Raw genomic sequence first — 70,877 nt, forward strand, 5'->3', positions numbered from 1 at the left:
TAGCAGATGATACTACTTTATTTCTTCAATCAAAAAAAAGATGCTACTCTTGCAATTAATTTAATAGAAATATTTGGTACTTTCTCAGGTTTAAAATTGGATAAAACAAAAACTGAAGGGATATGGCTAGGCCAATTGAAACACTGTCGTGATAAATGTAGAGATATAAATTGGTGTACTACACCTATTAAAAGTCCTGCAATTTATTTTGGTCACAACAAACAAGAATGTCAAAAATTAAACTTTGAAAAACAGCTTTTAAAATGTAAAAAAATAATAGATGATTGGAGTAAAAGAAATCTTACTATTATAGTAAAGATAGTCATCATCAAATCACTTGTTTTGCCAAACCTAACATATATTGCATCAAACACTATAATACCTAAACAAACGTTGCAAAATTTTAAAACTTTGATATATAATTTTATATGGAAAGGCAAAACAGACAAAATAAAAAGGTTCACACTTTCAAAAGATGTTGTTGAAGGTGGACCTTAAATGACAGACATTGATGTTTACATAAAATCACTGCATATCAACTGGGTTCTAAAATTAGGTGAAGATAAAAATGATAATTGGACAATCATTCCAAAATTTTATTTTAACAAATTAGGGAAAAATCTTTTTGTATTCAAAATGAATTTAAAGAGTATTAAAGACATTGATAAAAATAAGTGACAAAATATGCCAGATTTTTACAAGCAACCAATTAAAGATTGGATAAGTGAAAAATGGAGGAAACACAAAATATCCGAAAAGATTGTTTTTAAATTAGAAAACAAGTTTTGTGGGGAAATGATAATATTAGGCTTAACAGAAAATGTCTAAACTTTGACGATTGGATAAAAAGCGATATAATTACAATAAATGATATCATTGATGAACAGGGTAAAATCTCTGAAACTATCATCTTATCTCAGCTTAAATATCAACAAAATTGGATAAACCAATTATATATGTTAAAAAACCAATACCAATGAATTGGAAATTAATTCTTTGTACTGAAGAATCCATCAAAACAAAAGTTAAAGTTTTTAACGACTTGAAAATTAGGTACACAACAATAACTCCATTAACGAGCACTAGACAACTTTATAAAACGTCCAAACTAAAAGAAAATCAAGAAAAACCGAACGGTTTTCTTTTGTGGGAAATGTTTTTGACAAAGATTTAAGTTTACAAGTTCAAAAATAACTTTGTTTTTATTTTTCAATATCTCACTGATACAGATTAAAATATTTAGATGGAAACTTATTCACTATATTCTGTCATGTAATGAATTATTAAAAAAGTGGAAAACAACTTATGTAAGCATTGTAAAGAAAAAGATAACTATGAACACTTTTTTGTCAACTGCTTATTTAATACAGACTTCCTAAAAATAGCAATGAAATTAATGAACTCCCTAGGTATAGACAAAAACATTATAAGTCTTGAAAATCTAGTAATAGGGTACAAAATTGAAGACTCAGCATACTTTGATATTAATTACATACTAACAATACTATCCTTGTCATTATATAAAGCATATTATGTCTCATAAAAGAAAACACAAAAAATAAACATTTTGAAAATTTTCCAAAAAGAAATTTCAGATATTATTGAAATAAACAATTTTAATAACAAAAATAATAGTAGGTCAATTCTAAATACAAATAGATGCATTGAAGATTATAAAAAAAATCAGAATTAAATCAATTTTAAATGTTTGAAACATTATCTTATAAAAAGTACAAAACTTTGTAAGCACAATTGTTTATTGTTTACAAGCCATATATGTTTATTCACAGGTTCAATCATGAATGTCTGCATGTGGTACAGATATGTTTGTAAAAATGTTCAACCATGCATAAGTAACGACATGGTACATATTGTTGTTATATTCATTAACAGTAATAGGGAAAAAAAAGAGATAAACATGTGTAATCACGATTATTTAATAATTTATTCTATAGTGTAGACAAATTGTGAATTGTGCACGCTAAAATTAATGATTTAATTTGTGTAATACATATACACGACGACATACAATAGATCAGTAGAAACTTAAACAAAAATTGTATACTTACCGAATTTTATAAAATAAGTTTAATCCTGTTTATATAAGAATATTTAGACACAATCGATAATGCGATAACACACATGCTTGCTGAATCAACACTATGCCCAATTACTTTCAATGGAACTCGGATCATTTGATAAAATCGATAACGGAAAAAAATCCGGAAAATTTAATGTATATAAAAAAAGGAAAGAAATTTTTTAACAAAGATCTGTATCTGTATTCACAATATTTATTTTATATAATTGTGAAATCAATTGTACTATAGATACTAATATTATGAATAAGTTATATCTTACCAATTAGTGCTTCCCTAAACTATTAGGTAAACTAACATGATATATACTAAGTTACAAGCTGTAAACTTAGTAAATTGTTACAGCAAATATGCAATAAAGATATTATTACGTTTAAAAAATAAAAAAAAATATTTTCTCCCATTTATTTATTGTAGCCCTGTCGTGTAAAGTTGTCATTTTAATGTTATAATTAACCCTGTCATTAAAGCAGAAGGTTTGGCATGTCCCAAAATGCCCTATACCAAGTCAGGAAAATGGCCATTGTTAAAATTTAGTTCGTTTCTTTGTGTTTTACATTCCGGTGTTGAGTCTCTGTTGTGTCGTAGTTCTCATATATTTGATACGTTTTCCTCAGTTTTAGTTTGTAACCTGGATGCGTTTTTTTCTCTATCGATTAATGAATTTTTAACAGCGGTATACTACTGTTGCCTATATATGTTATATAACAGATAAATCATACACAGTATATAATTCAGGTCTTTTGTTTTAGATCCTTGCTTTAAGACCTTGAAATTGAGGTCAAGGTTAAAATTAAAATCAACGTTCTACATTTCATTCTTTGTTGTATATCATTATTGGTACATGATAAATTCAAACCTGTCCTAAGTCAGGAATTTGATGTACAGTAGTTGTCGTTTGTTGATGTAATTCATACGTGTTTCTCGTTTCTCATTATTATATAAATTAGACTCGTGGTTTTTCCATTTAAATGGTTCAACATGACTAATTTTTGGGTCCCTTTATAGCTTCCTGATCGGTGTGAGCCAATGCTACGGGATGAAGGCCATACCTTCAACTATAATCGTTTACTTTTATTAATTATCATTTGGATTGACTCATTGGCACTCATACCACATCGTCCTATATCTATATAGTTTATTTACCATTGGTCAGCAACCTTTAGAAGCCAGGAAGGCTGTTATTTTTTTCATTTTTTTTAAGTTACAAGAACATAATATTTTTAAAATCAATGTAAAGTAAGGTTTAAATTTTACCAATATATAAAATCAGAAGTACCCACCCTTCTCCCTTATCTTTTATCAAAAGTATATAGAAACCATATTTGTTTCATAAAAAACAAACTACATTTAGGCCACACCAATTTAATTTTTTGTTCTAGGGATTTTTGGACTCCAAAATTTGGGGCGAGCGAGCGGTTTGAAAATTTTAATAAAAAAATATTTAATTTGAAATTTTTTTAGGCGAAGCTTGAAAAGTAAAGGCGAGCGATTATAATTTTTTTTTGTAAACATAAAATAGTAGGTTTTGACAATATTAAAACTTGATTTATCACTTGTACTTTGACATTTCTTTAATTTCTGAAGTATTTTTTCCCTGTTCACCAAAAAATAATTAAATCTGGTCTATGTATGTGTAACTGACAATGAGACAATTCTCAATCCAAGTCATAATCAGTTTTGGGGCAACCCCTTAATTTTATAAATATCCCTTTTACATGTTTTATGAGGGATCAATATATATATTTGTTTGTTCAAAAGGGCTCATATTTTCTCAAAGAACTATATATCTATCTGGTATTAAATGGTCAAAACATGTCAAATAATTTTTGTAATATTCCTGGACTTTAACCATGTTAACACATTTACTTTAACAGTTTAATATTATTCAAAATAAGTGGACCCCTCTTTTAGAAAAAGAAATGGAATGAAAAAGTTAATCCCTGGTACATATATTCTTGAAATAAAACCGTATATATTGATATCTTGAATGTTTTTTGTTTAAATCTGGTTCATTTATCTGTTTTGGGATAAGTGTGACGTCCATTTTCGCTGAACCAGTTATCATTATTGTTAAGAACCATCTAAAGCTAATCACCAAGTAAGGGATTTTATCGCTGTGTATAAGACCAGTTGGTAGCTTGGGCTATTTTCTGGGTTTTTTTTGGGTATTTTTGACACAATCCACGTTTCCACTATCAATTTTATTCAAAATGTTATTAAGCGATATTCATTATTTTCGACAATTTCATATACCAATTTTAACATGTTGTTTAATTGCAACATATCGATAAAAAGTAAAATAACAAAAATACTGAACTCCGAGGAAAATTTAAAACTGAAAGTCCCTATTCAAATGGCAAAATCAAATAATAAAACACATTACACGAATGGTCAACAACTGTCATATTCTTGCCTTTGTACAGGCACACTCAAATGTAGAAAATGGTGGTCTAAACCTGCTTTTATAGTACTTAAACTCTCACTTGCAGTAGGACAACCGGATGTGCCTTTTCGGCCAAAATTTGATTCGGCGGCGCTCAGTAGCCCTACGCCGAAAATTGAACTATTTTGCGTCGGCCGACGTCAACTGAAAAATGGCGCGCTTTTGTAATTTATTTTCTATCATGTACTGCAAAATACTGACGGGAAAAATGCTGATTTTAAGCATCTTTGTGTTAGAAAAATAAATAAATTTACATATTATTTTTCTTCTCATTAACTTAAATAACAGGAAACATATATTTTTTTTATCTAGAGATAGAATTTCGGATTTTGATTGTATGCACTGTAGAATTAAATAGTGATATTCAAAATGGGTACAAAAAAAAGCATATTCTCCGATTATATAAAAAATTTTACAGCTTATTCTCGCTAGTATTTGGAATCAAAATTCGATAAGAATAGTAATGTCCAAGCCAGGGAAGAAATTTGTACCCATTTTGAAGTAGGGGTCTTATTTTTTCCATGTTTTTCATTGCAAGTGCGGAAGATGGTGAAATTATAAGCGTAATGGTGTTTATATGGAGTATTCACTGCTCTGAAATGAAAAAGTTAATCCCTGGTACATATATTCTTGAAATAAAACCGTATATATTGATATCTTGATTTTTATAAAAAAAAAAATAATATGGAAAGAATTGTGTTTTTTTTTAACCTTTTCTCGCTAACGTTACGGCTCGACTTCGATTATAAGAAAATTCCAAAAATTGGTCGCCTCAAATTTTTTCATACATTCGTGTAATAATCTTTGGTATATATTGTATGGTGTTTTAGAAAATTAAACAGTTCTATCGATTAGGTATGGAGAGTATTCACTGCTCTGAAATGAAAAAGTTAATCCCTGGTACATATATTCTTGAAATAAAACCGTATATATTGATATCTTGAATGTTTTTTGTTTAAATCTGGTTCATTTATCTGTTTTGGGATAAGTGTGACGTCCATTTTCGCTGAACCAGTTATCATTATTGTTAAGAACCATCTAAAGCTAATCACCAAGTAAGGGATTTTATCGCTGTGTATAAGACCAGTTGGTAGCTTGGGCTATTTTCTGGGGTTTTTTTTGGTATTTTTGACACAATCCACGTTTCCACTATCAATTTTATTCAAAATGTTATTAAGCGATATTCATTATTTTCGACAATTTCATATACCAATTTTAACATGTTGTTTAATTGCAACATATCGATAAAAAGTAAAATAACAAAAATACTGAACTCCGAGGAAAATTTAAAACTGAAAGTCCCTATTCAAATGGCAAAATCAAATAATAAAACACATTACACGAATGGTCAACAACTGTCATATTCTTGCCTTTGTACAGGCACACTCAAATGTAGAAAATGGTGGTCTAAACCTGCTTTTATAGTACTTAAACTCTCACTTGCAGTAGGACAACCGGATGTGCCTTTTCGGCCAAAATTTGATTCGGCGGCGCTCAGTAGCCCTACGCCGAAAATTGAACTATTTTGCGTCGGCCGACGTCAACTGAAAAATGGCGCGCTTTTGTAATTTATTTTCTATCATGTACTGCAAAATACTGGCGGGAAAAATGCTGATTTTAAGCATCTTTGTGTTAGAAAAATAAATAAATTTACATATTATTTTTCTTCTTATTAACTTAAATAACAGGAAACATATATTTTTTTTATCTAGAGATAGAATTTCGGATTTTGATTGTATGCACTGTAGAATTAAATAGTGATATTCAAAATGGGTACAAAAAAAAGCATATTCTCCGATTATATAAAACATTTTACAGCTTATTCTCGCTAGTATTTGGAATCAAAATTCGATAAGAATAGTAATGTCCAGGCCAGGGCAGAAATTTGTACCCATTTTGAAGTAGGGGTCTTATTTTTTCCATGTTTTTCATTGCAAGTGCGGAAGATGGTGAAATTATAAGCGTATTGGTGTTTATATGGAGTATTCACTGCTCTGAAATGAAAAAGTTAATCCCTGGTACATATATTCTTGAAATAAAACCGTATATATTGATATCTTGATTTTTATAAAAAAAAAATAATATGGAAAGAATTGTGTTTTTTTTTAACCTTTTCTCGCTAACGTTACGGCTCGACTTCGATTATAAGAAAATTCCAAAAATTGGTCGCCTCAAATTTTTTCATACATTCCTGTAATAATCTTTGGTATATATTGTATGGTGTTTTAGAAAATTAAACAGTTCTATCGATTAGGTATGGAGAAAAACAATGTTGATTTTGAGTGTACCCATCACAGAGGGGCGACATGGATTTTTCCCCATTTATTTTTATTAATGTTTCGGAATTAAATTTTCGCCTCAATTTTTCCAATATTTCAATTTTATGATCCTGAATATATGTAGCATGTCTGTTTTAAAATTTGAAAAATTCTATCGGGCAGAAAAAATGAAATGACAACATGCATTTTATGTTTTGACCCGTCACAATGCATTACACTGACAGCGGGCGGACACCATACACTAGACTATTTTAAAATTTCAGTAGTTACTACTTTGCTTATTTTTAAGATGTTAAAGCATATTATTTTTTTCACTTTTCAAATCAGTTCAAATTATAATAATTCGGCACCCTTTAATCAAACCGGAATTATTTGGTATTCGCACCGCAAGAGAACTGCATTATACATTTCCCTTATTTCCGGCAGAAAAATAATATTGTGCAGGTGGCTGAAGTATTTTGTCAAAATGCCAATCGATCGCACTATCTTGAACCTCATCAATAAAAAGAACGCGTCACGTCATTTGTTAACAGCGTTCATGCCATTATACTTATCTCCTTGTTGTACTTCAGACTAGTAATCAGCTCTCCGGCATTTTTTCTTTACCTTTCAACTGTTACAGCACGTTTACAATTAAAATCAGGTTACTTTATCTACGACTTATTAAAAATCTGATTGTATATTGAAAATACCTTTAGAAATAGTATTTTGAATAGTTTAATTTAAAATTCACATATATTTAAAATGAGCATGATGAGCTTTCAGTTAAATGGGGAAGATTTTCCACCCCTCATTGACCCAGTTGACAAAATGGGCATCAAAAATTTTCTGAATAATTTTAAGTTCTCATCCAACAAGTTAGCAAACAAAAATGTTGGTATTAAACCTGTTACAGTCAATACTGATAATGCTGAAACAAAAACAGACAGTCTCAACCGATTTTGAGACAAAAGCCAAAGGCTAAAAATGTATGTCCTGTTTCCAATATTGGTACATGTGGTAGCAGCTCAAAATATGTTCCTAAAATCAACTTGAATTATTGTCTTGTTCCTGACTCGTTCACGCTGTCTTTAAAAAATTTCTTTGATGTATTATCTATTGCTGACAAGAAAGAAAGCTGTCATAGTGTTAAAATATCTGATCCAGGTGAAATTCCTCATGAAAATAAAGATAAAATTCAAGCAAATTATAATAACAGACTCAGTAATACAACTGATAAAAGAACAAGTCTTCATATCCAAGCCTTTGGTAAATCTCTGACATACAATACTTTTCACAAAAATGTAGCAATAGCAAGCCTTAAATTATTTGTTGAAAAACACACTGGAATAAAAAAAAAAAAACAACATTTTAGGTTAAAAAATGGTCTTTCATTATCTGTCATGAAGCCAATCATCTGTGAAGATGGTCTGAAAATATATTTATATCAACCTGGATTGGGGGGTGTTAAAGATTCAAATTTTCACCCGGAAAAAGAATGTGGTCCATGCAGTATATGCAAAAAACACAGTAATTATTCATATCGCCACTTGTCTAAAAATGATAAAAATTCTGACATTGTTTTAAATCATATTCAAGAAAAATATGGTCTTATAGATAATGACTGCATTTGCAAGACTTGTTTTCTAAAATCAGATAGAGCAGTCAGTAGCAAGATGTACCAATTATTAAAAAGAAAAAGGTTCAATGTACATTACATTCTCTTGATATGTGCTCCCCAGACCTATCTATTTTACGCCCATCACCCATTTCTCTGGATAAAATAAATTCTGTTTTTGATACAAATATTTCTGATAATGAAGAGATTTTTCTTTGTGATTCCCATTTAATGAAGGCAACATTTTGTTTTGAATCGACACATGACAAATGCAAAATCTGTTGCTCTAATTTAAAGAGAAAATACAAATTGAGGGTTGACAAGATGGACAAATTGTTTTATTACTTTCAAGACAAAAATTTGACCCCTGTTGATTTATCTAAAAATTCAGATATATGCAAACAATGTTTTTCCTCTATTACAAACTTTTTTTGACAGTGATGCTTTTGTAGAGATATTAAGCCGTGAAAAGAGTATAGAAATTTTGACAAAAGCTTCTAATAGCTCCCTTCCCATTTATTTTGACAATAATACTAAGTCTTTTGAAAACCTTGTTATTAAAATTTGCAATGATCTACTGGAGAGAAAGGCACTGCTTATTTCAAACATTGTGCAGTGTTATAAAGATTTTGGGGGGAATTTGATCTCGGATCAGTTGAGAAATCAAAACCGTTTATTATGTAATAAATTAAACTTATTTTTTGGTGATTCCATTGACTGTAAATATGACAGACATGGTACTATAATACTAATGAGAGGAATTAATATTGTTTCCTGTCTTATTGACTCATTAGGTGAATTGAAGAAATTTAAAACATGTACTTCACATGATGACAATAAACTTGAAGAAAATGTACAAATGCATGGTGAAAATGTTTTGAAAAAAGCTGCAGAAATTATAAAATAAAAAATACAATCATCTTGTAAAAATATTAAAAATAGTTCCAATAGAAGCTTGTCAAATTTTAAATTTCACAACTTTATAGAGAATTCTATTGACCCAATATTGTGGAATTTCTTGTGTTCCTTAATAGGACAGGAAACAGAATTAAAGCTTCCTTTCGGGGAGAATTCATTTAGGGAGGATTCTGTTCAGTTTTCTCAAATTTTTAATATTTGTTGTTGTTTAATCTTCAATAGAGATTCTAAATGTAATAAATTTCAAATGTTAATAGCTGACATCATTGACAAGTTTACTAATTCCTCTACTGATTGCTTTAAATAAAGGCAACAGTAGTATACCGCTGTTCAAAACTCATAAATCCATGGACAAAAAACAAAATCGGGATAACAAACTAAAACCGAGGGAAACGCATTAAATATAAGAGGAGAACAACGACATAACCCTTTTAAATAAATTTGGTATATGTGTTTCTAAACAGGCTTATGAGAGATACCAAACTCAAATTGTTGAAGAAAGGAAATCAAATTCAATGAATTCCTCAAAATGTCAATTTCAAATAGCATCTGTAGATAATATTAACAAAAGATCATCTTATGCTGCTGTTAAGTCTACAGATACCCATCGTGGTTTTGATGGAACCTCTATTCAATTGGTTATACCTAAGCCATCAATAGAGTTATTGCCCGAGGAAAAGCAACAGTATTTAAAAGGACATATATATTTATATGGTAAAGATGAGTATCGTTCCATCAATTTATTTCCAGATAATGATTTTAAAGTTATTTCCCTTTACAAGTCAATTGCCATTTTAATGAATTATGGTTTGCTTACATCTGAAAGAGATAATGATGGTATTTGCATTTCTGATATTGAAAAAGTTATGGAAAATTGCCTAACAAATACTGTTATGGATCAATCTCTGAGAGAAATATTGTCAGATCCTTATTATTTAAGTGATGAAAACTTTTCTAAAGTTTCAAAATTTTCTCCAGATGAGCACATTAACCATGAATTATATCTTTTTAATACTAGGAGAGAGTCAGATTTAGTAGATTTAGCTGCTGTATCGTTTGCTACAGGGTGCTGTATTTATATATATGAAATAAACACAAACAATCCCTTAAACCAAAATCACTTACTCCTTAAGAAGAAAATAAATCCAATGTTTTTAACTAATCATTCTTTCCACATTATGGAGGTTGATGGAAAATATTGTCCGTTAATAAATCATAGGTTATACTTTGATAGTGGAATTTTTCTCATGTCAAAAAATATAACTGATGTTTCAGATTTCAGAAAGTATAATGGTTTTCATAAAAAAATTGTCAAGTATTGCAGCCATTTGCACAGAAGTAATGAAAGAATCAGAAATTCAGCAATTTGCTCGAAACAGAAAAAGAAAACCAGAAGATCTTCATTTCTCTAATCAGTCTATACTTAATTTAGAAAAGTTTTGTTAATAAAGTTACTCTAGAACATTCCAATAGTAACAGACATGAATCTAATTTAAAAAAAATTTTCATTGTAAATGATTTTGAAAAATCAGATTCTGAAATTGCAGTGGCCCAAAGCTGTGCTTCTACTTTACTTGAATATTGTTTTTGTAAACTGCCCTGTCCAAATAGCCATTCCCAATCCCCTGGTATTCAAGATTTTATAAGTAAAAAAACTAACAATACTCTAATTGAAAAATCTGAGGTTAAATATCTGTCTTTGTTGGACGAACAATGTGACAATAAAGATACTGTCAAACAGTCATTAGAGATATTGCATCAAAATTTAAATGTTGGTCAGGATATCAACCATTTAGTTGTTGTTGGTGATGGAAAGACATATGACCTCTTAGTAAAGCTAAAAGGGGAATATGGATCCGAACTTGATTGGGTCCTCCCTTTTCCAGGTGACTGGCACATACTAAAAAATTATCAGAGGATGATTATGAAGTTGTATCTTGATGCTGGTCTCAAAGACTTCATTGAAATTTTCCATCAAGGTGCAACTGCAAATTCAGTTATACAGGCGTTGAACTTTGATAAAACACATAATTTCTTGTTGCAATTCTGGGAATCACTTTTTCGTTTTCAAATAGAAACTGTCATTAAATATTTTCATTTTAATCATGACCAAAATGACCATTTTATTCATATTAAAAGAGTATCTGAAATTTTATCATATGTTACACTTTCCCCTTTAGAGAAAATACAAAAACAAATGAAATTTTTCCAAAATTTTTCTTTTGAATATGAAGAATTATTAGAACAGCTTTGTGTGGAAAATGAAAACTGGAGATTTTGGAATACTTTCTTAAGTACTTATATATAAGCACTGCTTCACTTATATTTCATATTTCCTTGCTATACGTTCTGGTAACTGGGAACTTCGTAACTTTTGTATTAAAGAAGTGACTAAAATTACACAAATCATTGAAAACAAATATTATGCACGACTTTTACCATATCATATAGCGGACTTGAAAAATTTTCCAGCTGGCATTATTAAAAAGTTTGAAGAGGGTGCTTTTGTTGTTAACATATCTGGCAGAAACATTCATAGTCAGGGGTTGGATGAAGCACACGAGAGTTGTATCAACCGTGAAGTAAAGGGTGCAATGACAACTTTTTCCTCTTCTGCTTTGTCAAAACTAGTTCATTGTCTTCCCCATAGAGCTACAGTCCTAACAAACTTAAAAAACGAACTTTCATTCAATAAGCCAGACCTGCTGTTACTAGGAAAACGTTTGAAGAAGAAAACATACTTTTATATATACATCATCTCAAGCAACGCAATTTAGTGCAATTTGAGAATAAAACATTATCACATTTTTTCAATGATAAAATAATTCTGACAAAATTACAGAAAGATGACTTGTTATCATATGAAAATGTAGCCACTACTCATTTGATGACCTACATAAAATCTTGTATGACTGACTTTAAATTTAGACATAATAAAACCAAAAAAATTACTGGTTTTTCATTTAAACCACCAACTGTTTCTTATGTTAAAAAAGAATTAAAAGATCAACGCTTGGAACATTCTTTACTTAGGAAACAAATTTCCTGGTCCAAAAATCAAAACATACCAGTTTCTGATTTTCAACAGTTTATTGCTTTACCCAAAGCCATTGTTGACTCTGATGGCTTACCATATAAAGGTGACAAGTCAAAAACCTTAAAGATTTTCCGTACACGATACCCAGATTCTTTCACAAATATTTTAACTGAAACCCCTCAATGTGTGGTTATAGATGGAATGTTTTTTTTACATACCAAACCCTTGTTATCTTCACATAAAACTTTCACTGATTATATTATTTACCTTTACAGAAAATGCATATTACCCTATTTTGATTATAATACTACAGTTGAAGTGCATCTGGTTTTTGATGATCAGTCGCCTCCACTTTCCCCAAAGGACATTGAGAGGAACAGACGTGATTTAAAAAATGAAACTACATCTGGTGTTTCTTTTACCAAATCTTCCAAACTACCTTCAGATTGGTTGAAGTTTTTGACAAATAGAAACAACAAAAAACAATTGGTTTTATTAACCGGATTTTTGTGACAAAAATGTCGGTTATTGATTTGGGGATGAACGGCGGGCGGGCGGCAATCAAATGTTGTCCGTGCATTAACTCATGAACCCTTCAACCAAAGCTTTTAAAATTGTAATATGTTATTCCTGACAACTATACGAAGGTCAAGTTCAATAATGGCGATTTTGACTTTTACCGTTCAGGAGTTATGGTTCTTGAAAGATTGAAAAATGGAGTTGTCCGTGCATTTACGCATGAACTGTTCTACCAAAGCTTCCCAAATTTTAATATGTTGTTACTAATGAAAGAATGGAGGTCAAGTTCAATAATGATCAATTTGACTTTTAACATTCAGGAGTTATGGTTCTTGAAAGATTGTAAAATGGAGTTTCCAGTCGTGTCCGTGCATTTATGCATGAACTGTTCTACCAAAGCTTCCGAAATTTTAATATGCTGTTACTGATGACAAAATGGAGGTCAAGTTCAATAATGACGATTTTGACTTTTACCGTTCAGGAGTTATGGTTCTTGAAAGATTGAAAAATGGTTTTTCCCGTCGTGTCTGTGCATTTTCTCATGAACCATTCAACCAAAGCTTTTGAAATTTTAATATGTTGTTACTGATGACAAAATAGAGGTCAAGTTCAATAATGACGATTTTGACTTTTACCGTTCAGGAGTTATGGTTCTTGAAAGATCGTAAAATGGCGTTTCCATTCAGGTTGTTGCATTTACTCATGAACCATTCAATCTAAGCTTTTCAAATTTTTATATGTTGATACTGATGACAAAATGGAGGTCAAATTTGATATTGACGATTTTCACTTTCACCATTCATCAGTAATGGTTCTTGTGATATTGCCAGGACACAAATAAATGTTAATAAATCCGGTTTGCTGTCGTTGTGACAGCCTCTTGTTAATAAGTGAACAGTTTTTATTACTTTCACAAAATGCTATCAAATTGAACCAAACATTTGTTGTTGGTGGTGGTTTTGAAAATTCTTCTTTATCAAAATGTGTTGTCCAAAATGAGATAAGAATAATCAAAAATTTTCAAACTAATATATCAGAGGGGGACAGTCGAGTATGGTTACACACTGAACAAACTTTGTGTGATACTGTGCTTATTTATTCGCCAGACAATGACACATACAACATTGGTTTACCATTTATAAAAACTTTAGATAAACAGGTTTTTGTTCAACTTACTTTTAAAAAGGATGTCATATATTTAAACATGAATAAGCTTATTCAGTCAATGAAAAATGATCCAGATTTACAGTGCCTTTCAAACGACAATCTTGACGATATACCATCAATTTTTCAAATGTTGTATATTGTTACTTGATGTGATTATGTATCTTTTTTTAGGGACCATGGTAAAACTTCTTTTTATCAGATATTTTTCAAATATCCAGATTTCATTACTTCCAATAATATTGTAAAGGGGTGGTTGGGAATTTTAAGTGATAGTGATAACAGAGAAAATGCAGGATTTCTTGCTTTTTTACGTTTAGTTGGGTGTGAATATTGGAGGAAATGTTCCTCTGTCTTCTTAAAGGATAGGATCGACTCTCCCATTATTTATTTCAATCTGTTTTTGTAGAAACATTAAGCCCGTTAGAAAATCACTTCAATTGGCTTTCAAAAATTAGAGATGCACTTTACTGTAGAGTTCCATCCGAAGAATTTTTCCTGCCATCTAATGATGCATTATTTTTACACTGGAAAAGATCTTGTTGGGTTAAACTTGTATGGCAGCAAGCTAATCAAAATTTGGTGCATTATCCAATTTTGAATGACCATGGCTGGAAGGTTGAAAACAATTTACTAAGCATTGTTTGGGACTCTGTTGAAAATTTAGAGAAAAATTTCAAACAATATAAAATAATGGACAGCTGGGTGTGGGTGTATTAAATCTAATTGTAGTGGCAATCAGTGTGGATGTAGGAAGCAAAGAAAATCGTGCGGTCCTGGATGTAAATGTGGCCAGTCTTGTTTAAATTCAAGCGGCCCTACAATGTTACCTTCTGGTGATGCAAATATCCAAAAACCAAACGACAAAACCCAAGTTGAACCCCTTTATGACTCTGAATCAGACACAGACACGGACTCTGATAATATGATATTTAATGACTTCTTTCTTGAATTTGAGAATCTTGGCATTAATTTAGTTGATCTGGATGAATCAGATTTACAAACTGTCATCACAGATTTTAATACACATGTTTGAAATAATTCCATTCAAATAACATTTTTACATAAACAATTTTAGTTCCAAATATCCCATATCACATGTATTTCAGTAGGTTGTAGCTGTACACTTGAATTCATCTGTTTTCACATTCTGAAAGCAGAATATATTCAAATATAATGTTCGGTGAGAAATCTTTTTTTTTAACATAATACAGTAGAAGTTCCGACTTAGCTGGTAAAAAACAATATCTGTTGTATAAGATGAATTGGTGAGAATCGTATAAAAAATATAGATACAGTATGTGTTGTGTTGTATGCTCATATTAAAATTTATACTGTAAACATAAATTACACTTTTTTAATAAAAAAAAAATCTTCTTACATAATGAAGAAAAAAAAAATAAAAGGTTGATAAATGGGTTAATATGACCAAGTCCAAGTCACACCTCCACGCGGTATCAACTGGAAACTCTTTACTCAGTAAAGTGGCCAACGTGACAGGACCAAATTTTATTTGAATATTTCATTTGGGCTTTTTATGTGCTTCATGTTGAAAGTTGTATCAAGTAGGGTTTGTGCTACATGTGAAGTTTCTTTCAAGCAGTTTGCCTGCTTAAGATTGACAATTTATTTTCAAATTGTTTGTGTGCTACAGGTTGACATTTGTCTCAAATACTTTTTATGTGCTTCATGTTGATAGTTTTCTCAAATAGTTTATGTGCTTCATTTTGACATTTTTCTCAAATAGTATTTCTCAAATAGTTTTTATGTGCTTCATGGTGACAGTGTTTATAATGTGCTTCATATTTACAGTGTTTCTCAAATAGCTAATGTACTTCATGTTGACAGTGTTTCTCAAATAGTTTTAATGTGCTTCATGTTGACAGTGTTTCTCAAATAGTTTTAATGTGCTTCATGTTGACGGTGTTTGTAAAATAGTTTTAATGTGCTTCATGTTGACAATGTTTCTCAAAAAGTTTTAATGTGCTTCATGTTGACAGTGTTTATAATGTGCTTCATATTTACAGTGTTTCTCAAATAGCTTATGTACTTCATGTTGACAGTGTTGTTTCTCAAATAGTTTTAATGTGCTTCATGTTGACAGTGTTGTTTCGCAAATAGTTTTAATGTGCTTCATGTTGACAGTGTTTCTCAAATAGTATTTCTCAAAATAATTTTTATGTGGTTCATGTTCTAAAATAGTTCATTTGTGATTTGTCTTGACAATTTTCTCAAGTCCTATACTGAGTCAGTGCTTGCCAGAAGGAATTAAATTTATAAATCACAGAGAAAAATATGAGAATCAACATATAATTACTTTCATGACATTTAAGCTAATTTCTTATAAGGTGTTTCAATCCGAAATTTATTACTTTTTTGCACATTTTTCTTTCTGAATTGAAAAAATTGTTAACTGCTGGATGACAGTTTCAACCTATATTCATTTTTATGTATGTGAATATTAAAAACATAGTTGGCTACATTTACTTACCACTATCACAATCAGAAATCTGGTTCATGATTCATTTAATTCATGTCCAGAATAAAAACAAGTTTTTGACTGCACATTATTGTATGAAAATTCTGTAAAATATAAAATTTGATGATAATTTGAAGAAAAAAATAGTTTCAAGTGCTGGATAGATATAAAAATATATGAACATCTAATACTTACTTTTGATAAAAAGAACAAACTGTATTAAAAAACATTTTGTTGAAGTTGAAAACAATATAATACATGTAATACTCTTACATTTCTCATTTAAATATTTTGATTTTGTAAAGGTTATTTCCCCTTGACTTAAACTCTGACATGCACTCTTTTTGGTAATGTGTTTTAACATCATATGATAATGTGTTTATACATCATAGTGTAATAATTCAAATATCCATGATATACAAGTTAAAAAAATTATATTCTCAAAGTTCTTATTTTAAAAATTTTGATATTGTAAGAGTTATTTCCCCTTTACCTGAAATCTGACATTTTTAAAAAGGATACAGTTTAACATATTTAATCACTTTGCATTTCCCAGATATACCTCTTACAAATAATGACACATCTTTAATAGGAGTAAATTGGTAAATAATAAAAGTAAACAATTACCACTTCTTAAGACTCTATTCAGTAAATGACTATCTTAATTTTTTTATAATTTTACAGCATAGATGATTAATTCTAATGCAATTATTTTGTAACAATGGTTCTGATTGGATGACAGTACGCGTAAAATTCTCTATCTCCTTGTCTGTAACTAAGGAAGCCGACATTTTGAATCGCTGAATATATTGACATGTAATTTCTACAATAATAAGACAAAAAACTCACAAGCTGCACCTAAAAATCTTCTTTTTATCAAATTTTATTTTATTCTGAAGCGGCACAGAAGCAAGAAAACGCCCGGTGTATATGTTTGACGACGGAAGCATACCTATGACGTCACCTAGGGAAGGGACCAAAGAAGATAACATCTTTTCGCGGAATTTTCTTTAATGAAGATTTTACACTGAAATCATGATTGAAATTGAATAATGAAATTGTTTTGCATTAGAATAGAGATAACTGTATTGTATTTGAAGCTTTGCGGACGACCATCGGTAGTTTTACTGTCCACATTGTAACACTTGCTGCTGAACACTGTCCAGTTTGAAATAATAGCTGTATCTATAAAACTTTAAAATAAAAAAAAATGGAGACATATTAAAAGTTTGTTATAAAGGTACCAGAAATTGATATAAAAAATAACTAAGAAATAAATATACTTTAAACCACAATCTGTAAGTAAGTATTTTCTTATAAAAATGCTTATACATGTATCAGTCTTCCTGACAAAAGACACTTTTCAGTACTCATCTTATGCACTTTTGTCTCTGGGACAAAGTTATCTCATTTGCAATCATGCTACAAGTACTCTTTTATTATTGTAAAATATTTGAAAGAAAGTTGCCAAATTTGATTAAAATGAAAGCTCAGTCAGCCCAATGTGTGGCTGCTTACTTATACATCCCTCTTTTGTTATATGAATTGACTCTTTGTTCTCAATTACCGAACTTATTTTTTCTTTGTATTGTTTACTTCAAACACTATTTATCTGAAATTTTATAGAATTTATTTGATTGTAAAGCAAATTTTGTAACAATAAATATGAAATGAGGTATACTAATTTCCGGATGGAAATTATCATAAGTCTATCATATTTAAAAAAGAAATGTTTACCCTTTCAAATATTTCCTGTTTTTCACTGTATTTGCTTATTCTCTTTATTCTATGGGTTGGAATGTATGCTTTAATGTAAACATCTTTTGATCTGATCCAAACCACAATGTAATACTTGCCGCTGAACATTGTCCAATTTGAAATAATAGCTGTATCTATAAAAAATTAAAATAAAACAAATGGAGACATATCAAAAGAATATTATAAAGGTACCAGAAATTGATATTAATTATAACTAAGAAATAAATATACTTTAAACAACAATCTGTAAGTAAGTATTTCTTAATAAAAAAATGCTGGTATCAGTATTCCTGATGTAGAGGACAAGAGACACTTTAAAGTACTCATCTAATGCACTTTGATCTCTTGTACAAAGTTATCTCATTGGCGATCATGCCACAAGTTCTCTTTTATTATTGTAAAATATTTGAAAGAAAGTTGCCAAATTTGATTAAAATCAAAGCTCAGTCAGCCCAATGTGTGGCTACGTACATATACATCCCTCTTTTGTTATATGAATTGACTCTTTGTTCTCAATTACCGAACTTATTTTTTCTTTGTATTGTTTACTTCAAACACTATTTATCTGAAATTTTATAGAATTTATTTGATTGTAAAGCAAATTTTGTAACAATAAATATGAAATGAGGTATACTAATTTCCGGATGGAAATTATCATAAGTCTATCATATTTAAAAAAGAAATGTTTACCCTTTCAAATATTTCCTGTTTTTCACTGTATTTGCTTATTCTCTTTATTCTATGGGTTGGAATGTATGCTTTAATGTAAACATCTTTTGATCTGATCCAAACCACAATGTAATACTTGCCGCTGAACATTGTCCAATTTGAAATAATAGCTGTATCTATAAAAAATTAAAATAAAACAAATGGAGACATATCAAAAGAATATTATAAAGGTACCAGAAATTGATATTAATTATAACTAAGAAATAAATATACTTTAAACAACAATCTGTAAGTAAGTATTTCTTAATAAAAAAATGCTGGTATCAGTATTCCTGATGTAGAGGACAAGAGACACTTTAAAGTACTCATCTAATGCACTTTGATCTCTTGTACAAAGTTATCTCATTGGCGATCATGCCACAAGTTCTCTTTTATTATTGTAAAATATTTGAAAGAAAGTTGCCAAATTTGATTAAAATCAAAGCTCAGTCAGCCCAATGTGTGGCTACGTACATATACATCCCTCTTTTGTTATATGAATTGACTCTTTGTTCTCAATTACCGAACTTATTTTTTCTTTGTATTGTTTACTTCAAACACTATTTATCTGAAATTTTATAGAATTTATTTGATTGTAAAGCAAATTTTGTAACAATAAATATGAAATGAGGTATACTAATTTCCGGATGGAAATTATCATAAGTCTATCATATTTAAAAAAGAAATGTTTACCCTTTCAAATATTTCCTGTTTTTCACTGTATTTGCTTATTCTCTTTATTCTATGGGTTGGAATGTATGCTTTAATGTAAACATCTTTTGATCTGATCCAAACCACAATGTAATACTTGCCGCTGAACATTGTCCAATTTGAAATAATAGCTGTATCTATAAAAAATTAAAATAAAACAAATGGAGACATATCAAAAGAATATTATAAAGGTACCAGAAATTGATATTAATTATAACTAAGAAATAAATATACTTTAAACAACAATCTGTAAGTAAGTATTTCTTAATAAAAAAATGCTGGTATCAGTATTCCTGATGTAGAGGACAAGAGACACTTTAAAGTACTCATCTAATGCACTTTGATCTCTTGTACAAAGTTATCTCATTGGCGATCATGCCACAAGTTCTCTTTTATTATTGTAAAATATTTGAAAGAAAGTTGCCAAATTTGATTAAAATCAAAGCTCAGTCAGCCCAATGTGTGGCTACGTACATATACATCCCTCTTTTGTTATATGAATTGACTCTTTGTTCTCAATTACCGAACTTATTTTTTCTTTGTATTGTTTACTTCAAACACTATTTATCTGAAATTTTATAGAATTTATTTGAGTGTAAAGCAAATTTTGTAACAATAAAGATAAAATGAGGTATACTAATTTCCTGATGGAAATTAACATATATTTATATGATAATCAGTCTGTTATATTTAAAAAAGAAATGTTTACCCTTTCAAATATTTCCTGTTTTTCACTGTATCATCTTTTTCTCTTTATTCTATTGGTCGGAATGTATGCTTCAATGTAAACATCTTTTGATCTGATCCAAATCACATTGTAATACTTGCCGCTGAACATTGTCCAATTTGAAATAATAGCTGTATCTACGTATAAAACATTAAAATAAAACAAATGGAGACATATCAAAAGTATATTATAAAGGTACCAGAAACTGATATACATTATAACTAAGAAATAAATATACTTTAAACCACAATCTGTAAGCAAGTTTTTTCCAATAAAAAATGCTTGTACCAGTATTCCTGATGTAGAGGACAAGAGACACTTTTCAGTACTCATCTAATGCACTTTGGTCTCTGGTACAAACATATCTCATTCATGTCATTGGCAATCATGTCACAAGTTCTCTTTTATTATTGTAAAATATTTGAAAGAAAGTGGCCAAATTTGATTAAAAGCAAAGCTCAGTCAGCCCAATGTGTGGCTGCGTACTTATACATCCAACTTTTGTGACATGAATTGACTCTTTGTTCTCAATTACCGAACTTATTTTTTCTTTGTATTGTTTACTTCAAACACTATTTATCTGAAATTTTATACAATTTATTTGAGTGTAAATCATATAACAATAAAGATAAAATGAGCTACGCTTATTTCCTGATGGAAACTATCATAAATTGATTTCATCGTCAGTATATTACTATACATTGTATTTAAAAACGAAATGTGTACCATGTTTACCCTTTAAAATATTTCCTGTTTTTCACTGTCTTTCCTTCATCTCTTTATCATGTTTATTCTACAAGTCGGAATGTGTGCTTCAAGATTTACATCTTTTGATTTGATCTGATCCAATCACTTTGTAATACTTGCCGCTGTACACTGTCCAGTTTGAAATGATAACTCGAGCTGCAAAACATTTTACATAACATATTTAGAGGTTGAGAATTGAAATGGATGCAGTCATTTTCTTTTTTGACAAAAACCATCTCAAAAGTGACATATCATGGCATATTTGATAATTGTTTCATATCAAAGCTTGAATTTGAGCATCTTTTATAGATAAATCAGTTAAAATCTTTCATATGAATTAATTGAATCAACTATTACAATGTACTATTAAAAGTCAATGAATGTATAGAAGATTTAAGTGTTTTATCATGTTTATAAAAGTGGCAAAAATATTACATCAATTCAGATTAACCCGAAGGTTGAGGCAAACATCGACCCTTGCTCCTTATATTTTTACTTTATTTATTTTATCTAAGCACCAATGCAATGTAATTTAATATTACTGCAAATTTATTTCTTTTAAATTGTAAATAAGCATGATAAACCACGCATGCAACGGCACGTAATAGTCAAAATTGTGACTGAGTGCGGAAATATGAAGATAAAGATAGATAGATAGATAGATATATAGATAGATAGATAGATAGATAGATAGATAGGGTATATTTTAGGTACATGTAGGTAGGATTTTTTTTCTTCCATCTAACCATTTTTATAATTTTTTTATACATTGACTGATTGAGTCTATGGGAGGGACATTATGACTTTAACACTGCGTCTTGAAAAATTAAAATTCATGTAGGCTTTATTTCGCTTCAAAAAATAGGAAGGTAAAAAAGTTCAGAACACGCATGTTTTTTGTTTGGCCTAATAAGGCTAATAATCAAATCACCGGGAACATAATACATATCAGAGACAAATTGCAGTGGTACCAGGTGTTAGAACTAATTGTCGGTATGAACTGACCACATATGAATTTTAATTTCACTCACTTTGTTCAGTATTTGGTGTTTATCTTCCCAGATTTACGAAATAGTCGTGTGCCATGTGCCGTGGGGTTCAACTCGGGAAAACGGATGTCTTGTGAATTGGTTTATCACCGGAGTCAAACGCGGATAGCTTGAGTTCCAATCCGAATTTGATCTTCTTTCATGTTGGTGGTTATGATGAATAAAAATGAAATGAATGATATTTCCTGCATCAATTCTTTTACACGTCGGTTCATTTTTTTTCAATTGTGCAGTCTATAAATTTAGATGAACGCACTTTCTTGTATAATATGTCAGCTAAAAATAAAAAGTAAGCCTTTCCTTCTTAAGTTATCGTGTATAGTATAATGTTCAAGCATCAAATTATGATATCATTAACTTATCAGCCTGAAATGCAAAAATCAACGTAAAGTTCTGGCCGCCATTACGTGTTGACAACGTCGTCTAGTGAACCGTATCACTGAGCGCCGAAATCCCTACTCAGGCGCTTCCGGTTGTCCTACTGTTGTACGACAGTCGCATACAATTCCATTATATTGACAACGATGCGTAAACAAAACAAAGACACAACAGCAGTACAACAGCAAGACGAATACCACCAAAATCTCCGGGTGCTCCAGAAGTGTAAGCAGAACCTACTCCACATCAGGCACCCGATGTGTTGCTCATGTTATTACAAAGACAGTAAATAATCTAATTCGGTAGATTACATTCGGGAAAAAGGTAACGGGACAAAGATTTGTTCTTTGAATTAGTGAATATATATCAACCTTTTTGAACATACACCAACAAGAAAAATCTTCGTAAGTTGTATTTTGTGAAGAAGAAAGTAGACATTCGTTTTCAAATAATTGTTCTGAATCAGTTGCTAGATTCATCTATGGCATTTAAATAACAAAGATCATACGCATTGACTCAATATTACATGTTAAAATATTGATCTCTAACATAAATGAACGAAGGACACGGGCATGTACATATGTTGATTATATTCTTTCGCGACAATTACAGTTTTATCAATAAAAGAACATGTCTATATTACAGAGACACTCGCAAATCCTATTTTTCTCAACAGTTGGACTATTATTTTCTAGTTAGTAGTTTTTGCATATGTTTATCTTATAAACAAAAATGTGAAATGTAAGTTTTACACTATAATCAAAGGTGAGGGACCTTAATGGATTTGTTATTTCAATAGTTCATTAACTGTATCATGTACCTATCAATGGGTAACTAATTCTACACTGGCAAAATTGACTAGCTTGAATATACAGTTTATAATAATACAGGATGGTCTTGAGTTAATGATTACAGTATTTGACAATGTGTCATATAATTACTTTTGCAGTTTTCCGTATATTTGTATTCTTACTATTATTTCCCTTATGATCGTATCACTCCTGACACGACTATGTATATGATGATACGACTTTCGTGTTTTAGATTTTGTGGCTTCACAATTGTGCTGAATCTAAAGATTTGACTCTGACGCCTACTATTTGTATAGCGGGCTTTGATTTGTGTGCCTCGTAGCAATAGTTTACTTAAATCAAACTGTATTTTTTAAGATGTGATTATGAAGTTCTATTAAGTATCATCTCCAGACGCTTGTTTGTGTTGATATCATTGCTAGTTGTGACTGTGTGTTTGTCATGATCTAAAACAAATAATGTATGTATACTATATATGCTGCTAGATTTTAAAATTGCCGATACCAAGTCAAGAATATGTCAGTTCCTGTCAGGTCTTTCCATTGGTTTTGTCAGTTTTTACAGACTTCATCTTTTTTATTTTACCTTGAGTACGATATCTGCGTTAGTACATTATTGTATCTAACAATCATAAAGCATGATTTCATGGACATTAAAGATCTCAATTATCTGTATTGTTTTTTGCAAAAGAGTGCCTTTTTACTATACTCCAAGGCACAATTCATTCAGACATATGTCTGTATTTGTTTGTTATGTCTGGTAATGGTATAGGTTTGTGGATTTATTATTTCTATTTTTACGTATATGGTTTAATCAATACTTTACACATCTTCGGTTATTAATAGTTTCTTTTGTCAGATTGTTTTACAATGTTGGTGGATGAACCTGTAGGAAATAGACAGAACAACCGACTTTCTGGAAAACTAGAAATCTTTATCAACTGAAAAGGGATTCGAATACATGTCACCATGAGCATGCTGAGTGTACAAAAGATATTAACTTAGTCCTTATGTACAGAAGTTATTAACTAAATCTTTATGTGCATAAGTTATTAAAAAAACAGGGACGAAGGACAGCAAAGGGACAGTCAAACTCATAAATCTAAAATAAACTGATAACGCCATGGCCAATAAATAAAAAAAAAAAACCAGACAAACAATGTATACATGACACGACATAGAAAACTAAAGAATAAACAACACGAACCCCACCAAAAACCAGTCTGTACCAACTATGTCTTATACCTATACCAAACCAATTGCAACCAACATGTCGAATTACAAACACGTTTTGTAAAATTTCAATATTGACAACACATCTAAACCTCCTGACTGCACCTGTGCTAGTTCACAATTCACATAAAATCTGGCTGGCAACGTTATAACCGTTGACCTCAACATTGTCAATAACACTTCTCTGCGAAATGTGTTATCCAAAGGTCCTTGATTTCGTGAGCCTAAATACATTAATTGGAAAGAAACCGTCAACATTCTGATGGATTCAGTCGTGGATTTTGCCATGAAAAATGGCTAAACACAAAAACGAAGACGTAGATATTCTTTCCGAATAGATTAAGGCTGTGAGGTCGTTGATGCAAATCAGTATTAAGAAACTGAAAGTGTCTATCAATACCCATGCTACGTCAATCTTAAAGACCCAAATTTTGCAAAACACGAAACCCCTTTAAAAATTATTGACATCTATTTTATCAGCCATCAAAACCGGGTTTCGAAATTATTATGAAACTTCCTATCTTAGAGGTGGCATGAATACCATTTGACGAACATGACCTACCGAATTAGACTATTGACTGGGTTTGTAATAACATGAGTACCAGATGCGTGTATTGTGTTCTATCATTTGTCTGTTTGTCTTTTACTGTTTACGCCATGGCGTTGTCAGTTTATGTCCGATCCATGAGTTTGACTATCTCTCTTGTATCTTTCGACACTCTTTTATTTCGTGCACTGAGACCTATTTTCTGAAATCTGCCCGTAATGATACAAACAGTAATACTAAAAGTTTAGGATAACTTACCATGATGTTGTTGGTGTATTTGTTTTGTTGGAGTAGAAAGATTTTGTCGGTTTTTTTTGGGGATGACAATGGAGTACACAAACAGAACAAACTACTTTATGTTATATTAAATGCGATTCGAATACACAGTTCATTAACAGTCTCGACAAAAATGCGATTAAGAAAAACTATTTTGAAATTCATCATTCTCGAATTGTTGGCCAATGTTTTTTTGTACTTTGATAATTAGTATGACATACTTTGTATTACATGTCTATATGATAATACGAACATTATACACTTTTTATTTCAGTATGATGGTACTCCCTTACTCGCAGCTTCTAAAGGTGGATTTATCAACATTGTTAAATTGTTATTAGAAAGAGCAGATATAGATCCGAATAAAGAAAATGGGGTATGTGATGACGTCCTTTACAGGACAGTCCAACTTTGTAAAATCTTTTATCAAACCAAATAGGGATAACACTGAAAATGTTTTATTGAAATATACAAACTCCCAAAAAATATGAATAAATAAGTCAAGTAGGACAATTGCTAAATCGTTTGAAAATATAAAGAAAGAAAAATGGTATTTTAATTAATCATATCCTGATACATATAAAATAAAGTAAATGTGATCTGATTGCCAATAAGACAACTTTCAACTACAATAAGTGTCGTAGATGTAAGCAGCTTGTCTATTTCTGTTATATAATTTTGACAACTTTAACTATTTCTTGTCCTATTTTGATTGCCTTTATTGTAACCTCTCTCCTCAAATATGTCCGTTATGATACCAACTGTTATACTAAAAGTTTGATACAACTAACAATGATAGTGTTGTGTATTTGTTTGTTGAGTTTGACGCCACGGACAATAATGACCATACCAAGGCAATCAGGTTTTTGTTTGTTGGGGATGGGTAAAAACACACAGAACAATTGAACTTCTGGAAAAAGGCAACCTTTGTCACTAATAATTAAATTTGAATACAGATCACAATGAACGTGTTTCATGTAGACAAGTAATTACAGTCGGCCCTCGTTGTGTCGAAGTCGAAGGGACCGAACCAAAGTATTCGACTCATCAGAGGTTCGACTCATCCGAGGTCGAGTGTGTCGTCATAAATTTTTAATGCATGAAATACGGTATGAGATGCGTGTTAACTAGATACAATGAACAGTGTGCTTTTTTTCTCGATATGATACTTCATAATTATGTATTCAATCTCCATTTTTGGTCCTTAGTAATAATTAAGAACACAAGTACAGATACAAATCATGCAGAAATTAAATCAATAGTCTACACAAATATTTACAAAGGTCAGTCGCTATAAATTATGAAGTCACTCGCCGACATAAACTTCATTTACAGTTTCAACAAAATTACAATTCACAAAAAAAACAGTTTGAAATTCATTGATATGTATTCAAATGTAACTTGTTTGTACTGTACTTATTTGAATGGATGGTTTTTGTTAACTTTTATATGATCATCATGTACCTTGCAATCTTTTCATTTTAGTACAGTGGTGGTACTCCCTTACATTCAGCTGCTAGGTATGGACATCTCGACATAGTACAATTGTTATTAGAAAGGGCAGATATAGATCCAAATAAAGAAACTAAGGTACGTGATGACGTTTTGTACACATTGTGATTTTTTGTTGAATCTTCAAAATCAATGTTAACATAATGTTGCAATACTCATCTCAGCAAAGTACTCTAATCTTAAGAGTGAAAAAACGTTATGTATCTAGAATATTAGAAATGCCAAAACATACGTATACCCAAATCATTGAGATTTTATAGGAATCAAAGATAAATAATCATTTAAGAAATGTTGTCTTAGTTTAAGTTGATATGTTATTCCAAATGCACAGACACATTAAAACAAGGCTTTATCATAACTGAACGCATGTATATACAGCTATTACTTTTTTTCTAATAAAGTCTGAAGATGGGAATCTTCGCGGATTGACGACACAAGATGTAGAATTTTTGAAAAAATGGTTTTAATTAAACGCACTATCAATTTAATATATGATTCCGATCGTAATACATTCCCTGATGAATAACCAACTGTTTTCAAACCCGATGGAAACAAACGTCGTTTTTCTTTGTGTCATTTAAAGCTGCATAGATTAATTTTGTGTTTTTATTGTCCCAGTTTGAATAAAACAAAGGAATTTTGCTAAATTCATTTTCAAATAAAAAAAAGATTTAACTTGTTAACCAATGATATATATATATGACGCCCGTCAAGCAAAAATCACCCTAATCGCATTTGACGTCGTTATCGGTAGTCAACGCTAGAATGTAACGTAGAACAAACCGATAAATTGCACGTTGAAATTGAGATATCTATAATACTAAAATTACGAGGTCCAATTTGTCAGCCGTCATCGGGAAAAAACGACAAATCAAAGAATTCAACTTTATATATAGCTAATAAAGGACAATGGTGTAGATTAAAAATTACACCACTTCAGACCCTTTTGTGTTCCACATAATTGATATTGCCAATAATTAACAAGTTCAGTGTCGATTCTGATATCGATACCAATAGTATATTAACCTGTTATCTATAATCTTATCTGTACGTTCGTCATCTGACAGGTGCACCACCAAACGGTGTATTTAGGATTTTGCTATATACACGGGTCATAATCACAGGGCACTACTAAATTAATTCAATCATTGTCAAATTGTTCCCTATTGTAGTATTTTAATCAGTGAGACTTTCTAAGATAACAATACGAATACTAACAATCTGGACTTAAAATGAGGCGTATATGTAAGGAACAGTTGTCAATCTGTTAGCGGGCATGACGTAAAACAGCGAATCAAAGAATTCAACTGTATTTATAACTAATATAGGACAATGCTGTTAATTAAAAAAATACTTCATTCCAGGAACGTTTTTTTCCTAATAAGGTATATTACCAATAATTGACAAGTTCCAGGTCGACGGGTTCACGCAGAAAGAGTTTGAAAGCAGAGAACACTGTGTATCTTATAATCGGCATTACTTTATAAGATGACAAACCCAACACTGAAATAAGTCTTACGCATAGTTATATACTTTAACTCAGTCACGGACCCGCGATTTCACGGGTGTGTTCTAGTTTTTTCTAAACATAGCGTTATCCATGCGAACTGAATAGTATATTCTTATGTAACGGGGTATTTTCTAGTCAAATACAACACTAACGATGTTCTAGGGATCTTTTCTTTATTACACAATATTTAGACCCTACAACATATAATAACAAATAATAAATATTCACATGACAAGACAGTACATGTAACATATGTGCAAAGGGGAATAACTACAATTCATACTTATTCCTTAAATATCTATATACTACAATAAGTCCTTTAAGCACACAAATCTAACTCTTTAGTTAACTTTCCATACAATATAATGCATATGTATCTCATAATAATACATCTCAAATCTCTTAATGAGTTGTCCATTTTTAAATAGATTTGTATACAAAGTATACAAATTCTGACCAACATAAATATATCACATAAACTACACTTCACAGAAACAGACAATTACTTAAATAAAACATTGACAACACAGACATTACAAATAGACAACATAGAACACAATGCTTACCATGTATATGGTACATAGGTCTGTGTAATATCTGGAAGCATCACAGTGCTGTACGTGTATATAAAATCTGAGCACTACTCATATGACAATTTGTCAAGGTATTAATCCATATCCTGAATAAATAAAAATATAACATTCATAAGTCCAGTGACAGGACTATTTCACCAATTAAATAAAATACACAACTACATCTAAAATATGTAGTTTCAGAATTCTGTATTATTCAAATACCAAAGTTATCTGTCTTTTACTTTTATTGTAACTTTATAATATTTAAAGTACTAGAATGTTTTATATTAAAATGTTTAATATGACTCTGTGTTTTTATAAAATGATTTAATCTTTTACTCTTTCATACTCCAAATATTCCTCCATTCAATGCATACAATCAATCCTTTCACAAAGTATTAAAATGACATACTATTAGTTTGTTAATTAGAAATAAGGTTAATCAACTGACCTGAATATAAGAATATTCAAAATCCAAGAAGTATAATATAAATCTTATGAATGTCAGAGTTGAATATATCAAGCAGGTAATTTTTACTGCATTCCAATATGTCTACAGTCTAAACCTACCAGAAACAATGAAAACCTATAGTAAGGCCTATGGCCTAAAAATTGACCAATGAAAAGGTTGGAATTTTCCCTCCAAAATGATATGAAAGAAAAGAGGTTCACCAAAGGGAAAAGAGAATGATACTATAACAATTGTGCTAGAAATAAAAACAATGAGTAACTAAACTATCAAACACTGCAATAAAATTACTAATCAACAATATCATATTTTAATATATCAATCAAATATGACTCTGCCACACTTATATTACATATAAATACTTCTGTAAAATAACAATCTAATTAAAAACCGATCTCTCATCGCCCCTGTTTCTGATATGTCGCGTGGGAGATCAAACGAAACCCGCTTTGAGGTCACATGTGAGTGACCTCGTAGGTGTGTCTTTTTCTACCAATGAAATTGAGTCTTCCACGATCTTGGAAGTTTAACGTAAGGCAAAGGGATGTAACTCATTTCATTTACGACGAAATCGTCAGTCAAAATAATTCATAAACTTTTTTGATTGGCTTATTAATAGGTCGTCAACTCATTTGCATATCTTAATAAATTCATGACTTTTAGTTCACTCACATGTGACCTCAAAGCCGGTTTCGTTAGATCTCCCACGCGACATATCAGAAACAGGAGCGATGAGAGATCGGTTTTTAATTAGATTGGTAAAATAATGTCGTATTTACGATTTAAAATTTAATTTTGTGATAAATTTCTATTCAAACTTTTCAAATGCTTGTTTTGACATACGCTGTATATTCTTATTGTCTTGAGAGGAATGATTTATAAACAATATAATAAAATCCCACACATGACCATGTCTCATTAATATATAGTACCACGATATGGGATGATACACGTATTAACCTTCTACAACATATAAACAATACCAATGTTGTGTAAAAAAAACAAAAAAAAAACACTTAAATATTTTCTAAAAGTTTTTTTCTGCAGCTTGATTTCTTTTACTTTTAATACGGCAAGTTGTATGAAGAACCTAAGAAAATAATTTAATATTTGGCGAAACATTATGTATGCCAAATGCGGAAAATCTTGCATGGTTAATCACACGAGAGAGTCTGCTTACAAGAAATTAAGTACGAAAGAGAAGAAAGTCTGTCTGAAATTTTTCGTCTTTTATTTTGCCACGCTTTAAGAAACATGTGTACTAAGTTTCAAGTTGATTGGACTTCAACTTCATCAAAAACTACCTTGACCAAAAACTTTAACCTTAACTGGGCCGAACGAACGGACGAACGAACGGTACGACGAACGAACGAACGGACCCACAGACCAGAAAACATAATGCCCTCTACTATCGTAGGTGGGCATAAAAAATTGCAATGCGTTTAAAACTGTTAGTATGAAACAAATATCAATTCATAATTATTATCACTCACTTTAAAACAGTGGGGGTATACTGTTTAACCTCTGTCTGTCCGTTAGTCAATTCATCCGTCAGTCCGTCCGTTCGTCCCATGAATATATTCGTCGCATATCTCTTAGGAACTACATTACAAGGATTTCTGAAATTTGGTTTCAGGGTTTATATAATTCAGTTATATCGTGCGATGCGTTTTCAGATTCATCACTCAACAACTTCCTGTTTACCGAAATATTTCGGCGGGGGTATCATCAGTAAGCAGTAACTCAATGTTTCACTTGCTTTATAAATGCCAGTAGTTTACTTAAATCTCCTACAAAAATCACCAAAATCGGCTTTAGAGATCCCGGCCACTCATCTTCTAAGTGGAAAGGGGATGGAATAAACTCGGCTCATACGGCACAAAAACTATAACAAACCTAAAATTCGGTTCTTTGGCCAGGATTTTGTCTTTTTGACAGATTCTGCATTTCCTTTCTCAATTTTATTCAGGACAAGTTTTATCTTAATTCTTGTTTTACATTTTCGAAAAGTAAACAAAATATAGGTGTTCTGCATCCATTCGAAAACAAATCTTTTAATATTTTTTTCTTAAATGGTCTGTGTGGTAGGCCATGAAGAAACAAAACAACAAAGAAAGGAAGAAAAATCATCAGTGATCATTATAAAATAAAAATTGCTAGAGGCTTGAGCTAATTCGAAAAATGAGTAACAATTTTGGATGCATACACGAGATTGTTTATGCTGGTTAATCCAGAGACAATCATTGTTACAATGTTGTCAAATATATGTATACTATTTAATGGTCAATTTCGTTGTATTAATTTTCTTTGATTGTGAATAAAATGAGATGCGGGATATTGTTTGACTTAAATTGAGTTGTTAACTTGGTTGAAATAAATATGCAACTCTAGTACAAAAGGTAATACAACGATGAGAAGACATTTTTTAAATTGATGAATTTGACTTAATGATCAGGAGTCACTGACTGTATCACCCGTCGTGTAAATCTCTAAATTCACGGAACGATAAGGTTAGCAATCCGATAATAAACTTTCAATGGTATTTTTAACGCCATGTAAATTCAGAAACAGAAACAAATGCAATTTTGCAATGTTGCGTTAATTTTCAAAAAAGATGATGCTTAATATATTCCAATGATCTGTAAACATGAGGCAAGGACTAATGGAGGCAGTACAAGCTGAAAAAAACATATAACTAGATCACAGATCACATCAAATAAACTTGTTGTTCTTCATATTTTTTTTTCAATCTTGAAATGTCATACTTTAGATGTTAAAAAACAATCTATTTTACTTTTGCATAATATTTAAATTTTCAAGTTGACTTCGAATCAAATTTCTCTGAGAAGGGATATCCAGGCGAAACTTATTATAATTATAGTAATACATAAAAATAATTGATATTTATTACGAACACGGACAGATTGAAATTTCGCACTTGAGATATATTTTTAATGTTATTTAATAAAGTTTTCAAATGTTATTTTTCGTTTAAATCACTTTTAGTTTAACGTGCATTTTAGTTTGTTTTGTAAACATTGACATGTGTATATGTTTATTGCAAGAAATATATCTGAAACCGATGAAATGGCACTCGCAGCTGCAGTTCTCATTTAACGATAACATTGAAGATAATAAATGTAGAAATGAACTATTCAAAGAAGGCAAAGATATGTATTTATTGGGTAAATTAAAATAAAACGGCGTAGATAAATCCGTTCTAGATACGGAGAGTGAAAGCGAACACAATTTTACATAAACTTTTGACGACAGGTAAGTTTGTCGAGATCGATACATTTCTGTTACCTATAGTATTCGAGAGTCCCGTTTAAAACCTTTGATTAAACACATCAACAGTAAAAGAAATACCAAGAAAATATCAAAATTTTAATAGACGTCCAAAAGATACATTTGCATTGGTACAATATTTGAAAAATTATGCTAGTCTGCATGGTTTACCACAAACAGTACCTCATAACAGACATGACTCTGGACCTCAGATTGTGTTATCTTCTTGTGAATCAAAATAATCGGGTTTTGACACATATGTATCAGCATTTTAGACAAATGGAACTGGATGTAGATATAAGAAGATGAGTATGAGTGCCGATGAAAAAACTCACCATCCATGTCATAATTTAAAAAAGTAAACCAAAAGTACGGTCTTCAACACGGAGCATCTATAGACTAGATATGTCAACTGAACAGAATGGACAAATGTCTGGTCGCCTTGCTGTCCGCACATTATATTTGCATCTATATATTCTGATGTGTGTCGTAGATGGGACTCTTTTACTAGTACAATAGTCCCAGGTCGTATTTTTAGGCATTCAACATTGAGATAAAACATACCGTATCGTCGGCTATAAAAAACCCCGATATGAAAAATATGAAGCAATTAAATTCATTACAGCCGATTCCATTGAGTGTGAAGGCAAAGGTAATATCCTTGGTTAGCTAAGGTATACGCCCATCCTTTCGGAGAAGCCTGGTCTTACAGACAAATAGATTGGTTATCTGTCGGATGAGTCTACTTTTAAAGGAGTGTAGTTTACCTGAACTAAAAATGACTTCACGGTTAAGCTAGCCGCGAATCAAGCTAACCAAAGATATTACCTTTGCCTTCACACTCAATAGAATCGGCTGTAAATTAATACCAGTATTAAACGCCCTATTGGCAAAATATATTCCACTCCTTTAGATTAAATGTTCAAAACACTGACCTTCCACGACAAATTCCCACATTGAGCTCCTTTAATCTATATTTCATTTCTAATTTTATTGTCAATTTGATTTAGAATGGCCAAACTGTTTTAACTTGCAATATGAATTGATTCAATCTGAACCTTAGAAAGATCGAATAAGAGTGAAAATTAGTCAAGTTGATCCTTAATATCAAATAAATACAAACCGACACCACGCGTGAAATCATAAATCATAAACAGAAAACTCAGATGACCATGCATGTCTTAAAATCAAACGAGTGAAACAAAAAAATAACACAGAAATTTAAAAATTGAGCAACACGAACCCCATGAAAAACAGATAGTGCCCTGGAAGAATCAGGAGTTCACACTTCAGTGTTGTTTTTTTTTATTACATTTAAGATAACACTGAAATCGCTACCAAAATAAAAAGAATTCTTTTATATTTAAAATCCAACAAATGAAAGTCTTTATTGTTCTGTTATTGTAGGAGAAAAAAATCAGTATATGACTGACTATCTTGCTTTGTATGTGCTACATGTAACTGGACAATATTAGAAAAATAAGCCTTTGGTCATACTAAACGTTTGGTAGATTTTGTCAAGCTAAAAAAAATATTGACGATCAAACTGTGATACTGTATCGCATGTGGCAGAATTCTTCCAAAAATCATCATCAATAAGATAAGTCGGTTAACATTGTAAGCAAGGGAACGATGAAACTACTTAGAAAATGGAGAGATTAGAAACCAATTTTATCTGTTTTGATTAAACCTATTCTATGATATCAGAAAGTACCATTATTTCATCGTTAATCTTGATAAATCAGAAATTAATTTTACAAAAAAAAATAAAATGAACAAATAAAAAGAAATAGATACTCTTCATCGTCCTTTATAATAGTTCGATAAGTTGGCTCGTCTTGTAGTTATTCCTGCAGCCAAAAATTCACGTGTTAGGTAGGAACATCTATATTAAAAAAATCGTCTATATGCTAGGAAGGAATATCAGGCTACATTTTGTCAAGTACCAGGAGAAGAGTAAAGTAGTAAATTGCTGCAAACTTATATTGACGTCAAAGTGTATGATTCCAACGTTACGTTGAATTTTACGTTAGAACACATTTCATGTCTTACCAAAATTGAAATTTCTTAACTAATTTTCCACCGATCGTTTTCAAATTTTTTACATTGAGTTGGCATAAGTATTTTCTGTTTAATCAATAAAAAATCTGATAATTCATAATTTTTGCCATAAGGGTCGTCTTTGCTTGTCGGGCGTCGTATATTTTGTGTGTTTTATTTATCGAATGTCTAACCTTAATTTTTATTGTTTTTTTGACTAGCGAATATATTAGTCTAACAAAACCATATGACATAGGTGATTTATTCTCACTAAATAATTCAGAATTTGGTTACTATGCTGAACACATTTATCTTTATCGAATTAGACAAAAAGGATACACAGATACAGTATCTCCCAATTGATACGATATTCCCAGGCTGGTATATCTTAACATGATTTCCTTGATAGATGGTTCTGGCACACAAGGAAGCTATTAAACCAACAGTTCCAAAATTTAAAGTTGAAATCATCCCTTCGTAAATTTTACTGACGCCATCACGAGTTGGTTGACTATTATGGAATAATCGTTTCACAGGTCATATCGTCTATGTTCATTACTACGTAAATACAATCCCATTACCCATTTGACGAACATGACCGACAGAATTAGACTATTGACTGGGTTTGTAATAAAATGAGCACCAGATGCGTGTATTGTGTTCTATCATTTGTCTGTTTGTCTTTTACTTTTTACGACATGGCGTTGTCAGTTGATGTCCGATCCATGAGTTTGACTATCTCTCTTGAATCTTTCGACACTCTTTTATTTCGTGCACTGAGACCTATTTTCTGAAATCTGCCCGTAATGATACAAACAGTTATACTAAGAGTGTAGGATAACTTACCATGATGTTGTTGGTGTATTTGTTTTGTTGGAGTATACAGCTTTTGTCGGTTTTTTGTTGGGGATGACAATGGAGTACACAAACAGAACACACTTCTTTTTATTATAATCAATGGGATTCTAATAAACAGTTCATTAACAGTCTCAGCAAAAAATGCGATTAAGAAAAACTATTTTGAAATTCATCATTCTTAAATTGATAGCTAATGTTTATTTTTTTTGTACTTTAATCATTTGTATGACATACTTTGTATTACACGTCTGTATGATAATATGAACAATGTAAACCTTTTATTTCAGTTTGGTAACACTCCCTTACACGCAGCTGCTGAAGGAGGATTCATCAACATTGTTAAATTGTTATTAGAAAGAGCAGATATAGATCCGAAGAAAGAAAATAAGGTATGAAATGACGTCCTTTACAGGACAGTCCAACTTTGGAAAATCTTTCATCAAACCAAATCAGAAAAAAAAATGAAAATATTTTATTGAAATATACAAACTCCCACAAAATATGAATAAATTAGTTGAGTAGTACAATTGCTAAATCGTTTGAGACATCCAATAAAAAGAAAGAAAAACGATATTTAATTACACATATCATGATACATATTAAAAAAGTAAATTTGATATTATTGCTTACGAAACAACTTTAAACTCCGTCTCAAATGACTTAAATATAAGCAGCTTGTCTGTTTCAGTTATATAATTTTGACAACTTGAACTATTTCTTGTCCTATTTCGATTGCCTTGATTGTAACATATTTCTTCAAATCTGCCCATTATGATACCAACTGTTATACTACACGCACGATACAACTAACAATGATATTGTTGTGTATTTGTTTTTTGAGTAAGACGCCACGTACAATAATGACCATACCTAGCGGATCAGGCTTTTTGTTGGTAGAGGATGGGAAAATAAACACACAAAACAACCGTTGTCAATGAAAACTGAATACGATTACACATCACCATGGAAATGTACTATGCACACAAATAATTTATATAAACAGTTTTAACGAAATTGCGATTTGCAAAAAAGATTGAATTTCATTGACTTCCCGAAATGATTACAAATACATTTTTGTAATTTTATCATGTAATATAATTGTTTTTGTTAGCTTCCATATCATGCTATGAACAGTACAAGCTTTTTTATTTTAGTCTAATAAAACTCTCTTACACTCAGCTGCTAGAGGTGGAAATCTTGACATGGTTGAATTGTTATTAGAAAGAGCAGATATAGATCCAAACGATGAAAATAAGGTACGAGTGGACGTTTTTCTTTCATACTTGTAAAACATTGTTGAATATTTCATCAAAATCAATTTCAAAATAATGTTGCTTATAAATTCTATATACATCTCTTCAAAATACCTAAATTTTCAGAATGCAAAAAGCTTAACGTCATCCAAAGTAAAATCTCAAAAATACTGAACTTAGAGGAAAATCAATTTGGAAAGTCCATTATCACATGGCAAAATAAAAAAAAAACACATCAAAATCGAATGGACAAGAACTTCATATTCCTGACTTGGTACAGACATTTTCAAATGTAGAAAATGGTTGATTAAACCTGGTTTTATAGCGCTAACCATCTCACGTTGATGACATTCAAAATACCAAAACACACTTCAACTCAAATAATTTTGATTTTATAGAAATCAAAGACAGTCAATCTATTAAGATTTGTTTTCTTAGTTTCGGTTTATTTTGCATTTCAATTGCACAGATAATTAAGACAAGGATTTATCATTCATTAACGTATGTATATACAACAACTACTTATCTGATAAAGTGTGGAAATGGGAAAACTCGATGACTGTAGATGTAGTATTATTGTAAAAAAAAGATGCACACAGTTAATTAAGTTCACTACCAACTGAAGATATGATTCCGATTATGATATATTGCATGATATATGATCAAATGTGTTTTAAACCCGAACAAAAATGTTTTTCTTTGTTTCATATCAAACAGCATAGATCAATCATCTGTGTTTTTATGATTGATGAGTCTGATTAAAAGAAAATTATTTATTTTCTAAATAAAAAGCTCACTGCTTGAAATGGTGCATTTAATATAAAATTAAATGCATAGTTTATGCATGTCAAATTTCAAATTGAAATAAAATCTATGCATTGCACTGAAAAAAATCGAATTGAACTAGAATTTAAACTATATTCAATTAAAATAAATTTCCAATTTTTAACCTAGTTTAAGATGTTTTTAAATCTGATTCATTTTCAAATAAATGTTCGCCTTAATAAACATTGATCTTTTTTTTTTAAATATATAATAAACTTTAAAGTAAGAAAAAATTTCAAGGTTAATTGTAAACAATTTAAAAAAAAATCATATTTTTTTGGTTTATGACTTATGTTAATTTGAACCTCCATTAGATATAATACGATTTAAGGTAAATATAAGTCTTTTTTATCCGAAGTACCTACAAAAATAATCATGGAAATAAAAAATAAAGAAAAAGACGGAAGTTTTGCTCTCTTAGTGTTTTCTTCTTTTGGGGAAAATACTTTTACTTTAACTAAAAAATCGGGTTTGAAAATGTATAATTATAAGAAAAATTAAATACAAAAGGACATTCAATGAATATAATTATGAAGCCTTGAAGCAAATCATGGATCTTTCAACTTTTCTTATTCATATTTACAAAGTTTAAGATTTAAAGGAATATATTGCTCCTCAGTTTAATACTAGTGGAATAACCCTTGTGGTTTGGAATTTACAAATATATAATATGTCAGACCCATTGAAGACTGTAAAGATAAAACTACAGTTACTGTAATCTAAATATCATAAGTCATTCATTTTCAAAGTTCAATACTAGTTTGCTAAACATGCCTTTTCTTATATGTAAAGAATGCCAATGCCTCTGAATTTATTTGACAACTTAAAGTGTAAAAATTTAAGACATACAAAAAAGCCTGAACGTTTGAAATAAACTGCACAGGACAAGGATCTCTTTGCGTGATTTTGATTTGGGCAATTGGAACATATATATCATATTTACTCGCGTCTGGCGTATGAATTTCTTAAAAAATACGATTTTCAGACTTTTAAAAATGTTTTTGGTGTCTCAGCAAAACGGTAATGAGCCATATTGTCAGAAGGTTCATGTAAACGTACCCCGATCTTACAGGCATTTATTTAGTATCAACCTGACAAATCATACAGGATGTTCTTGAGGTTTTGGTTTCAGGTGCTGAAGTTGTGTATTATTGTATTACTTTTGCCGTTTTACTTTTATTTGTATTCTTACTATTAAGTCCCTTATGGTTCTGACGTGACTATGTATATGTCTAACGAGCATCGTGGTTTTGGCTTTGTGGTTTTCTCAATTCTGCTTGATCTAGAGGGTTAACTCGTAAGCATGACCTTTGTGTAGCGTCATGTGTCTCTCGTATTTATAATTTACTTAAATCATACTGTATCGGGAACTTTTTGTGTATTGACGTCTTTGCTAGTTGTAACTGTACATTTGTCATGATCTAAAAAAAACCAGTTATATTGTAAATATATATATATATATATATATATATATAATATAACATCTACACACGCTTAAAAAACACGTGTCGCATGTCTATCTCTAGATTCACCTTCCGTGACAAGGTAACACTACGACTATTGAAGTTATATTTTTATATAGCGGATGTGGTCGAGTGGTCTAGAGCGCTGGACATGAGGCTAAGCGATTGGATTCGAACTCACACCTTTGATACACTACAGCACCAATCGCTTAGCCTCATATCCAGCGCTCTAGACCACTCGACCACATCCGCTATATAAAAATATAACTTCAATAGTCGTAGTGTTACCTTGTCACGGAAGGTGAATCTAGAGATAGACATGAGACACGTGTTTTTTAAGCGTGTGTAGATGTCATATTATTATTTTCATACACAATGTATTTATTATTTGTCAGCAATCTAACTCAACAATATATATAACACAAATATATATACCGTTTCGATCCCTAACATCACTGAAGAGACATTTATTGTCGAAATCCGGATCTGGTGTACATAAAAGTATTGACACCTCATGTTTGTGGCATAACTTCTTGGCCACAAGTTTATTGTTTACTGTTAAGTATTAAATTTATATTAAGACAGTCTGTTGAAAAACACGTCCTCCGAACGTAATAAATATGTTGTCAATCAAAAAAAATCAAGCATCTTGATAATGTCAGTTTCAGAGAATTTTTGTTTGACTCAGAGTGATCTTTTACAAAGAAGAATTTATCCCTCCCTAAGACAAGATACTTATATCTACGTTGGCCATTCTTTTTTTATGAAACAAAGCAATACCAACTCTTTCAATTTGTCTTTTAGTTTGGAATGTGGAATACTTGTGTAAAGTGTAGAAAAGTCAAATGTTTTAATACTATTACAAGATGAAAGAGATAACACATAATGTGTCTTTGTTATAAATATATAACACAAATTAGTTCTGTAATCAATTGCATAGACATAGTTTATAGTGGGTCATTTTTCATAATTGTACAATGGTGACAGATGAACTGGTCGTTTAAATAGTTTGACAAGGCAAAATATCGTACATCTACCAAAGTCAAAATCATAACATTTTTCATACGAAAAAATTAAATTATAAGAGTCCCATTATTTCAAAAAAAAAATTTGAACAGGTATTCATAAAGCATTTCCGGTTATATTAAACTATCAAGTTTCTTCTACTAGTATCTGTTTATATTTGTTATCGAGTTAGTATTTAAATCACAGTGACTACACAATGCTCTTTTATCATATTCAGTGTACGGTTTCTTATTAGTTATTGTGTTTGGCTTTTAACTAGCTTCCAGTAACTGCTAGTTCTCTCAAATCGTACTTTCTTGTTAATTTGACCTGGTAATACTTTTTGAAATGTTTGTTTTTTTATTTAATGTTTACCTTATTTAAAATTAGAAGATGTGATCTGATTCCCAATGAAACAACTTTCACCTGGTATCAAATGATGTAGATAAGGCAATGTGTTTGTTTCTGCTTAATACTTTTGACTACTTAATTTTCATCGTATCCAATTTAAATTGCCTTCACTCATAACTCTGTGTAGAGGTCTGCCCGTAATGATATCTTCAATATATGAGTGTTCAATGGTTTGTTGGTGAATAACATGTTTAATACCACGTTTTGTGACAGTAATAACATAATGACAACCAGTATTATTTGGTGGAAAGAGCTGGAGTAAACTAAGAGAACCACCGACCTTCTGTTGGGGAACTGGCAATCTTTGTCAATATAGATCAGAGTTGAAAACACGTCACCATGACCATGTTTGTTCACTAAAGCTCAAAACTAAAATCAATACAAATGACCTGTTTCAAAAGATATACAATGTACTTAAACATGTCAAGTGAAAATGATTTTATTTTATATATTCTAATAAGTCATTAGCCTTATTTTATTGATGTATCAACATGAATTATAGCCTTCACAATTACTTAGATTAAATTGGCACATTGTTACTACTTTTTCTGTTTGTTTTTCTGAACATCGTAGCATTTCTGTTTTAGGATGGGAACACTCCATTTGATATAGCTGCAGAAAAAGAAATATTCAAAATAGTAAAACTGTTATTAGAAAGAACGACTATAGACCTAAAAAAAGTATACAAGGTAGGGATTGTACCACTAAAGAGTATTTTCAACCGTTGTATAGTCAACCAAAACTATCGTTGGCCTACATCGACATTTAAGTACCCACTCTCAACTAATCTTTAAACCTCAAAGGGAAACAGACGTACAATACTCACAAGAACTTCAAAGTTATCCACGGCGCGTAATTCAGTTGCCGTTAGGCAATGGCTGTTTTGCAAAGAAAAATAAGCATTCAATTATTCGAGTAAGGTGGATTCAAATTTAATCAGTCCCGATACTCAAGTTATTGACAACATTAACGTTTACACGTAACTTATATGTTACACAACTTTGTTTGATATTTATTTTATTTGTTTAATAATTTGCATACATGTAATGACATTTTTTTTCTTTAACAGAATATTGGCTATAACTTGATATATTTCAACTGTTTATTTCAGGATGGAAACACTGTTTTACACAAAGCTACTAGAAGTGGAGAGCTCGAATTGGTCCAATTGTTACTCAAAACATCAAATATAGATCCCAATCAAAAGAATAAGGTATGAAGTGTGAGGAATAAAGTAGGTCTATGTGTGGTCAACTTTAACTGTGCCATTTGTTACGTTTATTAAATCGTTGAGGCAAACATTTATATTTCAAACTGGTTGTCATATTAGTTGTACCAATCTTTTCTAAGTATCTACAGTTGAGTAAACAAGTGAAATTGAATTTGAAAAAAAGGTAATTAAAGCTAAATTATGTACAAATCACTATTTTTCTGAAGCACATGAGCGTGTCCCTGGCTTTTAAATATGGTGTGTGTTCCTCAGCCTCAAATTTCTATTCAATGTTTTGTAAACGTTGTTTGTTTTTGTTTCTGCCATTTTGTTGTCAGTTTGTTTTAGACTTATGGTGTTTGTTGTCCCTTTGGTATCTATAGAAGAACAATTTGATATCCTTTTTTTCAATTTTTATTCCTCTGTAACGTAAACCCACAGCGTCCACGTATCATAACACTCTAACTTACGGGTGGAGAATAAAAATGAAAAAAAGTAAAAGTAAATTATATTATAATGATCATTTCTTATATATTAATCTCTACATCCCATTATGTATAATCATTGGTACACGCATTCATTTGATATTTGTATACATATTTATATTTATATATTTTATATTTTTGATAACAACTATATGCGTACTTTGGCTACCGTTATTACTCTCACACAATGCAATTGTCAAGCATATTATGTAAAAAAAAATGAAGGCCACCAATGGGTCTTCAATGCAGCGAAAAACTCCCGCACCTGGAGGCGTGTTTCAGCTTGCCCCTCAAAAAAAAGTATACTAGTTCAGTGATAATGGACGTCATACAAAACTCCGTAATAAAAACAAGAAACTAAAATTAAGAATCATACCAAACTAAAAAAGGCCAGAGGCTCCTGACTGGGGACAGGCGCAAACATACGGCGGGGTTAAACATGTTTTTTTTAGATCTCAACCCTCACCTTATTGATCCAGCCCATATATCAAAAACAAACACACAACAATACGCACAGGAACACACTGTTCAGAAGAAGTCCGAGTCCGATGTCAGAATAAGTTACAAAAGAAACTAAAGAAAATGACGATGATACATAAATTTACAAAGCACTCCTAGCAGTTAAGTTACATGCCCGTTCCAGATCTCAATTAAACTGATTGAAAGACTATGTCTTGATCATAGGCATATAAAATCAAGTTTAGCACTATACTATCATAAAATATGTGAGAAGAACATAACCCGTATCATGCCAACAACTGGTTTCATGATAGATGTGTTTATTTCCGATGCAAAGACCCAAAGTGAATCAATTTTAAAGCCAAAATATTCAATCTTTAATGTCCTGACAACAGTACCGTAACTATATCCCTTCTTACTAAGTCTGTTTAAGATTTTGTTAGCTTTGAGGTGAATGCCGACATTGTTTTAGCTCAGTAAAGAATATAACCATTAAAAATTAGATGGCATATACTTGAACGTATAAGATGTCTGCATGTTGAATTATATTTACGAATGATATCTTTGTCCCGAAGATAAAATTTACTAAATGTTTTTACTAGCTTGTGATATGGAAAACCCTGGTGTAATAATTTATTCAGTAAAAAAACAAATGTATCTCGTTTAAATCTAATACGTTGTTATATACACGAGCGAATCTCATAAGTTGAGATGTATAAAACCATAAGATGGTGACAAGGGAACATCAGCATATACAAATTTGTTAGTAACGATAGGAAATGAAAAATCATCTCTTTTATCATAAATTTTGGTATTGATATAAACTGACAACGCCATTGCTAAAAATGAAAAAGACAAACAGACAAACAATAGTACACATGACACAACATAGAACCCTAAAGAATAAGCAACACGATCCCACCAAAATCTAGAACAATCTCAGGTGATCAGGAAGAGTAAGCAGATCGTGCTCCACATGTGGCACCCGTCATGTTGCTTATGTGATAACAAATCCGGTAAACAGTCTAATTCGGTAGGTCACATTCATGAAAGGGAAGGAGACTGTAGTAATGACGTAAGGAACATATCCGATACCATTTCTTCCTGAGAGGGCCACACAGAAGGATGTATCCCTCCCTAAGAAAAGATACTTGTATCTACGTTCAATTTGGTCGTTCATTTTTTATGAAACAAAGCAATACCAACTCTTTTAATTTGTCTTTTAGTTTAGAATATGGAATACTTGTGTAAAGTGTAGAAAAGTCAAATGTTTTAATACTATTACAAGATGAAAGAGATAACACATAATGTGTCTTTGATATAAATATATAACACAAATTAGTTCTGTAATCAATTGCAAAGACATAGTTCAAGGCAAAAAAAGGTACATCTACCAAAGTCAGAATCAAAACATTTTTCATACGAACAAGTTAAATTATTTCAAAAAGAAAATTTGAGCAGGCATTCATAAAGCATTTCCGGTTATATTAAACTATCAAGTTTCTTCTACTAGTATCTGTTTATATTTGTTATCGAGTTAGTATTTAAATCCCAGTGACTACACAATGGTGTTTTATCATCTTCAGTGTAAATGTGATAAATAGTATGTTGGCGAGTCAGAACACCCATTCCCCAAACGAAAGAACGGCCATCGTAGTGACTATGAATGAAAGCCAATTCATTCTCTCAGTCACAATTTGAGATCCCCTGGTCACATTAAGACAGACTGACCATAACAAACATAAACCACACTACTGGTTGGTCTAGGTAGGATAGACTCACTTGAAAAATATTTTGAAGAAAAAAATTAAAAACTTTGGCACCAAGTTGAAAAAATGAAAAGGTAACATACCCTTCACCCCTTCGTATGATGTGTACATATCTCAGTTGATACGTTATGTTAGTGCATATTAAATACTAAAATGACTTCATATACGTGAGTGTGTTCTTAATGCAGAAAATATGCAGTTTTTTTTTAGGTTAAGACAATGAGTATATCGTCCACGGCAACGGACATATGTGATTTCTCCAATAATATATGACCTTTATAGCTGACTATGTGGTGTTGGCTTTTCTCATTGTTGAAGGCCGTACGGTGACCCACAATTGTTAACGTCTTTGTCATTTGGTCTCTTGTGGAGAGTTGTCTCATTGGCAATCATACCACATCTTTTTTTCTTAAACACTCACTATGTTACTTGGCAATCTTCATTTGACAAATGTAAAAATATTCTGAAGCGTACTAAAATATATTTTTTTTAGTATATGATGCATAGTTTAACGCCTGTACAGGATATAATACGCCATGCTGATACATGTAAAAAAGACTCGCTGATTATTAATATATCGGCAAAACCTAGACTGCAGCATTATCATAGCATTGGAAAACCAGTGATATTTAAAGAGTCCTTGTGTCGGTAACGCGAGAATGGAGACTTATCGAAACCTTTCGTGGTGGCTCTGCAATCAGTGTTTACAAACATTCATAGTCAAACATACTGAGGCATATACGAGTTTGGATTAAAAATACGACGACCGGATACGCTTAGCATAAAAAAAATATATGTTGCATATGTAGGAACCCACCTTGTTGGGTAATCCAAGGGGATGGGGTCCTAGAGCTGGAACCCCCCTTTTTAACGATCAATGTTTTTGAATGGAAACATATGACTGGAACCCCCTTTTTATCTTGGGTTGACTACACCTTTTTAAACTGACTGGATCCGCCACGTGGTGGCCTTATTAGTCTTCAACGAACTCAATTTTATATTTATTTTATCATTAAGACTTAGTCCGAAGAAAATCTAAATGTTTTGAATGTATAATTTAGATAAAAGTTTTCTACTTGTATGTTTAAAACGTTGCAATAATGGATTAGAATTAAAGCTTCAAGCAACGGAGTATTTGAATAGTTGTTTTGCTAATTGGAATTCCTGAAATATGTTTTATGAAGCAGTTTGTAGTGCATATTATGAGTTAACTTTCACATTCATGTTAAACACAAATTTCTATTTTTATAAAAAAAAATGAACTGTATTTATTTATGTAGAAGCAGGGGTTTTTTAAGACCTTGTGGTCAAAATCTAGACAACAGTGAGGATTCAGAAAAATGCTATGTGATAAAACATATTATACTAAAGGAGACCTTTCCTCCTACCTAATCCCTCCACGAACACATAAAAATCCTTGAATGAAATTTAAAAAAAAACCACACATACCTAACCCGCTCCATTTCTATTCCCATTGACAATAAAATTAAAATTAAATCCCATAAATAATTAACAATGACATTATTAGTTCATCAGCTTAGCACACTATATGTATGGATGTCTCAATCCGAATTATCTATGATAAGTACATCACGAATATATGTTAGACTCAGATCGGCGTCCAGTTTCTAATCGACGTCTGTTCCTCAAATCGACATCCAAATCTGATGTCACGTTCTCAAGTCGACGTCCAATATTTTGTTACTCTAATCGACGTCCAACTTGATGTCATGCATTGCCAAAACGACGTTCGATTGATTGTATAGTCTTCTCAAATCGATGTCAAATATCAATAAATGATTAATTACTGGACTTACACTGATACATGTTCATGTTTTGTAGGGTTCTTATGACAAACAAATTTCAAGTATTTATACATACTTCCTTCAAAGATTTTTTAAACCCGAAATAGTATTATATATATATTAATGTTTATCTTTCTAAAATATTGATCCAATCGATCTATATTGTAGTGTGTCATTCATATTTATATATTAAAAAAATACATGCATCATGCATATCAGTGTTAGTCAATGAGAAAACAACCCAACTACAAAAAAAAAACGACATCTAGAGAGCATTTTTCAGTCTGCAACAATAGACAATATACAGATATGGGTTCAAATTATTGTTGAAAACCGTACGGTTGCCTATAATTTCTCACAATCATTTTATTTGAACTCTTATGAATAGTTGTCCTGTCCTATTGGAAATCATATCACATTACCTAATTTTAATGTAGTTTAAATCTCCAAAATTTAAAACTTACACAACTTGTTGACATACTAGTAGGTAATGCATTAAAAAATAGATTTTTATATCTGTGACACATAATATGTTTAAAAGTGTCAACTGGTTTTTATAGTTCGTTCTTATGTTGTACTGTGACATCACAATTCTAACTTGTTAGAAAGAGGGATTGAAACATGCTAACATGTTTAACCCCGTACAATTATAAATGTATGTGCTCGCCACATTATGTATGTAAGTGCCTGTTCCAAGTCAGAAGAATGTAATTTAGTGGTTGTCGTTGTTGCATTTTTGTTTTTCGTGCATTATTTTGTACATCAACTATGTCGTTATTTTCTCGTCTGAATTGTTTTACATTTGTCACTTTGAGGCTTCTTATAGCTGACTATACAGTATGGGCGTTTTTCATTTTCGAAGGCCGATCGGTGGCCTATATCAATTGTTCTCTTGTGAAGAGTTGTCTCATAAGCAATGATACCGCTTCTTTGTTAAAAAAAATTAAGCTATTATCGGTTCAGTTGGATTTTGTATTCTGTGTCCAAAACCGACGTAGATTAGAGAAGCTAAAAAATGAACGTCAATTAGAGAAGTAAAAAAATGGACGTCGTTCAGTGAAACCAAAAATTGGACGTCGATTGGATAGGAATAACATTGGCTGTCGATTTGAGGATATCTTTTTGTGATGCATGATTTGGACGGCGGTTTGAGGGACGGACGTCGATTAGAGACCGGACGTGAATCTGGGTCTTACATATATACTCTGCATGCAACTTATAAGATATGACAAACAGCAATATATACAAATGAATGAACATGTATATAACAACATATAAGTGTTAATACATAATTATCAAACTGACGAATGCATGTGTTTCAATCCTTGAAAAGTACTTAAGGTGGTTGTTAAGAATTGCACTTGAGTTGTTCCCGCTACCGCTCTCTATTGCACACGACGTCGCCGTTGTTGTGACCTTAGTTATTCAGGGTTCCAATGCAAGTATCATTGCAGGTAGACGTTCTCATTTCTAAGCCTTAATTTGTGTCCGATACAATCACTCTACGATATTGGTGCCGTAACCAGGATAATGTAGTAAAATATATGTTGTCATGGTAACTGATACATGTCTTCTCATATACTTCTCTTAATTTCTTGTTCCATGTTTCCTTCTCATCTATTTGTTCAATTCCAAGTGTTTCTAACTTCCAAAACTTCTCCAGGTCGCATTCTTCTGTCTTTCTTGATGTCATTACATTCATCATATATGTTGGCTGGCCATTGTAACTTGGTGTACCGTGAAGTGGTCCTGACAGTAAATAACTTATTTTTAATTTCACGGCAGTAGGTCCCTCACCTCTAATGATATGGTTTTCTATAATTGATCAATAGTAGTCGGCTCCTACGAGTACTGAGACTTGGAAATTGTCGTTCGCGATTACTGGATGTGCGAGTTTAATCCCGGATAAGTACGATAATTGAGCAGCTTTGCGGATGTAAGTTTTTGAGTGGTGCGGCGATTTCCGGTACGATCAATACTCTGATCGGCAATTTTCCTTCGTCGATGAGCAAATAAATAGTTGCAGTTTTTAAGTGTATAATTTTCGTACTTTCTGCGCTGTCCCCGAACCCAGATAAATTTAAACTTTCTGTGCAAGTTATTGATCACTGCAATTTGGCGGCTAAGTCTTTGATGAACGACCTCTGTGCGCCCTCATCAAAAAGAATGTTGGCATCTAAAGATTGTACTCCTGAACTTACAGGATTGATTGCGGTTTTGAGCATGAAATTCGTGGTTGTCTGTGAATGTAAAATTGTGTCCGTTTCCTTCGCGCTGTGTTGAATGGTACTTACGTTCACACTGTCTTCTGTATCTAATTTTGCATTATCCTTACATAAACTCGTGTGATGACGCATATGACTTTTTTTATTTGATTTACAATCAACCAAGTTATGATGTTCTAACGTGTGATGAAATATTATCCGACTGACGAGCGAAGACCGATGCAAAGGACAAGATACAAATGTGGACCAAATGAGACTATCGTATAATTATATGGACTGTAACTGTTCGTGCTTTATTATAGAAATAATTTTATTTTATTCGTGCTCATTAACAAAGACAATTAAAGATATTTAAAGTTTTATATTTATCAGAGTGATGACGCTTATGACATTTCATGCATGTTTTATTTGACTTACAATCAACCAAGTTATGATGTCCTAACGTGTGATGAAATACTACTCGCCAGACGATGAAGACGGATGCAAAGGAAAAGATAGAAATGTGGACCAAATGAGACTATCGTATAGTTTTATGGACTGTTAACTGTTCGTGCTTTACTACATAAATACTTTTATTTTGTTCGTGCTCATTATCAAAGACAGTCAAAGATATTTAAAGTTTTATATTTTTCAGAGACAGTAATTCAAAGTGAAGTTTTCATAATTTATTTTCATTTTATTGTAATTAAATTCATTTGCTGGCCCCAAGAATGTTAAGAATTGCACTTGAGGTGTTCCCGCTACCGCTCTCCGTTGTTGTGACGTTAGCTATTCAGGGTTCCAATACAAGTATCATTGCAAGTAGACGTTCTTATTTCTAAGCCTTAATTTGTGTCCGATACAATCACTCTACGATATTGGTACATAACACTACATGGAGATAACTCTGTGAAGCCAGCTGAACTTTTTAGTCACGTTTTATTGTTTAGAAAATATGAAGCTTCTCAATTATCAAAATTAGTTTTTTTTCAAACTGCTATGTATTCGACCAGAGTCAGGTTCAATTTTGTTTGTAATTTTGATATTCTTGTCAAAGCCTCAAAGAAAAATATTTTGTCAAAATTTAATGAAATTTAAACAAGCAAAATTAATTTCAGTCAAAGTGTTGAGTACCATCTAGTTTTGAACATTTGGTTATTGTTTATTGTTTTAAACATAAATACACTAACACATAACATTTTAAGCTGTAGGAAATTTGTATAAATACTCGAAAAAACACAAACCCACTCGAGAAAGGCCGGACTGCTCTCGAAAAAAACCGAACACAAACTAATGTTTTCAATGCAATAACACGATTTTTTTGTATTTTGTTTAAACATACGAAAAGTGGTGCGAGGTCATTGACCGTTTTTCGCTTCTGATTATATAATAAAAGAACCTAAAAAGTAATTCCGGATGAATGATCAATTTTCGTAAAAAAATGAATGTGGAGATATCTTTTTATGAATATATATGAAAATACTTTTTTTGTGAAATAGCAAAGACTATTTGAAACAACTATAATAATAGTTCAATGTGTTAAGATAATTAAACCAATGTTTTTTATTAGTTAATTTTACTGAATATTATCCCTGGGTATTCAATGGTAATTTAACAGGGTAACTTGATCAAATGCTGTACACCAAGTTTAATTGTTAAAAAGCAATATATTCAATAAAGAATCAATAAGAGTGAAAAAAAAAACATATTTATTTATAGTGGATAGGGAAACAAGTTTTGCAACTTATATTAATCCCTTTCCACTTTTCGAGTACTGCCTTATAGCGCCATTAACCTGCTCTTTTTCGAAATCTGCAAGGGTGTTATTAACGAACTTTTTGTAACGTGTGTGTATTTGTAAGGATATATAGATTCCATGTAAGCATTTCCTTCTACATTTGCATCGGGTTGTGTATAAAAAATGGCTTTATTCTCCATTTTGGAATTAAAGCATTTTAAGGCTAATTTTAACTTTTGTGTGTGTATAATCCATGTAATCTGGAAATCTGGTCGTAATTATATCAACTGTTATAATTTGAGTGTGATTCAACTTACCATGACATGTTCGTGTATTTGTTTGTTGGAGTATAAAGCTTCGCTCAGTAATATTGATTATACCATGCCGACCAGTTTTTGTTGATGGAGAGGGTGGCGTTAACAGACAGAACAACCGACTTTATGGAACACTGGAAATATTTGTCAACTTAAAAGGAACTTAAATTTACATCACCAAGAACATGATATATGGACACAAGTTATTTACTAAAAACGGTTTTGGAATTCTTTTTATTATGTTGAACTTTTGGCTAATGTTTTGTTTTTGTACTCTATAATCATTTGTATGACAATGTTTGTTTATACGACAGAACAACCGAACTTCTGCAAAACAGGCAACCATTGTCAATGTAAACGGGATTTAGTGAAAATGAAAATGTTTTATGAACACAAGCTATTAACATAAATCACATTTACAGTTTAAACAAAATTGCGATAAACAAAAAACGGTTTGAAATTCATCAACTTCTCGAAATGTTGGCCAATGTATTTTTTGTATTGTAATCAATGGTATACTGTTTTTGTTAATTTTCATATGATGCTATGAACAGTGCAACCTTTTCATTTTAGTATGTTGGTGATACTCCCCTACATTTAGCTGTCAGTGGTGGAAATCTCGACTTAGTGAAATTGTTTTTACAAAGAGCAGATATAGATCCAAGTAAAGAAAATAAGGTACGAGTTGACGTTTTGTTCATTATTGTCAAACTTTGTTAAATCGTTCATTAAAATCAATGCCAATATAATGTTGCTTATACAAACTACGCATATCTGCAAAATACTATAATGGTCTTAAGTTAATGTTTTCTGTTTCTGACACTGTATCATATCATTACTTTGGCAGTTTTCCGTATATTTGTATTCTTACTATTATTTCCCTTAAGGTCCTAAGACTCCTGACATGACTATGTATATGATGATACAGCTTTTGTGTTTTATATTTTTTGGACTCCCGATAGTGCTGAATCTAAAGGTTTGACTCGGACGCATGCCATTTGTATAGCGGGCTTTGATTTGTGTGCCTCGTAGCAATAGTTTACTTAAATCAAACTGTATTTTTTAAGATGTGATTATGAAGTTCTATTAATTATCATCGTCAAACGCTTATTTAGTGTTGATATCATTGCTAGTTGTGACTGTGTGTTTGTCATGATCTAAAACAAATAGTTGATATAATGTATGTATACTATATATGCTGCTAGATCCCAATTATTGTCACGTCAAACAATTTAGATTGTTTTGATTGATCAAGCAACATTATCAATTTAATGGAACTATATATAATTGTCATGTAAATGGGAGTTTGAGCGAGCTATAAACCACATTAACGTCAACATTTTCTTTTAAAATTGCCTATACCAAGTCAAGAATATGTCAGTTACTGTCAGGTCTTTCCATTGGTTTTGTCAGTTTTTACAGACTTCATCTTTTTGATTTCACCGTTGAGTTCCTCGTTGGTACATTATTGTATCTAACAATCATGAAGCATGATTTCATGGACACTATAGATCTCAATTATCTGTTTTGTTTTTCGCAAACGAGTGCCTATTTACTATACTCCAAGGAACAATTCATTCAGACATATGTCTGTATTTGTTTGTTATGTCTGGTAATGGTATAGGTTTGTGGATATATTATTTCTATGTGTACGTATTTGGTTTAATCAATACTTTAAGTGTTTGACAATGTTGGAGGATGAACCTGTAGGAAATAGACAGAAAAACAGACTTTCTGGAAAACTAGCAGTCTTTATCAATTGAATAGGGATTCGAATACATGTCACCATGAGCATGCTGAGTGTACAAAATATATTAACTTAGTCCTTATGTACAGAAGTTATTAACTAAATCTGTATGTGCATAAATTATAAAAAAAGAAACAAAGGATAGCAAAGGGACAGTCAAACTCATAAATCTAAAATAAACTGATAACGCCATGGATAATAAATAAAAAGACAAACAGACAAACAATAGTGCACATGACACAACATAGAAAACTAAAGAATAAAAGACACGAACCCCACCAAAAACCAGTCTGTACCAATCATGTCTTATACCTATACCAAACCAATTGCAACCAAAATGTCGAATAACAAACAGGTTTTGTAAAATTTCAATATTGACAACAAATCTAAACCTCCTGACTGCACCTGTGCTAGTTCACAATTCACCTAAAATCCGGCTGGCAACGTTATTACCGTTGACCTCAACATTGTCAATAACACTTCCCTGCGAAATGTGTTATCCAAAGGTCCTTAATTTCGTCAGCCTAAATACATCAGTTGGAAAGAAACCTTCAACATTCTTTTTGTAAAGAATCACTCTGAATCAAATTAACAAAACAAAATTCTGAAACTAAGATTATCAAGATGCTTAATTTCTCACTTGACAACATATTTGTTACGTTTGGAGGACGTGTTTTCCACAGACTGTTGGCATTCCAATGGGAACCAATTGAGCCCGTTTCTTGCCTACTTCGTTTTTTATTATAATGAGGCTGGCTTCATTCAGGAACTTCTTAGGAAGAAAGATACTCTTACTAAATAATTCAGAATTTGGTTACTATGTTGAACACATTTATCTCATCGAATTAGACAAAAAGGATACACAGATACAGTATCTCCCAATTGATACGATATTCCCAGGCTAGTATACCTTAACATGATTTCCTTGATAGATGGTTCTGGCACACAAGGAAGCTATTAAACCAAGAGTTCCAAAAGTTAAAGTTGAAATCATCCCTTCGTAAATTTTACTGACGCCATCACGAGTTGGTTGACCATTACGGAATAGTCGTTTCACAGATCATATCGTATATGTTCCTTACATCGTAAATACAATCCCATTACCCATTTGACGAACATGACCTACATAATTAGACTATTGACTGGGTTTGTAATAAGATGAGCACCAGATGCGTGTATTTTGTTCTATCATTTGTCTGTTTGTCTTTTACTTTTTACGTTGTGGCGTTGTCTATCGATCTCTCGTGTATCTTTCGACACTCTTTTATTTCGTGCACTGAGACCTATTTTCGGAAATCTGCCCGTAATGATACAAACAGTTATACAAAGAGTGTAGGATAACTTACCATGATGTTGTTGGTGTATTTGTTTTCTATTGGAGTATACAGCTTTTGTCGGTTTTTGTTGGGGATGACAATGGAGTACACAAATAGAACAAACTACTTTATGTTATATTAAATGCGATTCGAATACACAGTTTATTAAGTCTCAGAAAAAAATGCGATTAAGAAAAACTATTTTGAAATTCATCATTCTTGAATTGTTAGCTAATGTTGTTTTTTGTACTTTAATCATTTGTATGACATAGTTTGTATTACACGTCTGTATGATAATATGAACATTGTAAACCTTTAATTTCAGTATGGTGCCACTCCCTTACACGCAGCTGCTGAAGGTGGATTCATCAACATTGTTAAATTGCTATTAGAAAGAGCAGATATAGATCCGAAGAAAGAAAATAAGGTATGTGATGACGTCCTTTACAGGAAAGTCCAACTTTGAAAAATCTTTCATTAAACCAAATAAGAATAAAACTGAAAATGTTTTATTGATATAACTCCCAAAAAATATGAATAAATTAGTTTAGTAGTACAATTGCTAAATCGTTTGAGACATGGAATAAAAAGAAAGAAAAATGTTATTTTAATTACACATATCATAATACATATTAAAAAAAGTAAATTTGATATTATTGCTTACAAAACAACTTTCAACTCCGTCACAAATGACGTAAATGTAAGCAGCTTGTCTGTTTCTGTTATATAATTTTGACAACTTGAACAATTTCTTGTCCTATTTCGATTGCCTTGATTGTAACATCTTTCTTCAAATCTGCCCATTATGATACCAACTGTTATACTACACGTACGATACAACTAACAATGATATTGTTGTGTATTTGTTTTTTGAGTAAGACGCCACGTACAATAATGACCATACCAAGGCGATTAGGTTTTTTGTTGGTAGAGGATGGGAAAATAAACACACAAAACAACCGTTGTCAATGAAAACTGGATACGATTACACATCACCATGGAAATGTACTATGCATACAAGTAATTTATAAATACAGTTTTAATCAAATTGCGATTAGCAAAAAAGACTGAATTTCACTGACTTCCCGAAATGATGACAAATACATTTTTGTAATTTTATCATGTAATATAATTGTTTTTGTTAGCTTCCATATCATGCTATGAACAGTACAAGCTTTTTTATTTTAGCCTAATAAAACTCTCTTACACTCAGCTGCTAGAGGTGGAAATCTTGACATAGTTGAATTGTTATTAGAAAGAGCAGATATAGATCCAAACGGTGAAAATAAGGTACGAGATGACGTTTTTCTTTGATACTTGTAAAACATTGTTGAATCTTTCATCAAAATCAATTTCAAAATAATGTTGCTTATAAATTCTATATACATCTCTTCAAAATACCTAAATTTTTAGAATGCAAAAAGCTTAACGTCATCCAAAGTAAAATCACAAAAATACTGAACTTAGAGGAAAATCAATTTGGAAAGTCCATAATCACATGGCAAAATCAAAAACAAAACACATCAAAATCGAATGGACAAGAACTTCATATTCCTGACTTGGTACAGACATTTTCAAATGTAGAAAATGGTGGATTAAACCTGGTTTTATAGCGCTAACCATCTCACTTTGATAACATTCGAAATACCATAACACACTTCAACTCAAATAATTTTGATTTTATAGAAATCAAAGACAGTCAATCTATTAAGATTTGTTTTCTTAGTTTCGGTTTATTTTGCATTTCAATTGCACTGATAATTAAGAAAAGGATTTATCATTCATTAACGTATGTATATACAACAACTACTTATCTGATAAAGTGTGGAAATGGGAAAACTCGATGACTGTAGATGTAGTATTATTGTAAAAAAAAGATGCACACAGTTAATTAAGTTCACTACCAACTGAAGATATGATTCTGATTATGATATATTGCATGATATATGATCAAATGTGTTTTAAACCCGAACAAAAATGTTTTTCTTTGTTTCATATCAAACAGCATAGATCAATCATCTGTGTTTTTATGATTGATGAGTCTGATTAAAAGAAAATTATTTATTTTCTAAATAAAAAGCTCACTGCTTGAAATGCACCCATTTAATATAAAATTAAATGCATAGTTTATGCATATCAAATTTCAAATTGAAATAAAATCTATGCATTGCACTGAAAAAAATCGAAATGAACTAGAATTTAAACTATATTCAATTAAAATAAATTTCCAATTTTTAACCTAGTTTAAGATGTTTTTAAATCTGATTCATTTTCAAATAAATGTTCGCCTTAATAAACATTGATCTTTTTTTTAAATATATAATAAACTTTAAAGAAAGAAAAAAAATCAAGGTTAATTGTAAACAATTTAAAAAAAATCCATATTTTTTGGTTTATGACTTATGTTAATTTGAACTTCCATTATATTTAATACAATTTAAGGTAAATATAAGTCTTTTTTATCCGAAGTACCTAAAAAAATAATCATGGAAATAAAAGATAAAGAAAAAGACGGAAGTTTTGCTCTCTTAGTGTTTTCTTCTTTGGGGGAAAATACTTTTACTTTATCTAAAAAATCGGGTTTGAAAATGTATAATTATAAGAATAATTAAATACAAAAGGACATTCAATGAATATAATTATGAAGCCTTGAAGCAAATCATGGATCTTTCAACTTTTCTTATCTATATTTACAAAGTTTAAGATTTAAAGGAATAGATTGCTCCTTAGTTTAATACTAGTGGAATAACCCTTGTGGTTTGGAATTTACAAATATATAATATGTCAGACCCATTGAAGACTGTAAAGATAAAACTACAGTTACTGTAATATAAATATCATAAGTCATTCATTTTCAAAGTTCAATACTAGTTTGCTAAACATGCCTTTACTTATATGTAAAGAATGCCAATGCCTCTGAATTTATTTGACAACTTAAAGTGTAAAAATTTAAAATTTAAAAGCCTGAACGTTTAAAATAAACTGCACAGGACAAGGATCTCTCTGCGTGATTTTCATTTGGGCAATTGGAACAGATATATCATATTTACCCGCGTCTGGCGTATGAATTTCTTAAAAAATACGATTTTCAGACTTTTAAAAATGTTTTTGGTGTCTCAGCAAAACGTTAATGAGCCATATTGTCAGAAGGTTCATGTAAACGTACCCCGATCTTACAGGCATTTATTTATTGTTAACCTGACAAATCATACAGGATGTTCTTGAGGTTTTGGTTTCAGGTGCTGAAGTTGTGTATTATTGTATTACTTTTGCCGTTTTACTTTTATTTGTATTCTTACTATTAAGTCCCTTATGGTTCGGACGTGACTATGTGTATGTCTAACGAGCATCGTGGTTTTGGCTTTGTGGTTTTCTTACATCTGCTTGATCTAGAGGGTTCACTCGTAAGCATGGCATTTGTGTAGCATCATGTGTCTCTCGTATTAATAAATTACTTAAATCATACTGTATCGGGAACTTTTTGTGTATTGACGTCTTTGCTAGTTGTAAATGTTCATTTGTCATGATCTAAAAAAAAACCAGTTATATTGTAAATATATTTATACCGTTTCGATCCCTAACATCACTGAAGAGACATTTATTGTCGAAATCTGGATCTGGTGTACATAAAAGTATTGACACCTCATGCTTGTGGCATAACTTCTTGGCCACAAGTTTATTGTTTATTGTTAAGTATTAAATTTATATTAAGACAGTCTGTTGAAAAACACATCATCCGAACGTAATAAATATGTTGTCAATCAAAAAAAATCAAGCATCTTGATAATGTCAGTTTTAGAGAATTTTTGTTTGACTCAGAGTGATCTTTTACAAAGAAGGATTTATCCCTCCCTAAGACAAGATACTTGTATCTACGTTGGTCATTCTTTTTTTATGAAACAAAGCAATACCAACTCTTTCAATTTGTCTTTTAGTTTGGAATGTGGAATACTTGTGTAAAGTGTAGAAAAGTCAAATGTTTTAATACTATTACAAGATGAAAGAGATAACACATAATGTGTCTTTGTTATAAATATATAACACAAATTAGTTCTGTAATCAATTGCATAGACATAGTTCATAGTGGGTCATTTTTCATAATTGTACAATGGTGACAGATGAACTGGTTGTTTAAATAGTTTGACAAGGCAAAATATAGTACATCTACCAAAGTCAAAATAATAACATTTTTCATACGAACAAATTAAATTATAAGAGTTCCATTATTTCAAAAACAAATTGAGCAGGTATTCATAAAGCATTTCCGGTTCTATTAAACTATCAAGTTTCTTCTACTAGTATCTGTTTATATTTGTTATCGAGTTAGTATTTAAATCACAGTGACTACACAATGCTCTTTTATCATCTTCAGTGTACGGTTTCTTATTAGTTATTGTGTTTGGCTTTTAACTAGCTTCCAGTAACTGTTAGTTCTCTCAAATCGTACTTTCTTGTTAATTTGACCTGGTAATACTATTTGAAATGTTTGTTTTTTTTATTTAATGATTACCTTATTTAAAATTAGAAGATGTGATCTGATTCCCAAATGAAACAACTTTCGCCTGGTATCAAATGATGTAGATAAGGCAATGTGTTTGTTTCTGCTTAATACTTTAAACTACTTAAATTCCATCGTATCCAATTTAAATTGCCTCTGTGTAGAGGTCTGTCCGTAATGATATCTTCAATATATGAGTGTTCATTGGTTTGTCGGTGAATAACATGTTTAATACCACGTTTTGTGACAGTAATAACATAATGACAACCAGTATTATTTGGTGGAAAGAGCTGGAGTAAACTAAGAGAACCACCCACCTTCTGTTGGGGAACTGGCAATCGTTGTCAATATAGATGAGAGTTGAAAACACGTCGACCATGTTTGTTCACTAAAGCTCAAAACTAAAATCAATACAAATGACCTGTTTCAAAAGATATACAATGTACTTAAACATATCAAGTGAAAATGATTTTATTTTATATATTCTAATAAGCATGATAAGTCATTAGCCTTATTTTATTGATGTATCAACATGAATTATTGCCTTCACAATTACTTAGATTAAATTGGCACATTGTTACTACCCTTTCTGTTTGTTTTTCTGAACATCGTAGCATTTCTGTTTTAGGATGGGAGCACTCCATTTGATATAGCTGCAGAAGAAGAGAGATTCAAAATAGTAAAACTGTTATTAGAAAGAACGACTATAGACCTAAAAAAAGTATACAAGGTAGGGATTGTACCACTAAAGAGGATTTTAAACCGTTCTATAGTCAACCAAAACTATCGTTGGCCTACATCGACATTTAAGTACCCACTCTCAACTAATCTTTAAACCTCAAAGGGAAACGGACGTACAATACTCACAAGAACTTCAAAGTTATCCACGGCGCGTAATTCAGTTGCCGTTAGGCAATGGCTGTTTTGCAAAGAAAAATAAGCATTCAATTATTCGAGTAAGGTGGATTCACATTTAATCAGACTCGATACACGTAACTTATACTGTTATATGTTACACAACTTTGTTTAATATTTATTTTATTTGTTTAATAATTTACATACATGTAATGACATTTTTTTCTTTAATAGAATATTGGCTATACCTTGATATATTTCAACTGTTTATTTCAGGATGGGAACACTGTTTTACACAAAGCTACTAGAAGTGGAGAGCTCGAATTGGTCCAATTGTTACTCAAAACATCAAATATAGATCCCAATCAAAAGAATAAGGTATGAAGTGTGAGGAATAAAGTAGGTCTATGTGTGGTCAACTTTAACTGTGCCATTTGTTACGTTTATTAAATCGTTGAGGCAAACATTTACATTTCAAACTGGTTGTCATATTAGTTGTACCAATCTTTTCTAAGTATCTACAGTTGAGTAAACAAGTAAAATTGAATTTGAAAAAAAGGTAAACAAAGCTAAATTATGTACAAATCACTATTTTTCTGAAGCACATGAGCGTGTCCCTTGCTTTTAAATATGGTGTGTGTTCCTCAGCCTCAAATTTCTATTCAATGTTTTGTAAACGTTGTTTGTTTTAGTTTCTGCCATTTTGTTGTCAGTTTGTTTTAGACGTATGGTGTTTGTTGTCCCTTTGGTATCTATAGAAGAACAATTTGATATCCTTTTTTTCAATTTTTATTCCTCTGTAACGTAAACCCACAGCGTCCACGTATCATAACACTCTAACTTACGGGTGGAGAATAAAAATGAAACAAGTAAAAGTAAATTATATTATAATGATCATTTCTTATATATTAATCTCTACATCCCATTATGTATAATCATTGGTACACGCATTCATTTGATATTTGTATACATATTTATATTTATATATTTTATATTTTTGATAACAACTATATGCGTACTTTGGCTACCGTTATTACTCTCACACAATGCAATTGTCAAGCATATTATGTAAAAAGAAAATGAATTGGTCATTCATACATACATATTTAGTGGTTTGATACTAAATAATTGAGAATAGAAATGGAAATATGTCAGAGAAAACAACCCGACCAAAGAGAATTGAACAACCGAAGGCCACCAATGGGTCTTCAATGCAGCGAAAAACTCCCGCACCTGGAGGCGTATTTCAGCTTGCACCTCAACAAAAAAGTATACTAGTTCAGTGATAATGGACGTCATACAAAACTCCAAAATAAAAACAAGAAACTAAAATTAAGAATCATACCAGGCTAAAAAAGGCCAGATGCTCCTGACTTGGGACAGGCGCAAACATACGGCGGGGTTAAACATGTTTTTTTTTAGATCTCAACCCTCACCTTATTGATCCAGCCCATATATCAAAAACAAACACACAACAATACGCACAGGAACACACTGTTCAGAAGAAGTCCGAGTCCGATGTCAGAATAAGTTACAAAAGAAACTAAAGAAAATGACGATGATACATAAATTTACAAAGCACTCCTAGCAGTTAAGTTACATGCCCGCTCCAGATCGAAATTAAACTAATTGAAAGACTATGTCTTGATCATAGGCATATACAATCAAGTTTACCACTATACCATCATAAAATATGTGAGAAGAACATAACCCGTATCATGCCAACAACTGGTTTCATGATAGATGTGTTTATTTCCGATGCAAAGACCCAAAGTGAATCAATTTTAAAGCCAAAATATTCAATCTTTAATGTCCTGACAACAGTACCGTAACTATATCCCTTCTTACTAAGTCTGTTTAAGATTTTGTTAGCTTTGAGGTGAATGCCGACATTGTTTTAGCTCAGTAAAAAATATAACCATTAAAAATTGGATGGCATATACTTGAACGTATAAGATGTCTGCATGTTGAATTATATTTACGAATGATATCGTTGTCCCGAAGATAAAATTTACTAAATGTTTTTACTAGTTTGTGATATGGAAAACCCTGGTGTAATAATTTATTCAGTAAAAAACAAATGTATCTCGTTTAAATCTAATACGTTGTTATATACAAGAGCGAATCTCATAAGTTGAGATGTATAAAACCATAAGATGGTGACAAGGGAACATCAGCATATACAAATTTATTAGTAACGATAGGAAATGAAAAATCATCTCTTTTATCATAAATTTTGGTATTGATATAAACTGACAACGCCATTGCTAAAAATGAAAAAGACAAACAGACAAACAATAGTACACATGACACAACATAGAACCCTAAAGAATAAGCAACACGATCCCACCAAAATCTAGAACAATCTCAGGTGATCAGGAAGAGTAAGCAGATCGTGCTCCACATGTGGCACCCGTCATGCTGCTTATGTGATAACAAATCCGGTAAACTGTCTAATTCGGTAGGTCACATTCATGAAAGGGAAGGAGACTGAAGTAACGACGTAAGGAACATATCTGATACCATTTCTTCCTAAGAGGGCCACACAGAAGGATGTATCCCTCCCTAAGACAAGATACTTGTATCTACGTTCAATTTGGCCATTCATTTTTTATGAAACAAAGCAATACCAACTCTTTCAATTTGTCTTTTAGTTTGGAATATGGAATACTTGTGTAAAGTGTAGAAAAGTCAAATGTTTTAATACTATTACAAGATGAAAGAGATAACACATATTGTGTCTTTGTTATAAATATATAACACAAATTAGTTCTGTAATCAATTGCAAAGACATAGTTCAAGGCAAAAAAAAGTACATCTACCAAAGTCAGAATCATAACATTTTTCATACGAACAAGTTAAATTATAAGAGTTCCATTATTTCAAAAAGGAAATTTGAGCAGGCATTCATAAAGCATTTCCGGTTATATTAAACTATCAAGTTTCTTCTACTAGTATCTGTTAATATTTGTTATCGAGTTAGTATTTAAATCACAGTGACTACACAATGCTGTTTTATCATCTTTAGTGTAAATGTGGTAAACAGTATGTTGGCGAGTCAGAACACCCATTCCCCAAACGAAAGAACAGCCATCGAAGTGACTATGAATGAAAGCCAAATCATTCTCTCAGTCACAATTTGAGATCCCCTGGTCACTCTAAGACAGGCTTATCATAACAAACATAAACCACACCACTGGTTGGTCTATTTAGGATAGACTCACTTGAAAAATATTTTGAAGAAGAAAATTAAAAACTTTGGCACCAAGTTGAATAAATGAAAAGGTAACATACCCTTTACCCCTTCGTATGATGTTTACATATCTCAGTTGATCGTTATGCTCGTGCATATTTATACTATAATGACTTCATATTCTTGTGTGTTCTTTATGGAGAAAATATACAGGTTGTTTTTTTTTTAGGTTAAGACAATGAATATATCGTCCATGGCAACGGACATATGTGATTTCTTCAATAATGTGTGACCTTTATAGCTGATTATGTGGTTTTGGCTTTTCTCATTGTTGAAGGCCGTACGGTGACCCACAGTTGTTAACGTCTCTGTCATTTGGGCTCTTGTGGAGAGTTGTCTCATTGGCAATCATACCACATCTTTTTCTTTAAACACTCACTATGTTACTTGGCAATCTTAATTTGACAAATATAAAAATATTCTGAAGCGTGCTAAAATATATTTTTTTAATATATGATGCATAGTTTGACGCCTGTACAGGATATAATACGCCATGCTGATACATGTGAAAAAGACTCGCCGATTATTAATATATCGGCAAAACCTAGACTGCAGCATTATCATAGCATTGGAAAACCAGTGACATTTAAAGAGTCCTTGTATCGGTAACGCGAGAATGGAGATTTATCGAAACCTTTCGTGGTGGCTTTGCAATCAGTGTTTAAAAACATTCATAGTCGAACATACTGAGGCATATACGAGTTTGGATTAAAAATACGACGACCGGATACGCTTAGCATACAAAAATATAGGAACCCACCTTGTTGGGTAATCCAAGGGGATGGGGTCCTAGAGCTGGAACCCCCCTTTTTAACGATCAATGTTTTTGAATGGAAACATATGTCTGGAACCCCCTTTTTATCTTGGGTTGACTACACAGTTTTAAACTGACTGGATCCGCCACGTGGTGCCCTTATTAGTCTTCAACGAACTAAACTTTATATTTATTTTATCATTAAGACTTAGTCCGAATAAAATCTAAACATTTTGAATGTATAATTTAGATAAAAGTTTTCTACTTGTATGTTTAAAACGTTGCAATATTGGATTAGAATTAAAGCTTCAAGCAACGGAGTATTTGAATAGTTTTTTTGCTAATTGGAATTGCCTGAAATATATTTTATGAAACAGTTTGTAGTGCATATTATGAGTTAACTTTCACATTCATGTTAAACACAAATTTCTATTTTTATAAAAAAAAAATGAACTGTGTTTATTTATGTAGAAGCAGGGGTTTTTTAAGACCTTGTGGTCAAAATCTAGACAACAGTGAGGAATCAGAAAAATGCTATGTGACAAAACATATTATACTAAAGGAGACCTTTCCTCCTACCCAATCCCTCCACGAACACATAAAAATCCTTGAATGAAATTTAAAAAAAAACCACACATACCTAACCCGCTCCATTTCTATTCCCATTGACAATAAAATTAAAATTAAATCCCATAAGTAATTAACAATGACATTAATAGTTCATCAGCTTAGCACACTATATGTATGGATGTCTCAATCCGAATTATCTATGATAAGTACATCACGAATATATGTTAGACTCAGATCGGCGTCCAGTTTCTAATCGACGTCTGTTCCTCAAATCGACGTCCAAATCTGATGTCACGTTCTAAAATCGACGTCCAATATTTTGTTACTCTAATCGACGTCCAACTTGATGTCATGTATTGCTAAAACGACGTCCGATTGATTGTATAGTCTTCTCAAATCGATGTTAAATATAAAAAAATGATTAATTACTGGATTTACACTGATACATGTTCATGTTTTGTAGGGTTCTGATGACAACTAAATTTTCAAGGATTTATACATACTTCCTTCAAAGATTTTTTAAACCCGAAATAGTATAATATATATATTAATGTTTATCTTTGTAAAATATTGATCCAATCGATTTATATTGTAGTGTGGTATTCATATTTATATATTAAAAAAATACATGCATCATGCATATCAGTGTTAGTCAATGAGAAAACAACCCAACTACAAAAATAAATCAAAAAATCTAGAGAGCATTTTTCAGTCTGCAACAATAGACAATATACAGATATGGGTTTAACTTATTGTTGAAAGCCGTACGGTTACCTATAATTTCTAACATTCATTTTATTTGAACTCTTATGGATAGTTGTCCTGTCCTATTGGAAATCATATCACATCACCTAATTTTAATGTAGCTTAAATCTCCAAAATTTAAAAATTACACAACTTGTTGACATACTAGTAGGTAATGCATCAAAAAATAGATTTTTATATCTGTGACACAGAATATGTTTAAAAGTGTCAACTGGTTTTTATAGTTCGTTCTTATGTTGTACTGTTACATCACAATTCTAACTGGTTAGAAAGAGGGGTTGAAATATGCTAACATGTTTAACCCCGTAAAATTATAAATGTATGTACTCGCCACATTATGTATGTAAGTGCCTGTTCCAAGTCAGAATAATGTAATTTAGTGGTTGTCGTTGTTGCATTTTTGTTTTTCGTGCGTTATTTTGTACATCAACTGTGTAGTTATTTGTTTTACATTTGTCACTTTGAGGCTTCTTATAGCTGTTTATTCGGTATGGGCGTTTTTCATTTTCGAAGGCCGAACGTTGGCCTATATCAATTGTTCTCATAAGCAATGATACCACTTCTTTGTTTAAAAAAAAATCAGCTGATTTCGGTTCAGTTGGATTTTGTACTCTGTGTCCAAAACGGACTTAGACTAGAGAAGCTAAAAAAATGAACGTCAATTAGAGAAGTAAAAAAATGGACGTCGTTCAGTGAGACCAAAAATTTGACGTCGATTGGATAGGCATAACATTGGCCATCGATTTGAGGATATCTTTTTGTGATGCATGATTTGGACGGCGGTTTGAGGGACGGATGTTCATTAGAGACCGTACGTGAATCTGGGTCTTACATATGTACTCTGCATGTAACTTATAAGATATGACAAATAGCAATATATAGGTCGCATTCTTCTGTCTTTCTTGATGTCATTACATTCATCATATATGTTGGCTGGCCATTGTAACTTGGTGTACCGTGAAGTGGTCCTGACAGTAAATAACTTATTTTTGATTTCACTGCAGTAGGCCCCTCACCTCTAATGATATGGTTTTCTATAATTGACCAATAGTAGTCAGCTCCTACGAGTACTGAGACTTGGAAATTGTCGTTCGCGATTACTGGATGTGCGAGTTTAATCCCGGAAAAGTACGATAACTGAGCAGCTTGGCGGATTTTTTTAGTAGTGCGGCGATTTCCGGTACGATCAATACTCTGATCGGCAATTTTCCTTCGTTGATGAGCAAATAAATAGTCGCAGTTTTTAAGTGTATAATTTTTGTACTTTCTGCGCTGTCCCCGAACCCAGATAAATTTTAACTTTCTGTGCCAGTTATTGATGACTGCAATTTAGCGGCCAAGTCTTCTGTGATGAACGACCTCTGTGCGCCCTCATCAAAAAAAATGTTGGCATCTAAAGATTGTAGTCCTGAACTTACAGGATTAATTTGCGGTTGCCTGTGAATGTAAAATTGTGTCCGTTTCCTCCGCGCTGTGTTGAATGGTACTTACGTTCACACTATCTTCTGTATCTATTTTTGCATTATCCTTACATAAACTCGTGTGATGACGCTTATGATTTTTTTTTATTTGATTTACAATCAACCAAGTTATGATGTTCTAACGTGTGATGAAATACTACCCGCCAGACGAGCGAAGACCGATGCAAAGGAAAAGATAAAAATATGGACCAAATGAGACTATCGTATAATTATCTGGACTGTTAACTGTTCGTGCTTTATTATAGAAATGATTTTATTTTATGCATGCTCAATATCAAAGACAATTAAAGATATTCAAAGTTTTATATTTATCAGAGACAGTAATTCAAAGGGAAATTTTCATAATTTATTTTCAATTTATTGTAATTAAATTCATTCAAAGAGCATTGAGGATCCAAAATTCAAAAAAGTTGTGTCAAATACGGATAAGATAAAATATGCATGGGATAAGAATTTTTTTTTTTTTTTAAATGCAAAGTTCTGTAAACAGGAAATTTACAAAAGTGACCACATTATTGATATTCATGTTAACACCGAAATGTTGACTACTGGGCTTGTGATACCCTCGGGGACGAAACGTCTACCAGCAGTGGCATCGACCAAGTGGTGTAAATAGTTATCAAAGGTGCCAGGGGTCTGTTGTTCAGCTTGTCGTTAGTGCTAACGCGTCGTTAAAATTTCTTAATCATTCGATTAAAATTAATCATATGATTAGTGTGTTGTTCAACTTGTCGTTAATTTTAACACGGCGTTAAAAAGGCTAAAACTGTCGTTAAACTTAATCCACCTCTTTGAGGTGCATTTAACTTTAATCATATGATTACAGCATCCAAGATGGCTGCTGTACCAATGCAAAAATGAACTTATTCTCGAATTATGAGACGTTTAAGATATATTTAGCTCCTGGAAAGAGATTTCAGCCATGACAGAGCTTAATATTTGAAAGAAAAACAATATATTTGCTAGGCCTTGAGTTGAAACATAAATTGAACAGAGATCTGACAAGATGTTGTGAAGGATCGGAAGCACTTATACAATGGTCATTTGATAACAGAAAGAAACTTCAAATTTCGGTAGTTTTTCGATTGTATTTTACCACTCAGTGACAGTGTTGATTGCAACGACTGAACGTAAAGACGGGCCACCTTATTATGCAGAATCATTCATTGAACTGTGACGAACAGCTTTATAAATAATAAATATGTTACCATAGCATTAATGTACAGGTTTCAACAGTACCAAAGTTAAAAGGGTTGTTCCAACCATATGTCGCCTTTCAAAGGCTTTGATTCTCATTTTTGATTGTCAAATAAAATGGGGTTCAGGCCCCCAGATCCCCACCCCCTAGATCATCCAGTGCAATTATTTATCATGAAATGTACTACCGTAAGTGTTTTATGTTAGTGATTTAGTAAAAAGAGACTTAGTCAATGATATGTCTCATATTTCTCAACTGACGTGTAATATACAAAATCAAGCACCCGTTATCAAGAATCTGGGAAATCTCATTTCTGAGTGTCAGGGATATTTCAAAAGAAGCATTTTATCCCCGTTGCGAAAGGGGGAGAAATTCAGTTACTAGTGTCGGTCATTCACATAATTCGGATCATCACATAATATAATATTATGTTTTATTTATTTAACACTCAATTATGCTCTTAGACTCTGCTTCTCCTGTTAGTCCGAGTAAGAAATGATAAAAAATTGCGTCAATATTAACAAAAGAGCATGCACACATCCCATAGAGAAAATAACACTGATAATTTATATTGACCATTTGTTATATGGTCCTGTTCTTAGCGACACGTACATGCAGGTCATAAATTAAGTTCATTTCATTTAATGGAATCAAATCTTTATAGATCTACTAATGGGTGCAATAGGAGGTTCATCGGAGTTTTGAGCGAGGATTTCTTCGCTTCACGGTAGCGGAATAAAAACTCAGGGTTAGAATTCATAGAATAGACAAGGTACAGTGACAAATATTTCATGTATATTTTGAACACGGAGAATGTGCCCCTGGCGTATCAAGTTTTATTTGTTACCTTATCTGACATTGGACTCAGACTTCTTTTAAGCTGAGTTTCACTATATATGCGTATTGTTATGTGTTTATTTATTATACATTGGCTAGAGGTATAGGGGAATGGTTGAGATATCTCAACACTTATTTAATCCCCCTTTCGCATTTTTGCGACAGTCTGAAGTCAGGAGCCTCTGGTTTTTGCTAGTCTTGTATGTTTTGTATTTTTTAGGGGGGGTATTGTTTTACCCCTATCTGTTCATCCTTCCGTCTGTCCGTCTTTCCGTCCCATTATGGGTATATATTTATTCCACACAACTCATCATACAGTTTGAATCCTAGGATTTTTTTACTTGGCTGTCTGTTTGTATATATGTCGAAGGTAATATTTGCTCTTTTGGGAGATATCTTTGTCATAATGGGAGTATATGCTTGAATAAGAGGTGCATATAATTTCCGGATAACTCCTCCCACAGTTTTTACTTTTCTGACTATTTGTACATATACTGAAGGTGTGCATGTGGAATAGTAGATAATAAGGACATACCATGTAGATGTGCATATCGACATGAAATTATGTTTCAGGTTATTTTTTAGGAGCTACGCCCCTTTGAACTTATTATTTGTCTCAATATACTACTGCAACAGTTTGTCATCAAAACTCAAAGACATGACATTATGATTTATGTTTTTTTAAACAATTTTCAACATAAAATTGTACAGCAGGGGCGCAATAATATCTCAAATAAATTCTCATAATTACTTTGTTATAATACAGTTAGGGCCTACAGTTACAGTTCAGACTGGAGTGAGGGAGCATCACTTTGTCTAAAATGATTTTAGATCATTTATATGTTTTAGAGTTTAGTGTGACGTCCATTTTCACTGGACTTGTACTCTATTAATTAATAGGGTAAGCTGAATCCCGCCTCCGGATGCTGGATTTTCACGCTGCGATGAAGACCCTGCATTGGCTGCCTTCGGCTATTTTATGTTTTTAGGTCGGGTCGTTGTCTCTTTGACGTCTTCTCCATTTCAATTCTTAATTTTATCCATCAGCCTGAGACAAACACCGATGTAGTAACAGTAATTGATCTCATGTGTTTGATATTAATTATTTGTTGATTTTTGTATTTTTCTGCTGAGATTTGAACATGTTGAATAAATATATAGGAGAGGTGTTTATAACTTCTGAAAGGTTTAAAAGAATATATTGTTATTTTAGAGGAGATATGAATTTAATGAACGTCTACTTGCAAACACTTCATGCATACATATATCAAACAGCAATAAAAATAATGTATTTCAAACAAGAAGCTGTCACGGTACTTTTTGTCGAAATATAATCCATAGTTATTTTATTCATAGTTAGCAGCCATATTTGTTAGTTTGTTGTACAATATCATCCAATGGTAAAAGAAACCACACAAAAGGGACCAAATGAGCATCTGCTACATGTATCATACAATCGGCTATTTGAATGTGCCTGTAATTCAGTGGTTTCGTTTGTTGCTATATGTATATCATTGTTTTACTTCCATAGTTTTATACATAAATAAAGCCTATAGATTTATTTTCAATTTATTGTAATTAAATTCATTTGCTGGCCCCCATAATGTTAAGAATTGCACTTGATGTGTTCCCGCTACCGCTCTCTATTGTACACGACGTCACCGTTGTTGTTACGTTAGCTATTCAGGGTTCCAATACATGTACCGTTGCAAGTAGACGTTTCTATTTCTAAGCCTTAATTTGTGTCCGATACAATCACTCTACGATAGTGGTACATGGCAATACATGGAGATAACTCTGTGAAACCAGCTCAACATTTTAGTCACGTTCTATTGTTTAGAAAATATGAAGCTTCTCAATAATCAAAATTAGTTTTTTTTCAAACTGCTATGTATTCGACCATTTTTTTTTCGATGAAGAGTCAGGTTCAATTTTGTTTGTAATTTTGATATTCTAGTCAAAGCCTCAAAGAAAAATCTTTTGTCAAAATTTAATGAAATTTAAACAAGCCAAATTAATTTCAATCAACGTGTTGAGTACCATCAAGTTTTGAACATTTAGTTATTGTTTATTGTTTAAGCATAAATACACTAACACATAACATTTTAAGCTGTAGGACATTTGTATAATCACTCGAAAAAACACGAACGCACTCGAGAAAGGCCGGACTGCTCTCGAAAAAAACCGAACACAAACTAATGTTTTCAATGCAACAACACGATTTTTTGTATTTTGTTTAAACATACGAAAAGTCGTGCGAGGTCATTGACCGTAATTCGTTTCTGATTAGATAATAAAAGAACCCACAAAGTCGTTCCGGATGAAGGATCAATTTTCGTATAAAAATGAATGTGTAGATATTTTTTGATGAATATATCTGAAAATACTTGTTTGTGAAGTAGCAAAGACTATTTGTAACAACTATAATAATAGTTCAATGTGTTCAGATAATTAAACCAATGTATTTTATTAGTTAATTTTACTGAATATTATCCCTGGACATTTAATGGTAATTTAACAGGGAAACTTGATAAAATGCTGTACACCAAGTTTAATTGTTAAACAGCAATATATTCAATAAAGAATCAATAAGAGTGAAAAAAAACCAATATTTATCTATAGTGGATTGGGAAACACGTTTTGCAACTTATATTAATCCCTTTCCACTTTTCGAGTACGAGTGCTGCCTTATAGCGGCATTAGCCTGCTCTTTTTCGAAATCTACAAGGGTGTTTTTAACGAATTTTTGTAACGTGTGTGTATGTGTAAGGATATATAGATTCCATGAAGGCATTTCCTTCTACATTTGCATTGTTTTGTGTAAAAAAAATGGCTTTATTCTTTATTTTGGAATTAAAGCATTTAAGGCTAATTTTAACTTTTGTTTGTGTATCAACTGGAAATCTGACCGTAATTATACCAACTGT

The 70,877-nt window shown here is 31.6% G+C and overlaps 1 protein-coding gene and 2 long non-coding RNA genes across 4 annotated transcripts; 1 reads left to right on the plus strand and 2 right to left on the minus strand.

Annotated features, from left to right (window-relative positions):
* Window positions 1-14,975: 14,975 nt before the first annotated feature.
* On the minus strand, window positions 14,976-17,170 carry LOC143074716 (uncharacterized). The gene is made up of 2 exons (XR_012978027.1): window positions 16,551-17,170; window positions 14,976-15,209 (listed from the first exon to the last, which is right to left on the minus strand). It is a non-coding gene; the product is annotated as an uncharacterized LOC143074716 (long non-coding RNA).
* Window positions 17,171-17,590: 420 nt separating this feature from the next.
* On the minus strand, window positions 17,591-22,698 carry LOC143076380 (uncharacterized). Of its 2 annotated transcripts, none has more exons than XR_012978630.1 (7): window positions 22,221-22,697; window positions 21,178-21,345; window positions 20,425-20,579; window positions 19,698-19,852; window positions 18,987-19,141; window positions 18,276-18,430; window positions 17,591-17,731 (listed from the first exon to the last, which is right to left on the minus strand). It is a non-coding gene; the product is annotated as an uncharacterized LOC143076380 (long non-coding RNA). The 2 variants fall into 2 exon arrangements; XR_012978631.1 differs by having other exon boundaries at window positions 17,657-17,723; window positions 22,221-22,698.
* Window positions 22,699-40,832: 18,134 nt separating this feature from the next.
* LOC143074140 (uncharacterized) lies at window positions 40,833-59,496 on the plus strand. The gene is made up of 8 exons (XM_076249688.1): window positions 40,833-40,862; window positions 41,280-41,381; window positions 41,804-41,905; window positions 51,250-51,354; window positions 54,065-54,166; window positions 54,928-55,029; window positions 58,866-58,967; window positions 59,369-59,496. The coding sequence occupies exons 1-8, from the start codon at window positions 40,833-40,835 to the stop codon at window positions 59,474-59,476; spliced, it is 753 nt and encodes a 250-aa protein (XP_076105803.1). The 3' UTR covers window positions 59,477-59,496.
* The last annotated feature ends 11,381 nt before the right edge of the window (window positions 59,497-70,877 follow it).

This window comes from Mytilus galloprovincialis, chromosome 5 (assembly GCF_965363235.1).
Source record: "Mytilus galloprovincialis chromosome 5, xbMytGall1.hap1.1, whole genome shotgun sequence".
NCBI lineage: Eukaryota > Metazoa > Mollusca > Bivalvia > Mytilida > Mytilidae > Mytilus > Mytilus galloprovincialis.

Coding starts and splice junctions, on each gene's coding strand:
- LOC143074140 (XM_076249688.1), top strand. CDS start 40,833: ATGATATCTTCAATATATGAGTGTTCAATG. Junction 51,355..54,064: donor ATCCAAGTAAAGAAAATAAG/GTACGAGTTGAC, acceptor CTTTAATTTCAG/TATGGTGCCACTCCCTTACA. Junction 58,968..59,368: donor ACCTAAAAAAAGTATACAAG/GTAGGGATTGTA, acceptor TGTTTATTTCAG/GATGGGAACACTGTTTTACA.